The 72,089-nt window shown below is 37.8% G+C and overlaps 1 pseudogene; it reads left to right on the top strand.

Moving 5' to 3' along the window:
* The first annotated feature begins 41,600 nt into the window (after nt 1-41,600).
* LOC112909202 (U6 snRNA-associated Sm-like protein LSm8) lies at nt 41,601-69,758 on the top strand (annotated as a pseudogene).
* The last annotated feature ends 2,331 nt before the right edge of the window (nt 69,759-72,089 follow it).

Genomic DNA, 72,089 nt, shown 5'->3' with positions numbered 1-72,089 from the left:
TTTAATGTATTGCTAGATTTGGTTTGCTCTTATTTTATTGAGGACTTTTGTGTTTTTATTCATCAGAGATATTGGACCTTTTTTTAGTGGAGTCTTTATCTAGTTTTTGTATCAGGGTAATGCTGGAGACCTAGAATGAATTTGAAAGCGTCTCTTCCATTTCTGTTTCTTTGGAATATTTTGAGGAGAAAAATATTAACTTTTCTCTAAATGTTTGGTAGAATTCACCTGTGAATCCATATGGTCATGGACTTTTGTTTTTGGGAGATTTTTTTATTAATGATTCAATTTCTTTGGTGGTTATTGGTCTGTACAAGTTTTCTCTTTCTTCCTGTTCCATTTTTTGGTAGTTTATATCTTTTTAGGAATTGTTATTTCTTCCAGGTTGTCTAATTGTTGGTATATAGTTTTTCATTATATTCTCCTTTAAGTATGTTTCTCTGGGATTGGTTGTTATTTCTCACTTGTAATTATTGTTATTTGGGTCCTTTCTCTTATTTGATAAACCTGACTAGAGTTTCATCAATTTTATTTTTTTTAAAGAAATAGCTCCTGTTTTCATTGATCTGTTCTATTGGTCTTTTTTTTTTTAGCTTCTCTATCATTTATTTCTGCCCTAATCTTTATTATTTCCCTCCTTCTGCTATCTGTAGGCTTCATTGTTGTTCTTTTTTTAGCTCCTTAAGGTGAAGGTTAGGTTTTTCATTTGAGATTTTTATTGCTTCTTGAGATAGACCTGTATTTCTATATACTTCCCTTTTAGGATCACTTTTGTTTGGATCCTAGATGGTTTTGGATTCCAATGGTTTTGGGCATTCTGTTTTCATTTTCACTGATTTCTGTGTATTTTTTACTTCTTCTTTTATCTCCTGGCTGTCCCATTCATTGTTTAGTGGCATGTTATTGAAGCTCCATGCATTTGTGGTCTTTACAGATTTTTCTTGTGGTTAAGTTCTAGTTTCATAGCATTGTGTTCCGAAAAGGTGTATGGTATGATTTCAATCTTCTTGTATTTGTCAAGGCCTGTTTTGTGGCCTAATGTGTGATTTATTCTGGCAAATGTTCCACGTGGACTTACAAAGAATGTGTATTCTGCTGTTTCAGGATGAAATGCTCTGAATATATTTGTTAAGTCCATCTGTTCCAGTTTGTCATCCAAAGTTATTGTTTTCTAGTTGATTTTCTGTTTAGAATATTTGTCCATTGATGTAAGTGAGGTTTTAAAATCCTCTGCTGTCATTATATTATTACCAATTAATTCTTATATGTTTGTTATTGTTATTTTAAAATTTTATTTATTTATTCATGAGAGACACACACACACACAGAGGAAGAGACACAGGCAGAGGGAGAAGCAGGCTCCATGCAGGGAGCCTGACATGGGACTAGATCCCAGGACTCCAGGATCACGCCCTGGGCCAAAGGTGGCGCTAAACCACTGAGCCACCTGGACTGCCCTTAATTGGTATTTTTTGAAGAGAGAGTGAACGTGAGTATGGGGGGAGGGAAGAGGGAGACAGATAGTCCTAAACAGGCTTAACACTCAGTATGGAGCCCAATGTGGACTTCATCTCACAACCCTGAGATCATGACCTGAACTGAACATCAAGTATCAGATGCTTAACCAACTGAGACACCCAGGCACCCGTTTGTTATTAATTGTTTTTTATATGTGAGTGCTCTCATATTAATGTATAAATATTTACAATGGTTAGATCCTCTATTTGGATTTTGCCCTTTGTTATTATATAGTGCCTCTCTTTGTCTCATGTAACACTCCTTGTTTTAAAGTTTAGTTTGTTTACAATAAGTATTACTGCTCAGGCTTTCTTTTGATATCCATGTGCATGATAAATGTAGGTGTTTTTAGGTCTAAAAATAGTCTCTTTTAAGCAACATATAGATTGTTGTTTCTTTTTAATACATAATAACATCCCATGCCTTTTGATTGGAGAATTTAGTCCATTTATATTTAAAATAATTATTGATAGATATGTATTTATTGCAACTTTCTTACTTGCTTGTCATTGTTTCTGGAGATTTTCTCTGATCTTTTCTTGTCTTTGTCCCTTTTAGTCTCTTCTTGGCACTAAAAAAATCTCTGTTAATATTTTTCACAGGGCTTGTCCAATGGTCATGAATTGCTTTAGTTTTTGTTTTTCTGGGAAACTCTTCAGTCTATTTCTATTCTGAATGATAGCCTTGCTGGATAGAATATTTTTGCTTCAGATGTATCCCATTCAGCAATTTGTCATATAATGCGACTCCCTTCTGGCTTGCCATGTTTGTGTTGAGAAACCTTCAGCTAGACTTAATGGTTTTTCTCTGTACATTAGGGACTTCTTTTGTTTTCCTACTTTTAAGATTTTTTTCTTTATCATTATATTTTGGAAATTAAATCCAATATACCTTGGTGTTGACCTGCTTTTGTTAATTTTAATAGGAGTTCTCTGTGCCTTCTTGATCTCAATGTATGTTTCCTTCTGCAGATTAAGGAACTTTTCAACTATTATTTCTTGAAATACATGTTCTGATGCTTTTTCCCACTCTTCTTTTAGCACTTCTATGAAATGAAATTTTGATGTACTATGTTTGATGGACTCATTGAGTCCCCTAAATCTACTCTTGTGTTGCATTATTCTTGTTTCTCTCTTTGTTCAAATTGATTACTTTCCATTACTTTGTCTTCCAGGTTGTTAATCCATTCCTCTCTTTGCTATTCATTGCATCAAGCCTGTTTCTAATCTTGTTTATCACACTCTTCATCTCTTAAACCTTTTCAATTCCTTTATCTCTGTGGTAAGGGCCTCACTGATGTCTTCTATTCTATCCTCAAGCCCACTGAGTATCCCCATTATTGTTGCTTTAAATTCTCCATCAGGGATCTTACATATATCTCTTGCTTATATCTCTGGCAATGGTTTTATTTTGTTCTTTCATTTGGGATAAATTCTTCCATCTTTACATTTTGTCTAAGTCTCTGCCTTCTTCTCTGTGTTAGAAAAGCCAATTATGTTTCCTATTCCTGAAAGTAATGGCCTTATGAACCCAAGGTCATGTAGTGCCCATCCTGGTGCTTCAGAGTGTGTCACTAGTGTGTCCTGCATGGACTCTATTTTTTTTTGTCTGCTCCATCTTTCAGGCCAGTCATCTGCAGAAGTTCTCCTTTCCTCCTGTGGGCAGTGTTTCATACTTGGCCTGAATGTAGGTGTTTTAACTAGGTGAGCTCTGGTTTGCTTGTGAAATGAGACCTGTCACTTTCTCCTCCAAAACTGAGTCCCTGTAGAACTCTCTGGTTGGAAAACATGGTGTGTGCAGGGGGTTGTGCTGGTCTTCTGGGTGAGGGGCCTGCTATGGTGGGAATGTCAAGAGTTATTGAGAAGAGCACTCTTGCCAGATCATAGGGTTTGGGGTTTATTGGATTTAAGTTAGGCAGACAGCATGGGTGCTATGGTGCTTCCTGAAGGTGGCTCTGTGTTTATGCTGAGTGCTGGGTGAGGGAAATGTTGCAGCCCAGCTCCTTTGTTCCCAGTGAAGTGTGTTTATGAATGAAGCCTCTCAGGGACACACTCTGGGAAGTGAATCATCTTCCCATTTTGTGCCCTAGGCAGTCTTCAGATTGCTGCTTCCACACTGTCTGCCTCTGCATTGTTTCCCTGCCTTCTCTCCAGGGTCTGATCTGATTAGCATCAGCCAAGCCTACTGACCATTACTCCAGTCTATATGCTGGGTTGGTTACAAGAATTCATGGAAGTCAGCCTCTCATTTTACAAGCCAATGCCTTTTGGCAGAAGTTTACCTGCATTCTCCTGTATGCTCCTCTCTCTCATCCTCTGTGCCTGTGGTTCCCTTTTCTGTAGCACTTGCAATCCATTTCTCCTCTAAATCATGTCTGCATGCTTCCTAACTTCTTCAGTGTAGTCTCCTCTACCTTTAGTTGTGGAGTTTGTTCTGTCAGTCTTCAGATGTATTTCTGAGGTATTAAAATGATTTGATAGTTATATAATTGGGTTCACAGAATGAGGCAAGACGAGGGTCCTCCTACTCTGCTGGCATCTTCTTCTCTACCTCCTCATTATTCTTTGAAATGGGTAGATTAAACTAACTTTTATGGGCAATTTTAGCTCTAATACTGTATCATTTTACTTCTGGGTTTTAAATAGCCCTGGTATTTAATGACATATTTCGTGTGGATGCATTTATAATTATTGCATAATATACAAATATTTTATAAATAATGAGGCATAATTTATGGTTGATAAGAGCATGGGACTCTGGAACCAGTCTGCCAAAAGGGAGGTGTCTGGGAAAATGGTTAAAATAGATAAAGACAATTAAGAGGTAGAAAATTCCAGTTATAAAAACGTACACCGTAAGTAATATAGTCCATAATACTGTAATAACGTTATATTGGGACAGATGGTGACTACAATTATCATGGTGAGCATTGGGTAATATATAGAATTACTGAATCAGTATGTTATACATCTGAAACTAACATAGCATTGTATGTTCATTACACATCAATAAAAAAATCAGACTCTGCCTCTAACTAGCTGTGTGATTTGGGGCAAGTTACCTGAGCATTTCTGTGTCTCAATTGCCTCATCTGTAAAAAGTGATAATAGTGCCTACCTCTATGAGTATTGAATGAGTTAATATTTCTGTAAGTGATATATAAATATGTTCTTAAAAACGAACAAATTCTGGGGTGCTCTAATGAATGCAAACTAATGTCTTTTAATCATCAAAAGAAATTACATATTTTTTCATGCATATATTTTTATTACTAAAAACTTCTATTGTTGTTTGTTTTTCTTTTTGTTTTTGTTTTTGGCTAATAGTAATAGTTATGTATTTCCTTTTCTCTCTCAAGCCTGAGGTTGTATTATGATTAGGGACTTCTGTGGCTATTAATAAATAAAAATGCACTTGAATTTCCCCAGTTAACTTGGCTTTTATATCATAACAGGAACTCAGGATCAACCAGCACTTTCATTTCTTAATGCCTCCAATGTAGGTATAGTTCTTTACTTGAGGCAAAAGATAATTATTTTTTGACAAAGGAAGTATGCTATTTAGGTTACCCCACTTATTAATTACTAATTTATGAATGTTGCAAATATAATGTGCTTCAACAGGCACCTAATTATTTTTATTCTTGTTTCACTGAGCTCTCCATCTTACTCATTCTGATTATGTCAGGGAAAAAGTTTCAAGTAGTCTTGTACAGAGGTTCTTTCCACTTTTACAAGAAAGTGAAACTAAAAAGAAAAGATAGAATGATTTCAATTTTGCTTCCAGATAGCCATAAATCCATACACTAAAAAGTTAAACATGCACATATTCACAAACAGGGATTATGAACACTCTAAGGAGTTGTGTTAGTTATTAAAACTCTGAACTCCTGGGTAATTGAATGTGACCATGTTTAGGGTCTTTTTCTCTCCATGTTTAAGTTATCTGTGCAGTCATTTTGCTCCTGATTCTTTTGAAGTATAATTAGCATTCAGTGTTATATTACTTTTAGTTATGAAATATAATGATTCAATAACTGTACACATTACTTAGTGCTCATCAAAGTAAGTGTTTTCTCAATACCCTTTATCTATTTCACCCATTCCCCAATCCACCTTCCTTCTTGCAACACCAGTTTGTTCTCTGTATTTAATAATTTGTTTTTTTTTGTTTGTAGTTTTTGTTTGTTTTGTTTCTTTTTAATTTTTTAGAAGGAGAGAGAGAAAGAGAGAGAGAGAGTTCAGAAGGAGAGAGAGAGAGAATCTTAAGCAGGCTCCACACCCAGCACAGAGCTGGATTTAGGGCTCAGTCTCACAACTCTGAGATCATGACCTGACCCAAAATCAAGAGTTGGATGCTTAACTGGCTGAGCCACCCAGATGTTCCTGTTTCTTTTGTGTCTTAAATTTCATATGTGAGTGAAATCACATGGTATTTGTCTTTCTCTGACTGATTTCACTTAGTATAATACTCTCTAGGTCCATCCATGTTGTTGCAAATGGCAAGATTTCATTCTTCTTATGGATGAGTAATATTCCATTAGATAGATAGATAGGTAGATAGATAGATAGATAGATAGATAGATAGATAGATATCACTTCTTTATCCATCCATCTATAGCTGGACACTTGGGTTGCTTCCATAATTTACCTTTTGTACATTTAAGTATTTGGATAACACCAAAATAAACAGCTTTTGCACAGCAAAGGAAACTGTCAATAAAAGGTCATCTACTGAATGAAAGAAAATAATGCAAATGATGTATCCAATATTTCATCAATATCTAAAATATATAAAAAATACATACAACTCAACAGCAAAAACCTATAAATCACCTTATCAAAAAATGGACAGAGGATCTGAATAGACATTTTTTTCTCAAGGAAGACATACAAGTGGCCAACAGATACATGAAAAGATAACATCACTAATAATCAGGAAAATGTAAATTAAAATCACAATGAGATATTTCTGGCTGATATTTTTTAATGAGCTTAAGTATTAGACATGTCCTCTTACAATGGTTAGATATCTAGGCTGGCGCTTCAATAATACCTTTCTTCTAAGAATAGACATCTAGAAAAAGGAGCCAAAAAATAAACACTCCCCTCTCTCCAAAATCTGCATCTTCCAAATCTGTTCTTAACCTAAGATTCAATGACTTTTAAGTTTACCAATCAATAAATAGCTCCTTCCTATTATTCATGCGATTCACTTACAACTATCCTATTATTCCTTCTCAGTAAATGGCATCCCCTTCTTCAGTGCACACATATTACTCTTTACTATATAACTAGAATGGACAATATGTGCTGAGTGATACTTATGTATTTTTGTTTGCTTAATAGATAAAGTCAGGGACAGTATGGCTCATTTCCCTTTTGCCTCAGTTTCCAGTATGACTCAACAAGACAATATTTGAAAGAATATCTCATTCTACAAAATACTCCAAAAACAGTATCTTTTCATGTTCCATAAGATACATTCTTTGACTGCAAGAATCTGATTATTTTCTGGTAATCTATAAATGAACCAGCAAATGTAGGACAGGTGACTGGTGAGGGCTCTCAGGCCAGTGCTCACAGTGAAAAAGCACTCTTTTAGGGATGATGTCAAAATGGAATCAAGACTATTTGAGTACCTACCCTTTTCTCCAATGCTGGTGGAGTTCCTTAATCAGAGCAATAGGGTCTTCTGAAGAAGCCATGAGGAATCTTGCTGGTTTAATTCATTTATGCCTGAAAAAACATAGAAGAACAGTGATCAAGTGCAGCATGAAGAAGATTCTCATAGAGGGCTGGGATATTTCAGTAGATGGATGCTGATACCCCAAAAATGGATTACCATGGGCAAAAATAGTATGGAGAGAGTTATACTTAGCTGCTGGTGGTAGTAAAGTTGAGTGGGCATCCCTTTACCATCTGACATATTTTTTTAACTTAGTCTTTGGAAAGGGTGAGCAATGATAGGAATTTCAGTGGCAGGGTTCACATGTCACTCCTTGGTCACAAGGAACTCTTCTTTTTTTTTTTTTAAATTTGGCTGCATTTTTAAATTTTTTTTTAATTTTTATTTATTTATGATAATCATACAGAGAGAGAGAGAGAGAGGCAGAGACACAGGCAGAGGGAGAAGCAGGCTCCATGCACCAGGAGCCTGATGTGGGATTCGATCCCCGGTCTCCAGGATCGCGCCCTGGGCCAAAGGCAGGCGCCAAACCGCTGCGCCACCCAGGGATCCCCACAAGGAACTCTTAACTATGATTAACTAGCCTAGAAAAATCCCACAGCTTGTAGTCAAACACAAAACAGTTGGAGGGTAGAAACTGATTTTTCTCACATGGGAATCTTTTCTGAGTTCTTATAACCACAACTGCTTCATTGATTAATGTATACACACGGAGAGAGATCTAAATGGACACTGGCTCAGCTGATGCTGAGAGAGATTAACTTCTACAAAAAAAAAAACTGCCTTGCAGGTACCATTGCAATGCTTGCAGATGGCTTCTTATGTGGGGTAGTTTAGATGCACCAAAAAACATACTCCACTCCTTTCTGCTCCATGTTGTGCAATGATCTCTTGCCTAGGGTTGCCACTTTCCCTGAAATATCCCATTATAGATTCAATTCTTTAACTCACTTGGTCTCCAAGAATTCCTTTTTTTTAATGGCTTGTATTCTGAGAGAGAGAGAGAGAGAGAGAGAGAATGTGTGAATGGGGGAGGGACGGGGAGAGAGAGAGTCTTAAGCAGGCTCCACACCCAACATCGAGCCCCATGTGGGGCTCAATCTCACAACCCTGATATCATGACCTGAGCTAAAATCGAAAGTCAGATGCTTAACTGACTGAGCCACCCAGGTGACTCTACAAGTATTTCTTAATAAATGAAAATACTACAAGGAGGATTTTAACATTAACCTATAAACTGTAGTCAATCAGATATGTTAGTTTTCACCTTAGAGACTGAACAGGATGAAATATACAAATAGAGATGCATTTTACTTTGTAGAAAAAGGGAAGTAATGGAACAAAGATGGGGACAGACTTAGGTGGTGCAATGTATTAGGATTACTAGAGGAGCCAGATTATATCATAAGTGTTGTCAGAGAATTCTACAAAAGGGAGGAGTAGACAGGAAAGATAGAAGGCAGACAGCCAACATAATAGCTTCTACTAAAAAAAAAATAGCTTCTACTAAAAAAATTTGTGTCAAACTAGTTCTTTTAAGAGTCTTTTCTCATCAAGAGTGCAATCTCCTTGGGGAGAGGCTTCCTTTCGAGGAAACTAGAATTTGAATACCAGCTTCATTTTGGAGCTGTTGAACCACTTATTTTCTGCTCTCTTCCCTGCCCTGCTTCATTTTCATCCTTTTTTACAATAAGTACAATAATGTATACCCCTGGGGTGTGTTGGTAAGATTACATAAGATATCCCAAGTAAAAGGCAGTAGGACAGTGCTTTGCACATAATAGATCTCAATACCTGTCATTTTCTTTTTCTTCTGGCCTCTAACATATATTAAATAAGATGTTTGGTACAAAGGGACTTCTCATAAATGCTTACAAAGACTTGGTGAAGGAAAAAATAGTGGTGACAATAAAATATACTAGAGTAACCAAAAGGCGATCCATATTAGTATGTCATAAGGGCTAGGAAAGAAAGCCCAGACAGAAAATTACAAATTAACAGAGTTATGATCCCTATTGGTACTTTTTAATGTGTGAAGGCATAGTCAGAACTATCCAAATACTACCCAAGTGGGCTAGATATGTGAGGACAAACTAGAGCAATTGTTCATAGGGACATAATTCAGTGACTAAGAAGAGTTACAGGTTAATCATAAACATCACCAGGTAAATCCAGCTAGAGAGAAGCAGATATTATTGAAATGGTGAATATTTTCAGGGACTTTTTTTCAAGTCTATGTTAATTATATTTCATGGACAAGAGTCATGTAAAATATAAAAACAGGTTTTAGTTTGGGGTTTACTTCATCAAGTACTTTTAGAGAAGCCATATACTCCCAAAGTATTTCACATTATTTGCTGGCTTTTTCAACTCCCAAGACTGGCCACATAAGCTGAGAGAAAGCAGAGTATGGGGGAAAAGCACAGGTGAGAGAACTAGGACACTTGCCTTCTAGTTTTCACCTTATCACTAACTGGTGGTATGACTTTGAGAAAATTACTTCTATTTCTAGGCTTCAATAGTTCATCTGTAAAATGTAATAGTTGGACTATATTATCCCTAAGGTTTCTTTGAGTTCTAACAGTCTAAGTCTAGTACAAAGTTTGATTTAGTTAGCATAGGAAGATGTTATAGTATGTGGATCCTAAGCTCACCTCGTCCCATGGGTATACCTAGATAACAGCCACACCAGTGCAACTAATCCAGGAAACAACACAAATACTGACAGAACAGACTCTGCAGTTAATCCTAGGGAAAAGCCTGCATCAAAAATGGCAGTAGGAGCAGGGATGTGGTTGCGAACCAAACTCATGGCCAGACTAACCACAAATGGAAGGGAGAGAACAAGCATGCAAAAGAAAATGAATAAGCCCCACACCAGGCACCCCAGACAAAAGGGACCACATTGGGAAGATGAGTCCTCAATTTGGCTTTTAAAACCAGTGGCACTTAACTTTGCACTTTTTTAATAAGTATGACTTGACTCTGGGTGCTTTAAAAATCAGCATTTTTAGCTGTGGGAAAACCAAAAGGGAAGCTGAGTCCCATCCATTACGGAGACAGAATATCAATTTCTGCAAAACACAGCAAAGAACCAACAGTTTGAGCAGTGCCTGGAGTATAAGGGAAGAATATTTATTTACTAATCTCAGAATGTGAGCTGGAAAAACATTGTTCTTTAAAAGACTTCAAGAACAAAATGGCTGGTGGGCACCATTTATCTCCCCAATCCCAACCTAGATGGCCAAACACCTCCTGGAACCATCTTGAACTCTCTTCACTTAGCTTGATAACACTGTAAGCCCCATCTCTGTGTTCTTCTGCATAGCTGCCCATCCAATCTAATCCACTCAGCAGTATTCCCTCCAAAGTGACTCCTGCTCTGGGGAGATAAAAGATAACCACACATACCATCTCAACTGCAGTCCCAGCAGTGGGCTGAGGGCAGATATCTGGTCTAGCCTCTACTGTCAATAAAAACCTCACCACGGGCAGCACAAGGAGAAAGCCTTGTAGTTTGAGGTCACTGAAACTCCAAGAGACAGACTGAAGGCAGACATCTGGGTCTAACCACAGGTCCCACTCACCAAGGAAATCATCTCACAATGTAAGGAGAGAACCCTGCAGTTCAGTTCAACAGCAGCCCCAAAAAAAGGGCTAAGAGAAGGCATCAGCTATGACCCAACTATAATTCCAAGGCAGTCCTAGACTGGGCCCTTAATGGTACAAGGACCAACAGGCAAAGTGGGCCATTGCAGCTAACTAGACTGAAGGCAAACATGGTTCAGCCACAACAGTAGGGTGCATGCAACACAAAGAAGACATCCTTGAATAGCCTGGCCTGGGTAACTAGGAGACATTGACCTACAGGGCATTGCAGGATCTCTTCTTCATAACACCCCTACTTTTAAGATAAGAACCATAACTGATCTTCCTAATAACAAACATAGGAAGTTAAACAAAATGATGAAGCAGAGGAATATGTCCCAAATTAAAGAAAAGGGGAAAAAAATCACAGCAAAAGGGCTAAATGGAATGGAGGTAATAAAGAATTCAAATTTATGGCCATAAAGATACTTACTAGACTTGAGAAAAGAGTAGAGGATATCTTCAACAAAGAAAAAATATTTTAAAAGGAACCAGAGAAGAAAAACTCAATAACTGAAATGACAAATATGCTATAGAGAAAATATAGCATATTAGAGGACATAGAAAAACAGATCAGTGAGTTAGAAGACAAAATAATAGAAGCCAACTAAGCTAAATGGCAAAAAGGAAAAAAAAAAGAATAGTTAAAAAGGAGAGTAGGTTAAGGGAATTCAATGACATCATCAATTGTAATAATATTGTCATTATGGAGATTCCAGAAGGAAAAGAGAGAGAAAAGGAACAGAAAATTTATTTGAAGAAATAATGGCTGAAAAATTACCTAATCTGGGGAAAGAAACAGACATCCAGATTCATAAAACACATAGCTACTGACAAAAGAAAGCCAAGAAAGTTTGTACCCAGACACATAATAATTAAAATGGCCAAAAGTAATAATAGAGAGTTTTAAAAGGAGCAAGAACAAAACAAACAAACAAAACAGTTACATAAAGGGAAACCCCATAAGGCTATCAGCTGATGTTTCAGCAGAAATTCTGTAGGACAGAAGACACTGGCATGACATATTAAAAGTGCTAAAAGAAGTAAAAAACCTGTAATAAAAAATACTGTATACAACAAGGTTTTATTCAAAATATAAGGACAGATATTTTCTATGACAAACAGAAATTAATGGAGGTCACATCACTAAAATAGCCTTACAAGAAGTGTTAAAGGGCATTCTTCAAGTGGAAAGAAAAGGCCATAATCAGGAGTAAGAAAATTAGGAAAGGAAAAAAAATTTACAAGTACATGAAAACATAACAAAAGTAGTAGATTTATCACTTATAAACCAGTATAAAGCACAAAAGCAGTGAAATCAATTACACCTACAAAAATCAGTCAATGTATTTATGAAATAAAAGTAATTTACGGCATGATATCATATACATAAATGTGGAAAGTGGAATAAAAATTAGTACTTTTAGCATTAGTTGAACTTAAGTGATCATCAACTTAATATAGACTTATATGCATAGGATGTTATATATATAAACCTAGTGGTAACCACAAACAAAAAACCTGTAATGGATTTGCAAAAAATAGAGAGAAAAGCATCTAAGCATATCATTAAATAAAGCCATCAAGCTACAAGAGAAGAGAGCAAGAAAAAAGAGAAATACAAAAACAACTATAAAACAAGTAAAAAAATGACTATGAGTACACACTTGTCAATAATTATTTTGTAAATGCAGTAAATGGTCCAATCAAAAACACAGGCAGAAAGAATACACAAAACAGCAACACCAACCTATGTGCTGCATAGAAGAGATACATGCCAGTCCTAAAGACATATACAGATTGAAAGTGAAAAGATGTAAAAACATTTATCATGAAAACTGAAGCAAAAAGAAAGTATGGTAGCAGTACTTATATCAAACAAAACAGACTTTAAAGAATAAAATATTCATTTGTTTTAGAGAGGAAGAGAGAGAGAGCATTAATGAGAAGAGGAAGGGGCAGAGAGAGAGAGAGAGAATCTCAAGCAGATTCCACCCTGAGCACAGAGCCTGATGCAGGACGTGATCCCATAACCCTGAGATCATGACCTGAGCCAAAATCAAGATACCAAAGTTTAACCAACTGAGCCACTGAGGCTCGTCAAACAAAATAGAATTTAAAACAAAGATTATAACAAGAGATAAAGAAGGATATTACATGATCATAAAGGAAAAATCAAACTAGAAGATATGTCAATTATAAATATTGATGGACTCAACATGGGAGCACCCAAAGACATTAAGCAAGTATTAACAGACATGAAAGAAAACCTCCATAATAACACAACAAGGGAGAAGGACAAACATTATATGGTTTCATTCATTCAGTGAAAATGAAAAATAGTGAAATGGATTAAAGGGGAAAGGAGAAAAAATGAGTGGGAAATATCAGAGAAGGTGACAAAACATGACAGACTCCTACCTGGGAAATGAACAAGGGGTAGTGGAAGGGGAGATGGGTGGGGGGATGGGGTGACTGGGTAATGGGCACTGAGGGGGGCACTTGATGGGATGAGCACTGGGTGTTATACTATATGTTGGCACATCAAACTCCAATTAAAAAATACAAAAAAAAAAACAATGGTAGAGGACTTTAACACTCCACTTCTATCAATGGATAGATAATCCAGACAGAAAATCAACAAGGAAACAATGGCTTTGAATAACACATTGGAACAGATGACTTTAACATATATTCAGAACATTCCATTCAAAAACAGCTGAACACACATTCAAGTACATATGGAACATTTTGTTTTCAGAACATATCACATGTTAGGCAACAAAACAAGTCTCAATAAATTTTAAAAGTGTCAACATCAGGGGATCCTTGGGTGGTTCAGTGGTTTGGTGCCTGCCTTCAGCTCAGGGCATGACCCTGGAGTCCTAGGATCAAGTCCAAATCGGGATCCCTGTATGGAGCCTGCTTCTTCCTCTGCCTGTGTCTCTGCCTCTCTCTCTCTCTCTCTCTGTGTCTCTCATGAATGAATAGATAAAATCTTTAACAAATATATCAAAATCATTTCATACTTCTTTTTCAAACACAATGATATGAAACTAGAAATCAATGACAAGAAAAAAATCTGGAAATAACAAATACACGGAAGATAAGTAGCGTGTTAGTAAACAATTAATGGCCCAATGAAGAAATTAAGGAGGAACTAAAAAACATATGTGGGGAAAAATGAAAATAAAAGCACAATGGTCCAAAATATTTGGGATACAGCAAAAGCTGTTATAAGAAAGAAGACTATAATAATACAGGCCTATCTCAAAAATCAAAAAACTCTCAAATAAACAAGATAAATTTATACCTAAATGTGTTTGATAAATAAGAACAAAATAAATTAAAAAAATAAGACCAAATAGATCCCAAAGCCAGTAGAGGAAGAGAATAATAATAATTAGAATTGAAATAAATGAAATGGAAAAAATAAGATAACAATATAACAGATCAATAAAGTCATGAGCTGTTTCTTTGAAAAGATTGGCAAAATTGATAAACCTTTAGCCAGATACATCAACGGCAAAAGTGGACTCAAATAAATAAAATCAGAAGAAGTATAAATAACAACTGTCACCATAGAAATAAAAATAATTATAAGAATATGAAAAGTTATATGCCAATAAATTGTACAACCTAGAACAAATGGATAAATTCCTAGAAATATGTAAACTTCCAAAACAGAATCAAGGGACACCTGGGTAACCTAGTGTTTGAGCATCTTCCTTTGGCTCAGGTCATGATCCCATGGTCCTGAGATTGAGTCCCACATTGGGCTCCCTGCAGGTAGCCTGTTTCTCCCTCTGCCTATGTCTATGCCTCTCTCTATGTGTCTCATGAATAAATAAATAAAATCTTTAAAAAACAGTCAAGAGTCAATAAAAATTAAACAGATTACTAGCAATGAATTAAATCAGTAATCATAAACTCACAATAAACAAGTCTAGAAACAGATGTTTTCACAGGTGAATTCTACCAAACACTTAAAGAGTTAACACCTATTCTTATCAAACTATTCCAAAATAATAGAAAAGGAAGAAAGTCTTTCAAATGAGTTCTATAATACCAGCATTATCGTAACACCAAAGCAGATCAAGACATTATAAAAAAAAGAAAGAAGGAAAGAAAGAAAACTACAGACCTCTAATGAACATAGATGCAAAAATTCCCAACATAATATTAGCAAACCAAGTCCAACAATACCTTTAAAAAGTTAATCACAATGATCAAATGGAATTAATTTTTCAGATACAAAGGTGTTTCAATATTCTCAAATGCATGTGATATACCACATTATTAAGAGAAAGGATAAAAACCATAGGATTATCTCAATGCATACAGAAAAAGCATTTGACAAATTACAACATCTATTCATGATAAAAATCCTCAACAAAGTGGGCTTAGAGGAGAAATACCTCAAAATAATGAAGGCCATATAAAAAATAACACACAGCTAACATCATACCTAATGGGGGAAAATTAAGAAATTTTCCCTCTGAAATCAGGAATAAGACAAGGATCTCATTTCTCACCACTTTTATTCATCATACTACTGGAAGTCCTAGCCACAGTAATCAATCAATCAATCATCAATCAATCAATAAATGGCATCCAAATTGGTAAGAAAGTAGTAAAACTGTATTTGAAGATGGCATATTACACCATACTGAAAACCCTGAAGATATCACCAAAAATACTAAAACAAATAAATGAATTCAGTTGCAGGAAAGAAAATTAATATACAGAAATATGTTGCATTTCTATACACTAATAATAAAGTACCAGAAATGAAATTAGAAAACAATCTCATTTACAATTGTATCAATATTTCTTTTCTCATATAGTCAGGCCATTTGGATGTAAGCTTTGTTTATGTTATTAAAGTTTGTCCATCTTTAAATCAACACCACTGTACAAATCGCTGAAAACATATGTCCTTCATTTTGCTTTCTGCAATGGCATTGTAACCAGTGTTGTTGCTATGTGCAGAAAAACATTAACACTTATTCTTGCCTTCACTCCTCTCTCTCTAGCCCCACCCCCACATAACGAAACACAGATACAAATAGACATTTTCATTGGCATGCAAGACTGGAAGAAAGTAAGCAAGATGGGGCAAATGTTCATTTACTTGGCCATCCCCTTTCCTGCTCCTACAGTTTGTTAAATTATCAGTGTAGGAAAAAGGAATTAAGTGATAAGATGAGCAATACCTTGTTGTAAATTAAGTTACTGTGTTAGATGCCACTAGAGAGAAAAGGGATACATGGCCTCTCAAAACTTGCAGACTGGCACAATACACAAAACAAGAGAGAAATGAGTAAAATCAATTGCTTAATTGAGCAATTCAAATGCTAAGCTCTATAGAAAGCTCCCATATATTTAGTGTACAAACCCACCACAGTTCTTGATGTGTTTGGGCCATTCCATATGACCTTTATAGAAGCAGTGGTTTCACTAATTTATAAAACTCATACTTCTCATTTGTAGCTTTTCAGCTTTAAGCCTTATAACAATTCTGCTCCTCATAAGCATTTTAAGGTGAAAGATTGACCAAGCCTAATGGTCCCATGTGCTGACGGAAATTTGACAGGCAAAAAGGCAGATGTAACTTAACTTTCTCACTATAATTTCCATCCAACTGCACATGGCATTTTGCAAATTTTACAGAAGTATTCGGAACAAAGAAATGTGAAGTATCTATTAAGGTATTTGCATGGTGAGTAATGCCCCTGAAAGAGAGGTGCCCTCAATCACACTATTCTCACAAATGGAGAAAATGAAAAATGGGGAAGCTGACTTCCTTGTTCAGATTTATGCCCTTGGCCAGTCCCCAAATAGCACAACTTGAAGCTCAAGCTTCAAATCCCAGTTAACATTACACTAAAATTGGTCTCGAGTGTACAATTTAGTGATTCATCAATTATGTATAACGCCCAGTGCTCACCACAAGTACTCTCCTTAATAACCATCACCCATTTAGCCCATCCTCTGCTCACCTCCATCCATTAACCCTCAGTTTGTTCTCTGTAGTAGAATCTCTTAGGGTTTACTTTTCCCTTGCTTTGTTTCCCTTTCCATAAGTTCATCTTTTTATTTCTTAAATCCTACAAATGAGTAAAATCTTACACCATTTGTATTTCTCTGGTATTTGACTTATTTCACTTAGCATAATACACTCTAGCTCCATCCATGTCATTGAAAATGGCAAGATTTCATTCTTTTCGATGGCTGAGTAATATTGCATTGCATATGGAATGGAGTCCATTCATCAGTCAATGGACGTTTGAGTTCTTTCCATAATTTGGCTATTGTTGATAATGCTGCTATATACATAATGGTGCATGCACCCCTTGAATTTGTATTTTTGTGTCCTTTGCATAAATATCTAGTAGTGCAATTGCTGGGTCATAGGATAATTCTATTTTTAACTTTTTGAGGAACCTCTATCTTGTTTTCCCAGCGGCTGTACTAGTTTGCATTCCCACCTACAGTGCAAGAGGTTTGCCTTTACTCCACATCCTCACCAACACCTGTTCTTTCACATATTGTTAATTTTAGCCATTCTGAAAGGTGTGAGGTGATATGTCATTGTGGTTTTGATTTGTATTTTCCTGATAATGTGTGATGGTGAGCATCTTTTCATGTGTCTGTTAGCCATCTGGAGGTCCTCTTTGGCAAAATGTCTGTTCATCTCTTCTGCCCATTTATTAAATGAATTATTTATTTTGGGGTGTTGAGATTGATGAGTTCTTTATAGATTTTTGGATACCAACCCCTTATCCGATATTTTATTTACAAATGTTTTCTCCCATTTTTTAGGTTTCCTTTTAGTTTTGTTGATTGTTTCCTTTGCCATGCAAAAATTTTTATCCTGAAAAAGTCCCAAAAGTTCATTTTTGCTTTTGTTTCCCTTGCCTCTGGAGAAGTATCTAGTACTAAGTCGCTACAACTGAGATCAAAGAGGTTACTACCTGTGTTCTCCTCTAGGATTTTGACAATTTCCTGTTTCAAATTTAGGTCTTTCACACATTTTGAATTTATTTTTGTGTATGGCATAAAAAGTGGCCCACTTTCATTCTCCTGCATGTTGCTGCCTAGTTTTCCCAACATCATTTGTTAAATATACTTTTTTTCCATTGGATATTCATTTCTGCTTTGTTGAAGATTAGTTGACTGTAGAGCTGTGGGTCCAGTTCTGGATTTTCATTCTTTCCATTGATCTATGTGTCTGTTTTTGTGCCACTCCATACTGTCTTGATGATTACAGCTTTGTAATATAACTTGAAGTCGGGAAACATGATGCCTCAATCTTTACTTTTGTTTTTCAATATTGATTTGGATATTTGGGATCTTTTGTGGTTCCACAGAAATTTTGGTATTGTTTGGTCTGGCTCTGTGAAAAATGCTGGTAGTATTTTGATAGGGATTGCATTAAATGTGTAGGTTGCTTGGAAGTTAAATAACATCCTACTAAAGAATGAAGGGTAAACCAGGAAATTAAAGAAGAAATTTTTAAAAAGCACATGGAAGCAAATGAAAATAAAAACATGACAGCCTAGAATCTTTGGGATGCAAAAAAGGTGGTCATAAGAGGGAAGCGTATAGCAATACAGGCTTACTTCAAGAAGCAATAAAAGTCTGAAAGACAACCTAACTGTACATCTAAAGAATCTCGAAAAGTAACAGCAAATAAAGTCTAAAACCAGCAAAATAAGGGAAATAATAAAGATTAGTTCAGAAATAAATGATTTAAAAACAAACAAAAAACCCAGATCAATGAAACTAAGAACTAATTCTTTGAAAGACTTAATAAAATTGATAAAACCAGAATTATCAAAAAAAAGGGAAAGGACTCAAGTAAATAAAATCATGAATGAAAGAGGAGAGATCACAACCAAGACCAGAGAAATACAAACAATCATAAGACATTATTATGAAAAATTATAAGCCCACAAACTGGGCAATATGGAAGAAATGGATAAATTCCTAGAAACAGACAAACTACCAAAACTGAAACAAGAAGAAAGAGAAAACTTGGACAGACCCATGACCAGCAAAGGAATAGAATCAGAAATCAGAAATAAAAAAAGAAAAGAAATCAGAAATCTTCCAAGAAACCAATATTCAGAGACAGATGAATTCCCAGGGGAATTCTACCATACCAGATATTTAAAGAAGAGTTAATACCTATTCTTTTCTAACTGTTCCCAAAAAATAGAAATGGAAGAAAAACTTCCAAATTCCTCCTAAAAGGCCAGCATTACCTTGGTTTCAAAACCAGACTAAGACCCCGGTAAGAAGTATAGGCCAATATCCCCGATGAACATGGGTGCAAATATTATCAGCAAGATATTAGCAAATCCAATCCGATACCACATTAAAATAATTATTCATTCCAATTGAGGGTAATTTATTCCTCAGCTGCAGGAGTGGTTCAATATCTTTATATCAAATGATATGATACACCACATTAATAAAAGGATAAGAACAATATGATCCTCTCAATAGATGAAGAGAAAAAATTTGACAAAATACAGCATCCATTCCTGATCAAACTCTTCAGAGAGTAGGGACAGAGGGAACCTGCCTCAATATCATACAGGTTATATATGAAAAGCCCACAGCTAATGTCATACTCAATGGGGAAAAACTGAGAGCTTTTCCTCCATAGTCAGGAACAAGACAGGGATGTTCACTCTCACCATTGTTATTTAAAATAGTACTGAGAAGGGAGGGGCAAGAGGGCAGAAGAGTAGGGTTCCCAAATCACCTGTCCCCACCAAATTACCTAGATAACCTTCAAATCATCCTGAAAATCTACGAATTCGGCCTGAGATTTATTTTTTTTTTAATGTTTCTTTTTTTTTTTAATTTTTTATTTATTTATGATAGTCACAGAGAGAGAGAGAGAGGCAGAGACACAGGCAGAGGGAGAAGCAGGCTCCATGCACCAGGAGCCTGATGTGGGATTCAATCCCGGGTCTCCAGGATCGCGCCCTGGGCCAAAGGCAGGCGCCAAACCGCTGCGCCACCCAGGGATCCCCGGCCTGAGATTTAAAGAGAGACCAGCTGGAATGCGACAGTGAGAAGAGTTCGTGCTTCTATCAATGTAGGAAGACGGGGAAAAAGAAATTAACAAAAGGCATCCAAGGGGAAGGGGCCCCGCGAGGAGCTGGGCTAAGGCCGGGGCTAGTGTCCCCAGGACAGGAGAGCTCGGTCCCGGAGAATCAGGAGCTTCACCAATCTTCCTGGGCGGAAAGGTGCCCGCAGGGAGTTGGAGCAGGACCCCAGGAGGGCACCGATGCCCCCGGGCTCCCTGGGACACTAATAGACACCTGCGCCCCAGGAGACTTCGCCATACTCCGGGGCGGCCGAGCTCCCTAAAACACGGCAGCACTCACGGCTGGACCCAGAGCACCTCGGAGGGGCTCCGGCGGCAGCTCCGTGCAGAGGGGGCTGCGCTTCTCTGGGAGTAGCTCGGAGGGGTTCCGGCTGCGGCTCCGCGGAGGGGGCTGCGCAGCCGGGAGCGCGAATCCAACAGCGCAGGCCCCGGAGCACAGGGCGCCGGGACACAGCCCAGGATCCGGCCTCCCCCCGGGACAGGCAGAGGCCAGGAGGGCCCAGGACAGCAAAGACACTCCTGCCCCGAGCTGAGCAGATCAGCGGCCCCGCCCCTGGAGCATCCAGGCACTGCAGACAGAGAGCTCCGTAGTTAGTGCGGGGGTTGAAGCCAGGCCTACAGAGCTGCCGCCGACACTGGGGTTGTTCCTCCTGGAGCCTCACGGGGTGAACAACCCCCACTGAGCCCTGCACCAGGCAGGGGGAAGAGCAGCTCCCCCAAGTGCTAACACCTGAAAATCAGCACAACAGGCTCCTCCCCCAGAAGACCAGCTAGACGGACAAGCTCCAGGGGAAGTCAAGGGACTTAAAGTATACAGAATCAAGATACTCCCCCGTGTTTTTTTTTTCTGTTTTTCTTTTTGATTTCTGATTGCTTCCCCCACACTTTTTTTCACATTTCTTTTACTTTCTCTTTCTCTTCTCTTTTTTCCTTTTCTTCGTCCTTTTTTCTTTTTCTCTTTTCTTTCCTTTTCTCTCTCTCTTTTCCTCCTTTTCCCAATACAATTTGTTTTTGGCCACTCTGCACTGAGCACAATGACTAGAAGGAAAACCACACGTCAAGAGAAAGAATCAGAAACAGTCCTCTCTCCCACACAGTTACAAAATCTGGATTACAATTCAAAGTCAGAAAGCCAATTCAGAAACACTATTATACAGCTACTGGTGGCTCTAGAAAAAAAGCATAAAGGACTCAAGAGACTTCATGACTGCAGAATTTAGATCCAATCAGGAAGAAATTAAAAATCAATTGAATGAGATGAAATCCAAACTAGAAGTCCTAACGACGGGGGTTAACGAGGTGAAAGAGTGCATGACATAGAAGAAAAGTTGATGGCAAAGAGGGATCTGAGGAAAAAAGAGACAGACAGTTAAAAGACCATGAAGATAGATTAAGGGAAATAAACGACAGCCTGAGGAAGAAAAACCTACGTTTAATTGGGGTTCCCGAGGACGCCGAAAGGGATAGAGGGCCAGAATATGAATTTGAACAAATCATAACTGAAAACTTTCCTAATACAGGAAAGGAAACAGGCATTCAGATCCAGAAAATAGAGAGATCCCCCCCTAAAATCAATAAAAACCGTTCAACACCTCTACATTTAATAGGGAAGCTTGCAAATTACAAAGATAAAGAGAAGATCCTTAAAGCAGCAAGAGACAAGAAATCCCTGACTTTTATGGGGAGGAGTATTAGGGTAACAGCAGACCTCTCCACAGAGACCTGGCAGGCCAGAAAGGGCGGACAGGTTATATTCAGGGTCCTAAATGAGAAGAACATGCAACCAAGAATACTTTATCCAGCAAGGGTTTCATTCAGACTGGAAGGAGAGATAAAGCGCTTCCAAGACAGGCAGGAACTGAAAGAATATGTGACCTCCAAACCAGCTCTGCAAGAAATTTTAACGGGACTCTTAAAATTCCACTTTAAGAAGAAGTTCAGTGGAACAATCCACAAAAACAAGGAATGAATAGATATCATGATGACACGAAACTCATATCTGTCAATAGTAACTCTGAACGTGAACGGGCTTAATGACCCCATCAAAAGGCACAGGTTTCAGACGGGATAAAAAAGCAGGACCCATCTATTTGCTGTCAACAAGAGACTCATTTTAGACTGAAGGACCCCTACAGCCTGAAAATAAAGGTTGGAGAACCATTTACCATTCAAATGATCCTCAAAAGAAAGCAGGGGTAGGCATCCTTATATCAGATAAACTAAAATTTACTCCAAAGACTGTAGTGAGAGCTGAAGAGGAACACTACATCATACTTAAAGGATCTATCCAACAAAAGGACTTAACAATCCTCAATATATATGCCCCGAAAGTGGGTGCTCCCAAATATTTAAATCAATCAATAACCAAAGTGAAGAAATACTTAGATAATAATACACTTATACTTGGTGACTTCAAATTTGCTCTTCTATGCTATATAGGTCTTCTAAGCACAACATCTCCAAAGAAACGAGAGCTTTAAATGATACACTGGACCAGATGGATTTCACAGATATCTACAGAACTTTACATCCAAACTCAACTGAATACACATTCTTCTCAAGTGCACATGGAATTTTCTCCAGAATAGACCACATACTGGGTCACAAATCGGGTCTGAACCGATACCTAAAGATTGGGATCGTCCCCTGCATATTCTCAGACCATAATGCCTTGAAATTAGAACTAAGTCACAAGAAGAAGTTTGGAACGACCTCAAACACGTGGAGGTTAAGGACCATCCAGCTCAAAGATGAAAGGGTCAACCAGGAAATTAAGGAAGATATAAATAGATTCATGGAAACTAATGAGAATGAAGATAGAACCATTCAAAATCTTTGGGACGCAGCTAAAGCAGTCCTGAGGGGGAAATACATCGCAAAACAAGCATCCATTCAAAAACTGGAAGGAACTCAAATACAAAAGCTAACCTTACACCTAATGGAGCTAGAGAAAAAACAGCAGATAGATCCTACACCCAGCAGAAGAAGGGATTTAATTAAAATTTGAGCAGAACTCAACGAAATCGAGACCAGAAGAACTGTGGACCAGATCAACAAAACCAGGAGCTGGTTCTTTGAAAGAATTAATAAGATAGAAAAACCATTACCCAACCTTATTAAAAAGAAGAGAGAGAAGACTCAAATTAATAAAATCATGAATGAGAAAGGAGAGATCACTACCAACACCAAGGAAATACAAACGATTTTAAAAACATATTATGAACAGCTATACGCCAATAAATTAGGCAATCTAGAAATAATGGCCGGATTCCTGGAAAGCCACAAACTACCAATACTGGAACAGGAAGAAATAGAAAACTTGAACAGGCCAATAACCAGGGAGAAAATTGAAGCAGTCATCAAAAACCTCCCAAGACACAAAAGTCCAGGGCCAGATGGCTTCCCAGGGGAATTCTATCAAACGTTTAAAGAAGAAACCATACCTATTCTACTAAAGCTGTTTGGAAAGATAGAAAGAGATGGAGTACTTCCAAATTCGTTCTATGAGGCCAGCATCACCTTAATTCAAAAACCAGACAAAGACCCCACCAAAAAGGAGAATTACAGACCAATATCCCTGATGAACATGGATGCAAAAATTCTCAACAAGATACTAGCCAATCGGATCCAACAGTACATTAAGAAAATTATTCACCATGACCAAGTAGGATTTATCCCCGGGACACAAGGCTGGTTTAACACTCGTAAAACAATCAATGCAATTCATCATATCAGCAAGAGAAAAACCAAAAACCATATGATCCTCTCATTAGATGCAGAGAAAGCATTTGACAAAATACAGTATCCATTCCTGATCAAAACTCTTCAGAGTGTAGGGATAGAGGGAACTTTCCTCGACATCTTAAAAGCCATCTACAAAAAGCCCACAACAAATATCATTCTCAATGGGGAAGCACTGGGAGCCTTTCCCCTATGATCAGGAGCAAGACCGGGATGTCCACTCTCACCTCTGCTAACAGTACTGGAAGTCCTACCCTCAGCAATCAGACAACAAAAAGACTTTAAAGGCATTCAAATTGGCAAAGAAGAAGTCAAACTCTCCCTCTTCACCGATGACATGATACTCTACATAGAAAGCCAAACTGTGGAAGGAGCCTCGGTGTCCATCGAAGTGTCCATCGAAAGATGAATGGATAAAGAAGATGTGGTTTATGTATACAATGGAATATTACTCAGCAATTAGAAACGACAAATACCCACCATTTGCTTCAACGTGGATGGAACTGGAGGGTATTATGCTGAGTGAAATAAGTCAGTCGGAGAAGGACAAACAGTGTATGTTCTCATTCATTTGGGGAATATGAATAATAGTGAAAGGGAATATAAAGGAAGGGAAAAGAAATGTTGGGAAATATCAGGAAGGGAGACAGAACATAAAGACTCCTAACTCGGGGAAATGAACTAGGGGTGGTGGAGGGGGAGGAGGGCGGGTGTTGGAGGGGAATGGGTGACGGGCACTGAGGTGGACACTTGACGGGATGAGCACTGGGTGTTTTTCTGTATGTTGGTAAATTGAACACCAATAAAAATTAATTTAAAAAAAAAAAAAAAAGAAAACCCAAAAGCCTCCACCCCAAGATTGCTAGAACTCATACAACAATTTGACAGCATAGCAGTATACAAAATCAATGCCCAGAAATCAATGGCATTTCTATACACCAACAATGAGAATGAAGAAAGAGAAATTAAGGCGTCAATCCCTTTCACAATTGCACCCAAAAGTATAAGATACTTAGGAATAAACCTAACCAAAGAGGTAAAGAATCTATACCCTAAAAAGTATAGGACACTTCTGAAAGAAATTGAGGAAGACACAAAGAGATGGAAAAATATTCCGTGCTCATGGACTGGCAGAATTAATATCGTGAAAATGTCAATGTTACCCAGGGCAATTGACACGTTTAATGCAATCACTATCAAAATACCATGGATTTTATTCAGAGAGTTAGAACAAATTATTTTAAGATATGTGTGGAATCAGAAAAGACCCCGAATAGCCAGGGGAATTTTAATAAGGAAAACCATAGCTGGGGACATCACAATGACAGATTTCAGGTTATACTACAAAGCTGTGGTCATCAAGACAGTGTAGTACTGGCACAAAAACAGACACATAGATCAATGGAACAGAAAAGAGAACCCAGAAGTGGACCCTGAACTTTATGTTCAACTAATATTTGATAAAGGAGGAAAGACTATCCATTGGAAGAAAGACAGTCTCTTCAATAAATGGTGCTGGGAAAATTGGACATCCACATACAGAAGAATGAAACTAGACCACTCTCTTTCATGATACACAAAGATAAACTCAAAATGGATGAAATATCTAAATGTGAGACAAGATTCCATCAAAATCCTCGAGGAGAACACAGGCAACACCCTTTGAACTCGGCCACAGTAACGTCTTGCAAGATACATCCACAAAGGCAAAAGAAACAAAAGCAAAAATGAACTATTGGGACTTTGTCAAGATAACAAGCTTTTGCACAGCAAAGGATATTCAACAAAACTAAAAGACAACCTCCAGAATGGGAGCAGATATTTGCAAATGACGTGTTAGATAAAGGGCTAGTTTCCAAAATCTATAAAGAACTTATTAAACTCAACACCAAAGAAACAAACAATCCAATCATGAAATGGGCAAAAGACATGAAGAGAAATCTCACAGAGGAAGACATAGACATGGCCAACATGCACATGAGAAAATGCTCTGCATCACTTGCCATCAGGGAAATACAAAACAAAAGCACAATGAGATACCACCTCACACTAGTGAGAATGGGGAAAATTAACAAGGCAGGAAACAACAAATGTTGGAGAGGATGCGGAGAAAAGGGAACCCTCTTACACTGTTGGTGGGAATGTGAACTAGTGCAGCCACTCTGGAAAACTGTGTGGAGATTCCTCAAAGAGTTAAAAATACACCTGCCCTAGGACCCAGCAATTGCACTGTTGGGGATTTACTCCAAAGATTCAGATGCAATGAAACGTTGGGACACCTGCAGTCCGATGTTTATAGCAGTAATGTCCACAATAGCCAACCTGTGGAAGGAGCCTCGGTGTCCATCCAAAGATGAATGGATAAAGAAGATGTGGTTTGTGTATACAATGGAATACAATACTCAGCCATTAGAAATGACAAATACCCACCATTTGCTTCAACGTGGATGGAACTGGAGGGTATTATGGTGAGTGAAGTAAGTCAATCAGAGAGGGACAAACATTGTATGTTCTCATTCATTTGGGGAATATAAATAATAGTGAAAGGGAATTTATGGGAAGGGAGATGAAATTTGTGGGAAATATCAGAAAGGGAGATAGAACATAAGGACTCCTAACTCTGTGAAACGAACTAGGGGTGGTAGAAAGAGAAGTGGGCGTAGGTGGGGGTGTCTGGGTGATGGGCACTGAGGGGGGCACTTGATGGGATGAGTACTGAGTGTTATTCTATATGTTGGCAAATTGAACAGTGATAAAAATAAAAATAAATAAATAGGGGGATCCCTGGGTGGCGCAGCGGTTTGGCGCCTGCCTTTGGCCCAGGGTGCGATCCTGGAGACCCGGGATCGAATCCCACATCAGGCTCCCGGTGCATGGAGCCTGCTTCTCCCTCTGCCTGTGTCTCTGCCTCTCTCTCTCTCTCTCTCTCTCTCTCTCTCACTATCATAAATGAATAATAATAAAAAAATAAATAAATAAATAAATAAATAAATAAATAAAATAGTACTGGAAGTCCTATCTGATGCAAACAGACAACAAAATAAATTAAAATCATCCAAATCAGCAATGAAGTCAGTCTTTCACTATTCACAGATGGCATGATACTCCATGTAGAAAATCTGAAAGACTCCACCAAACAATTACTGGAACTGATACATGAATTCAGAAAAGTCACAGAATACAGGGGACCTGGGTGACCCAGTTGGTTAACCATCTGCCTTCAGCTCAAGTCATGATCTAAGGATGGAGCCCCACTTAGGGCTCCCTGTTCAGCAGGATGTCTGCTTCTCTGGCTCTCTCTCCATCTTCCCCCCACCCCTTGTGCTCCATCTCTTTCTCAAATAAATCAATAAATAAATATCTTTTAAAAGTAAAATCTGCATATAGAAATCTGCTGGATTTCTACACACCAATAATGAAGCAGCAGAATGAGAAATCAAAGAATTTGTCCCATTTACAAAATCGCACCAAAAACCGTAAGATACCTGGGAATAAACCTATCCAAAGAAGTAAAAGATCTATACTCTGAAAACTGTAGGACATTTATTAAAGAAATTGAGGGAAACCTGGTGGCTCAGTGGTTGAGCATCTGCCTTGGGCTCAGGGCATGATCCTGCGGTCCCAGGATCGAGTCCCACATCAAGCTCCTCACAGGGAGTCTGCTTCTCCCTCTGCCTATGTCTCTGCCTCCCTCTCTGCGTCTCTCAAGAATAAATAAATAAAATATTTTCTAAAAAAAAAAGAAATTGTAAAGAACACAAAGAAATGGAGAAACAGGGGCATCTGGGTGGCTCAGTAGCTGAGTGTCTGCCTTTGACTCCAGTCATGATCTCAGGGTCCTGGGACCAAATCTCACATCAGGCTCCCCACAGGGAGCCTGTTTCTCCCTCTGCCTATATCTCTGTTTCTGTCTCTCTATGTGTCTCTCATGAATAAATAAATAAAATCTTTAAAAAGAGAAAAAAATAGAAAGATATTACATGCTCATGGGTTGGAAGAACAAATTTTGTTAAAATGTCTATACTACCCAAAGCAGTCTACCCTCTCTTCTGATGGTTGATGTGTAGCTTCAAATTTGTATATGAAAGATCTAATTTTTTTCTTTCTAGCTTAGATGCCCTATAACTAATATTGAGTGATGGTGGGAGACAGCAGATATGTATACACATAAATAAATCTATTCTTCTGGACTTATTTCAGAGATTCTCTATGTATAATTTTCTTCTGAGCCCTTTCCTTGTGTAGATTTTAACTTGCATCTAAAATCACACATTCTGTCCTACTCTCTGATATAGCCTTACATCTGGAATTCAGGATGTAAGTAATACATCTGGAATTCCTTTGCTTTAAACTTAGCATAACATAGATTAGCAGAACATAAGAAATCAAATATTTTGCAGAAGCTCTAATATGATTTCCTTTTTGCATTACAGCAGTTTAAATGTGAATGGTGATGATGACTTCCTGTTTAAGGCAAACTATGTTATGAAATCATATACCTTATTCACAATTCCTTTTGTATAGTGAGATTTAATATGTACTACTATATCCTCCACAAGTAAATAAACTCCATAATGGTAGGGGCTATATCTTATATGATTCTTACTATTACTCATACTCCACCTGAAAAATAGTAAACACACCATAAAGATTGCTCAAAGAAAAAGTATATCATCCATGTTTTCTTTTTTTAAGATTTTATTTATTCATGAGAGAGAGAGAAAGAGAGAGAGGCAGAGACACAGGCAGAGGTAGAAGCAGGCTCCATGCAAGAAGCCTGATGTGGAACTTGATCCTGGGTCCCCAGGATCACACCCTGGGCTGCAGTTGGCAGTAAACCGCTGCGCCACCGGAGCTGCCCTCATCTATGTTTTCTATGATCCCCATTTTAAACTATTTTATTCCTTATTTTATGGTTAAATTTCCCCCCATCTATTAGTTCATCTAACATAAATCTAATAAAAGAACAACCTATTTTTAAATTGGTACATCTTATCTCTATTATTAATTATCTTGATCCTCAAAATCATGAAATATAGCCGTATCATATACACAGTATAGTCTAATGTAAAGACTTTTGGCAGCAAATAGAACTGCGTTTGAAACACTACCAAGACAGTTGTACAATTTGGGACAGGTTGTTTAATTTTTGGTTTCCTCATTTATAAAATGGTGGAAATTAATATAGTTATTGTAAAAATGTAAGAAACCTTGCCCAATAAGAGTACATCATAAATGCAAAATAAATAAGAATCATTATTATTTTTTATGATAGAGCACCTAAAATCAAATTTAGAGCCAGTAATAGATAGGCATCAAAAGCTTAGTCTATCTGGTAGACTCTAGGTAGCTGCTCAGATGCTTATTAGCTTTTTCTGGAATCATTAATAGGAAGATAATTGTTTTTGAATAGTGTATGTTATTTCAGGAGAAAATTAAAAGCTTTGGAATAGCATGGATCTCATGTAGACCTTTACTCCATGTGAGGACTTTAGCCATGCTATGACATTCACACTGAGTTTTAAGGAGGATTTGGCATACACTAAATATACTTATGAACCCCTAATTCACCTTGGAGAATTCTGATTTATTTTCCCTTTGCTTTAAAAACCATATTGACTTCCCAGAACTGTGAGAATAGACCAAGACCAAACACTCAGAATTATCCATGAAGAAAATGAAGTTGGCATGATTAGGAATAAAACCAAGGAAATCAAAACCAATTTATATTCCAAAGTGAATTTTTCAAACCTAAAAATAACTCCATGCCACAAAAAGGTTATGTAAAATTAAAACTTTATTTTGAAAACAAAGGTTTAGTTATGCAAATAAATAAATTTTTTAAATCAATGTGCTGAAAATTTACAGAAAGAGATACTGAACTGATAACCACTCCTTGAAGTACTTCATATTTCTTGACCCCATATGACTAGTGGGTTAATGAATGAAAACATTACTAAATTAGTCTTAAAATTTCCTATGCAACATGATACAGTCTTTGGAGGACAATATAGTGGTTCACCAGCAATTTTAACTGTATATGTATCCAAAATATTTCCAACCAGTTCCCCAATGTTGGTAAATGAAAAGTCAGGGGAAAAATATCTCTATTTAGTGTATTAAAGTATTCCACACATTGGATATTCCATAGCATTTGGGGAGAGCCAGCATGATTGACCATCATGCCCATATTCTCCAGTGTTGGTTTAGCCTCGGTTTTTACTCTGGCTATGCTTGGCTCAGGTCTCAGTTAGGGAGTAGCTTCTAATCCAGGGTAATAAACTTTAGTTCTTGACCATGAACCAGGGTCACCGAGATTTTCTAATTTATTGATTCCCAGAATTTTGACAGCTTTAAATTTCCTCAGTGATTTTCCCCCCTAGGAAATGCTCAGACAGATATGGCATTGATCCATTTGCAAATCATACAACTTTAACTAAGAACCAAGATGGTTATTAATAAGTAATTTTATGTTAAATATGACCTAGGGCACACTCTGTGAATTCTGAAAGAAATTGCTGTTCTCTCTGCAGATTGCAAAATATCTTCATAGAGCTTTGCTTAATCAAATTTCATGGTTCAAAATTGGGGGAAGCTTACTCTATCCTCCAGGACTAGAAGGACCTTTCAGCAAATGGCCAGAATAAAGCTGAGTAGCCCAAAATCCAATGGATTATCACCCGCTCTGGATAATGCCTTAATTCATATAGATTGCTTTTCTAGACTGGCCACTTCACTGTCTGTCATATTCATACTTTACTTCAGCTAGGTAAATCATCACTAGGTTAGTTTAATTATATCCACTGATGTGAAAATAATCAAAATTATTCTCCTTTTTAGTACTGATGTGTAAAACCAGACTTATTTATTGTTCATCAGTTACGTTTTTTTAAATACCCATTTAACTCTAAACCTGCAGAAGGAAATGTTTTCTTGACATTTCTGATTGATGTCACATCAATATGTACAAACTATGCTGATTATGAAGATGAATAAAGTAGTAATATAATAGATAGAAACTACAGAAACATTTTGTGTTCTAAATTAAGTTTCACAACTCAAGACTTCAGGTTATATTACAAAATTTTAGTGACCAAAATTGTATGGTACCAGCGCAAAAATAGCACATAGATCAAAAGAACAGAATAAAAACCCAGGAATGAACCCATAACTATGTGGCCAATTAATATTCAACAAAGGAGGAAAGAAAGCCCAATGGGAAAAAGTCCTTTCAACAAATGGTGTTGGAAAAACTGAACAGCAAATGCAAAAGAATGAAACTGGACAATTTTCTTCACCATACACAAAAATAAATTCACAAAGGATTAAAGACCTGAATATGAGACATGAAACCATAGAAATCCTAGAGAAGGACACAGACAGTAACCTCTTTGACATTCACCATAGCATGTTTTTCCTAGATATGTCTCCTGAGCCAAGGGAAACAAAAGCAGAAAGAAACTATTGTGTCTTCATCAAAATAAAAAGCTCTGCACAAAGAAGGAAACAATCATCAAAACTAAAAGATAACCTATAAAATGGGAGAAGATATTTTTAAATGGCATATCTGATAGAGGGTGAGTATCCAAGATATATAAAGAACTCATAAAACTATACCCTAAAAACTATAGAACACTTCTGAAAGAAATTTAGGAAGACACAAAGAGATGCAAAAATATCAACCTACAGAATGGGAGAAGATTTTGCAAATGACGTGTCAGATAAAGAGCTAGTTTCCAAGATCTATAAAGAACTTATTAAACTCAACACCAAAGAAATAAACAATACAATCATGAAATGGGCAAAAGACATGAACAGAAATCTCACAGAGGAAGAGATAGACATGGCCAACATGCACATGAGAAAATGCTCTGCAACACTTGCCATCAGGGAAATACAAATCAAAACCACAATGAGATACCACCTCACACCAGTGAGAATGGGGAAAATTAACAAGGCAGGAAACAACAAATGTTGGAGAGGATGCGGAGAAAAGGGAACCCTCTTACACTGTTGGTGGGAATGTGAACTGGTGCAGCCACTCCGGAAAACTGTGTGGAGGTTCCTCAAAGAGTTAAAAATAGACCTGCCCTACGACCCAGCAATTGCACTCTGGGGATTTACCCCAAAGATACAGATGCAATGAAATGCCGGGACATCTGCACCCCAATGTTTCTAGCAGCAATCTCCACAGTAGCCAAACTGTGGTAGGAGCCTAGCGGTGCATCCAAAGATGAATGGATAAAGAAGATGTGGTTTGTGTATACAATGGAATACAATACTCAGCCATTAGAAATGACAAATACCCACCTTTTGCTTCAACGTGGATGGAACTGGAGGGTATTATGGTGAGTGAAGTAAGTCAATCGGAGAAGGACAAACATTATATGGTATCATTCATTTGGGGAATATAAATAATAGTGAAAGGGAATATAAGGGAAGGGAGAAGAAGTGTGTGGGAAATATCATAAAGGGAGACAGAACATAAAGACTCCTAACTCTGGGAAACGAACTAGGGGTGGTGGAAGGGGAGGAGGGCGGGGGATGGGGGTGAATAGGTGATGGGCACTGGGGGGGGGCACTTGACAGGATGAGCACTGGGTGTTATTCTGTATGTTGGTAAATTGAACACCAATAAAAAATAAATTTATTAAAGAAAAAATAAATAAATAAATAAATAAATAAATAAATAAATAAATAAATAAAGTAAAAATAGGACTACCCTACAATCCAGCAATTGCACTAATAGGTACTTACTCAAAAGATACAAAATACTGATTCGAAGGGGCGTATGAACCCTTTTGTTTATAGCAGCATTATCTACAATAATGAAATTATGGAAATAGCCCAAGTATTTGTCTACTGATGAATTTTGAAGAAGTTGTGTATATATATATGTACACAATGGAATATCAGTCATAAAAAGAATGAAATATTTTCATTTGCAATGATGTAGATGGGTCTAAGGAATATTATGCTAAGTGAAATAGTCAGAGACAGACGAATACCACTTGATTTTCCTAATATGTGGAATTCAAGAAACAGAACAAAATAGTATAGGGGAAAAATATAGAGGGAAGGAGACCAAGAAATGGACTCTTGACTATAGAGAATAAAGTGATGGTTTCCAGAGGTGAAGTGAGTGGTAAGGATGGATAAAATAGGACATGGGGATTAAGGAGTACAAGCATAGGGTATTGTAGGAAAGTATAGATCACTAAATTGTATGCCTGAAACTAATACTATATTTTAACTAACTGGAATTTAAATAAAAACTTAAAAAAATAAATATGTGGTAATATGTTGTTAGCTTTATAGAAATACCTGAATGTGATCTGCTAAGTAAAGCTGAAAAGAAGTTTAGCTAAGTATTTATAATTATAAGAAAATTAAATTCTTTCTTCTGTTGCTGAGAATGTGGAGGAAACCTTGCTATTCCCTTCCCTACATAGCATAACATTAAGCAAAACCTTTTAGAAGAAAAAATATATCATCAGGAAGTAAGAAAGGAATTGAAAGGCTTTTTTAGATAATGGATGGCATTTTCATATATTTTAGGCATCTAATGAGATAGTAATCATGCTATCCAAGATACAATTGAACCTGAATGGGCAGGCTTGCTTCATGCTCTGGGCAGGAGAAATTTTTTTCATGATTTATGAACTAATCATGGCCAATGATTTAAACTTTTGTTTCCCCACTAGCTAATTAGATTTAGTGAATTTCTTGACCCATATGCATCTCCAGAATCTATACACACTTGATTTTGATTACTAACCTGTACTTCTGATTATTTCTCAGGAACTGTATCTGCATCTTGATTCACAGCTTATGCTAATGCAGTCATTGCTGCAAGTAAAAGTTATTCCTCTGATGCACACTCTGGATTATCTTTCAATGACTATACCAAGAGAACCTGCTTTAATTTTCAAATCCTAGATATCATGTTGTTATATGATAAGCAGTAATAGTCAAGCCACCAATGACTGCATCTGCTTCTGGACTCACATACCACCAATTATTATAATATTAACTTCCTCACACTATTCTGTTTAACTTTTGTGCTTACCCTGTAACCTTGACTCCTTTCTCAGACTTGGAATCTCCTAGACCGCAAATACTTTCTTTTGTCTTATAGATTGGCCAAACTATTGCTCTGGCACATGATATGGTACATAAGCATCCAGTACATGACCAGGTCTGTGTTAATGTTGTATTATAAAGCACTTTGTGTATATCCATTGTCATTTTAGGTTTTTTCTTTGACGATAGTAGAATAATTAGATCCTATTCTTGCAGGGAAACAGTGGCAAAGCCCAGCAAATCCAAATTTGCTACATTCTCCCGTGGAAGAAGTCTGAAGGGTGCCCCTCATTCTTGAGTGATTTCAAAATCTTTTAACATTTCCCAATGAATAATACATTTGTCTCTTAATCCTCAAGCCTTGCTAAACAGTAAGAAAAAATGAAATGAGCACTGGAAGAAGTGTCACAGATGTACACTGCAGCCTTTTCTCTGTGATAGACTCACAGAAGTACTTGGCCCCGTCATTTCAATTCTCTGAGCATCAGTTTTTCCGATTATAAAATGCAAACTGTCAATCTCTGTCATTTTTCAAATCATAAGAGTCTTAGATGTTTTCCATTGCTCCATCACTGACAGGATTGGACTCTTTCTGACTTTCTTAGACTTGGGGTCTGCAGACTTATTCTATAGACATATGGCACAAGAAAAAGACTTTTTTGGGAGGTCACTTTAGTGGGCAAGGGAAACAGCACTATCTGTGGTCCCTTCTTTCAGGATTAGGTAGGATTCAGAAGAAAGAGTTGAATTCCCTTTCTGGTTCTGAGCATCTAATTAATGCCAAACATTTCTATTAGAGGAATACAAAAAGAATGCTTCTTTCTCCTATTCATTTCATTTTCCTAATGCAAAGGGGGAAAACTGAGTTCATTCATTCTTAAGAGTCTCTAGGTGAAAAATCAGTGAACTATTTGGAAGAATCAGTGTCCCCTTTTATATTTATTCAGCTTTATAATATTAAATACAATATAGTACCGGCCAAAACAGAATAGATACATTAGATGATTCTTGTCTCACAGAAATATTCCTGAAAACATATAGCAAGATAGAGCGGTACACGTGTTTACAAGTGCAAGGAATGTTTTCTATAATTAAAAAAAAATCCTCCCCCTTAGACACAAACTTCTTGAAGGATGGCTTTTATGTGATCTAGATATTTGCTAGTGTGGCTGGTGGAATCTTTCCTTCAGCTAAAAAAACTTGAATCCCATCTATAAGATTAATGCCTTTTCCACAAAACCTGGTATTTATAGCAGCTGCAGGAAAGAAATACACCTTGCTGAATGATCCAAAGCTCTCTAACAAATGTAGCTTTAGTTGAATGAAATTATACTCTTTTTCTTCCCTTCGAAGATTAGAGCAGTATAAAATGAAGTCCATGAAAAAAATAATGAAAAATAAAATAAAATGAAGTCCATGCACACTATTATTGACAGCAGAGAAAGAAGAATGAAAGTCATTTGAGATTTCATCCTGGGTCACGCTGCAACCTGGAAATCCACCCTTCCCTTTTTTTTAATAAATTAATTTTTATTGGTGTTCAATTTACCAACATACAGAAAAACACCCAGTGCTCATCCCGTCAAGTGTCCCCCTCAGTGCCCGTCACCCATTCCCCCCCCCACCCCCCGCCCTCCTCCCCTTCCACCACCCCTAGCTCGTTTCCCAGAGTTAGGAGTCTTTATGTTCTGTCACCCTTCCCTTTAAAAAAAAAAAACTCTGAATGCAGCTCCTAACAGTTACATGCTACTGATAACTCCACAATTTGGTTTAAAGTTAGAAGGCATCTTCTTCAGTATTTCTACCTGAGCATAAAAGAAACAACATGCAAACCAGGGAACAATTTTACTTACATTGTCTCAAATTAAGTTGATTACTAGTATCTAAAAATGTAAATTTAACCTAAAATCATTTAGCCAACTGTTGATTTTTTAATGTACTGATTATTCTGATAGATACAGCTTATCTATGAGAAACAGCAACTATCTCTTGTCTTATTTCTTCTCTTTTATTATAAATGTGTCTTTTTGTTGTTCTGGAGTGCTTTCTTTGAAAGCAGAATCTCTATATCTAACATTAATTACAATTCGCTTTTGCAGTAAAAATATATAACTTATACAAGCTGATAAGAACATGCAGTCATGTTAGTAAAGGTCCTGAGACATTATAGTTCTTATTTTTTAATCATAGCTCATTTTGAAAATAACAGAAACCTAACCATTTTAATAATTTAGTAGATAAAAAATCACCTCCAAAAAATATAACAAAGAGTAGATAAAAAAAAAACATTATTCTGCAAGTAACTCTACTTAATACAGAGTTGGTAAAATTACAAATGTTCACGGGGTTATTTTATTCAATATCAATTGAGTGAAACAAATCAGGAAAAATCTCTCCATGTCAAACTTACATTTCTCCCCATTCAAAGTTACTTCCCCCTCCCACATCAAGAAGCCAACTGCATAATTATTTTTGTTTGTGCAAATACTAAGGAAATGACATACAAGGATGGTCCAGGTTCATGATATCCATACCACCCTTAGATCTGACAGGTTACCCAGAACCGGGTGTGAAGAGACCAATTCTAGATTATTAATAGTAAAAAACACAGATAAGATCTTATTTATAATTTAAAAAAGAGCCTACCGTTTCAGTTTCTTTCCATTTTCTCCAGAAATCCCCAAAGAATTCAAGCGAAAACCATTCCAACAAGGATGCTACTGATATATGCATCAATTCCAGCTCCCTGTTCTGAGAAAAACTATTCGAGTCCTATTTACTACCAAAAAATAAAAAATTAAAAGGAAATAAAGACAAAAATAAATGAAAGAAAGAAAGAGAAAAGAAAAGAAAAAAGGAAGGAAGGAGGGAGGTAGGGACAGAGGGAGGAAAGAATAAAAAAAACAAAAATTTTTAAAAGCCAAAAAAAAAATGAAGATAAAAGGAAAAAAATAAAATTTTTAGCATTCCACCATCATGTTGGAAAACACGGTAGTGAAATCAGAGTGAAATACACAAGCCTCTGTGAACACTGAACATTTCCGTTTTCCAGGGGGTAGCTTGAGCTAGCAAGCTCACTGGTGCTTGATCTCTCGATCTCTCTCTCTCTCTCTCTCTCTGGTTAATGATGCAGAACTATGCTATGGGCTGTACATAAAGCCTGCTAAGCTTCACACTTAGCAAAGAAACTCTTGTTTCTATTTATAGGGCCACCGTGCATTTTCTTCCAATCTTGTGGTTGCACTCAGCTTTGAGTTTGTGACAATACATGGCCTATTTGTTTATGGAGCTTTTTGCAGCAGCTATGTGCCCTCTGGTTCCTTTCATAGATAGTGGACCACTGCAATCGTTACTGTGATCCTTTATCTCAGGCCCTCAGTTGTTGTGTTCAGATACCAAAGTGGGAATTCCTAACTTAAGGTTGCCCCATATGTAGCTCCCAATAGAAGAGTTCAAAATGGCTATGATCTCTGCCTACCACATTCTTAGATGTGCAGACCTTTAAACCCCTAGGATTAAAATAAATGTTAAATTCGTTAAGAAAAACTTTAAGATACCTAACTCACCTCTTACTTCCTGTTCACCCATTCCCCCCAGAGTCCTGGGCCAGGAAGTGCAAGTAAACCTCCATTTCCTCTCAGCGGTTACGGATAATTCGGTGAAAAGGGCCTCATTTCCTGGAGCCCAAACCCTTAACCACAGCCTGTTGAAGACGGTGTTTCAAGGAGTCTCAGAGCCTCAGGGCCCAGCACCACACTGTATTAGACACCTAACATATCACCAGCAGCAGCACCCCTGAGAGATGAAGAGAGGGCAACTGAAGGCAATGTCCAAGACTTGAGTAGTATTTTAGATTAGACCAAGGGAAGTTTGCACACTGACCATGGGACAAAGAAACATATCAGTGAAGGTCCAGCCTCATGCCAGGACATACCTTCACAGTAAATTATAGAAAGCATCTAAAGGATGCTTTGCCTCAAAATACTTCCTTCACTAATGCCTGAAACACAAGTCCTTTGGTGGCAAGCATTTCCTTCTTCCTGAGTCTTGATTTTCAAATCCTGACACTCTTAGGAATATACTTAGTTGAAAACCTTGTTGTGAATGAATTTATTAGAATTGAAAAGATGAGAGTAGATGGTGGGAGCAGGATATAAAAGAAAAATGAAAAGATTCCAGGACACAAAAACTGATTTGCAAAGAGGAATCTTTAATGATTTTGCACTAAGCTAGTTATGGTGAGAATAGTTTTGAGCAAGTGGAGAAAATATGAGGGAAAGGGGTAAATTAATCTAAATTTGTATTAAGTCAGATATAGTGACAACGGACAACAATTCATTGCTCCTGCTGTATCTTTTTATTCTGTACTTCACAGTCTGGAAGAATATGGCATTAATGCTTTGTTTATTTGAAGAAAACTTTCCTACTTGTTTTTTTGCCATATCTAGAGGTTATTGTGATGTTCTCTCCCTTCATGCAGACTTAGCTTCATTCAGCAAACACCTACTGAATACCTACCAAATACAGACCAGTAGACCAAACACAGATGAAGAAGAGAGAATAAGGGAAAAAGAGTAGGAGAGAGCTGAGGGTAAACAAAAGGGTGCCACGTCCCAGCAACATTTTAGAAAGTAGTTAAGCAGATAAGACATCATGTAATTGCCTCAAACATAAGGAAACATACATGTCATAAGGTTCTAAAAATGTCATATATACTGCCATAAGATTTTACAGAGTAAGTCAGAGATCCCAGGGGGGCTGGGATAACGAATGGAATTTCAGGATGCAAGTCAGGCAAATCTTCCAGAAGAATGAGAGTTTGGGCTAAGCCTATTAAGAATGATAGGATACAGGACACCTCGGTGGCTCAGTGATTGAGCATCTGCCTTTGGCTTGGGGCATGGGCCCAGAGTCTCAGGATTGAGTCTCACATTGGGCTCCCCTTGAGAAGCTTGTTTCTCCCTCTGCCTATTTCTCTGCCTCTCTCAGTGTGTCTCTCATGAGTAAATAAATACATTCTTTTTTTAAATGATAGGATTTCAATAAGTAAAAAACAGAAATTTTTTTTTCAGATTCCTAAAATCTATGAATTTTGCTACAATTTATACTCTCACCTTTTATTATCCTCCAGTTCTTCCTGTTGGCTTCCACCAAATAAGCTTTGGGCATGGACATATCAGTCTCCAAGTTTCAGCTGGCTGTCCTTAGTAGAACTCTTAGGCACCAATCCTCATGTATTTTGAAATAAAATACCGACCATAAAGTTCAGGGTCCACTTCTGGGTTCTCTATTCTGTTCCATTGATCTATGTGTCTGTTTTTGTGCCAGTACCACACTGTCTTAATTACCACAACTTTGTAGTACAACCAGAAATCTGGCATTGTGATGCCCCCAGCTATGGTTTTCTTTTTTAAAATTCCCCTGGCTATTCGGGGTCTTTTCTGATTCCACACAAATCTTAAAATAATTTGTTCTAACTCTCTGAAGAAAGTCCACGGTATTTTGATAGGGATTGCATTAAATGTGTAAATTGCCCTGGGTAACATTGACATTTTCACAATATTAATTCTGCCAATCCATGAGCATGGAATATTTTTTCATCTCTTTTTGTCTTCCTCAATTTCTTTCAGAAGTGTTCTATGGTCAACTAATATTCGATAAAGGAGGAAAGACTATCCATTGGAAGAAAGACAGTCAATTCAATAAATGGTGCTGGGAAAATTGGACACCCACATGCAGAAGAATGAAACAAGACCACTCTCTTTCACCATACACAAAGATAAGCTCAAAATGGATGAAAGATCTAAATGTGAGACAAGATTCCATCAAAATCCTAGAGGAGAACACCGGCAACACCCTTTTTGAACTCATCCACAGTAACTTCTTGCAAGATACATCCACGAAGGCAAAAGAAACAAAAGCAAAAATGAACTATTGGGACTTCATCAAGATAAGAAGCTTTTGCACAGCAAAGGATACAGTCAACAAAACTAAAAGACAACCTACAGAATGGGAGAAGATATTTGCAAATGACGAATCAGATAAAGGGCTAGTTTCCAAGATCTATAAAGAACTTATTAAACTCAACACCAAAGAAATAAACAATACAATCATGAAATGGGCAAAAGACATGAAGAGTAATATCACAGAGGAAGACATAGACATGGCCAATAAGCACATGAGAAAATGCTCCGCATCACTTGCCATCAGGGAAATACAAATCAAAACCACAATGAGATACCACCTCACACCAGTGAGAATGGGGAAAATTAACAAGGCAGGAAACCACAAATGTTGGAGAGGATGCGGAGAAAAGGGAACCCTCGTACACTGTTGGTGGGAATGTGAACTGGTGCAGCCACTCTGGAAAACTGTGTGGAGGTTCCTCAAAGCTTTAAAAATAGACCTGCCCTTTGACCCAGCAATTGCACTGCTGGGGATTTACCCCAAAGATTCAGATGCAATGAAACCCCAGGACACCTGTACCCCGATGTTTATAGCAGCAATGTCCACAATAGCCAAACTGTGGAAGGAGCCTTGGTGTCCATCGAAAGATGAATGGATAAAGAAGACGTGGTTTATGTATACAATGGAATATTATTCAGCTTTTAGAAACGACAAATACCCACCATTTGCTTCAACGTGGATGGAACTGGAGGGTATTATTCTGAGTGAAGTAAGTCAATCAGAGAAGGACAAACAGTGTATGTTCTCATTCATTTGGGGAATACAAATAATAGTGAAAGGGAAGGCGGAAGAAGTGTGTGGGAAATATAAAAAAGGAAGACAGAACATAAAGACTCCTACTCTGGGAAACGAACTAGGGGTGGTGGAAGGGGAGGAGGGCGGGGGTTGGGGGTTAATGGGTGACGGGTACTGAATGGGGCACTGGACGGGATGAGCACTGGGTGTTACTCTGTATGTTGGCAAATTGAACACCAATAAAAAATAAATTTATTATAAAAAATAAAAATAAAAAAATAAAATAAAATACCGAGTAATAAAATTTCCTGACCTAGACTGTACTTATCATTCCTAATTAGATCAAGGTACTTTAGCCTGATTAGAATCAAAGTAATACCCCTATTGGAACATTGTTAAATTCCACTCCAAATTGGTCAAATAAGAATACTATGTCAAAGCTGATTGGAATATGAATGATGATTTAGTCTAAACTTTCATTTTAAAGGTGAAGAAGGTCATAGAAATAACCCGATTCATGTGTCACAGTGAGTTAATATTAAAGCTGGTACTTTAAGCGCAGGTTTCCTGCCTTTTAAGACAATGTCCTTACCAAAGTCATTTCCATCTGACCAGTGTCTTATGACATTAATGATATTAGTAATTTGTTCGCAATTATATCGCCTGTGGCCAGGCTTTATCTTACTTAGTTACAGAGGAAAGGTCAAATATCAAACTCAAAAGCTGAATTCTATGCCTCTGTTTTTATACATAAAAGAGGTAGATATTTTGACTCACTTAGATCCACTTAAAAAAGAAAAGAAAGTTTAAGCCCACTCAAACTAGAGATACAGGCCAAGACTACAAATTTTATCTCAATAGTGTAATTTTGAAATATAAAACATGTTAAAGTGGAAAAAGGGGGGGGTATGGTGGCAGAATAGGAGGACCCTAGGTTCATCTCCTCCCACAAATACAACTAGATAAGTATGAAATCATCCTAAATGCCCCAGAAATTGACCTGAAGACTGCCAGAACAAACTCCACAACTAAAAGTAAAGAACAATCCACACTGAAGAAGATAGAAAGTACAGAGATGTGGTTTGTTAGAGAAATGGATTGTGGCCCCTGCAGTGAGGATAGAACCATGGTGGTAGAGAAGGATGAGAGACAGACTAGCCCAAGGTGAAGTGCATGGGGAAAAGATATCCCCATAGTCATTGGCTTGAAAATCAAGAGGGAATGAATTTCCTGACTTCAGGAAACCAGCTGGGCTTAATGCCTGGAATTTTAAAGATCAGTAGGCTTGGCTCCAAGGTAACATGAACAACATTGGGTCTGCTCTTGTAGAAAACAAAGGGCAAACAGTCTGTGAATATAGGCATGAAAACAGCAATCTGAAGAGAACCTGGGGTACACAGTGGAGATGTTATTTGCTTATTTCAGAACATGTACCAAAGAGGCAGTATTCACAAATATAAGGAAACATACATGTCATAAGAGTCTAAAAATGTCATATCTACTGCCATAAGATTTTACAAAGGAAGTCAGGGATCCCTCCAGTAATACTTTATTATTATTATTATTATTATTATTATTATTAATTATGATTCGGAGGCATCATTTCACTTCTCTCCCTTCAGCAAAAGCATAGAGCCACCTGCAGAAACCAGCAAGGATCCAAATCTCACTATTTAACTGCTTACAGCAAGACCTGAACCACTCCAGTGGAAGGTCATCACTCCAGTGGAACCACCCTTCCCTTCCCCAGTCATGCTTGTGTCAGTAAAGGGTGGTGGGGCTCCTCCCCCAGAAGTTCCAGGAATTTCTCAGGGACACAGTTCTAGAGGCAGTGACAACAGGTATCATTTTGCAAGCAGACTGACCAGAGCACACCTTCTTAAAACTTGCTATATTCAGGCCAGGGACCAAACACCACACACAATGGCAAAAAAAAAAAAAAAAAAAAGTTTCTGTAGACTACTGGCCTGAAAGAAATTAACCAGGATAAAACAGCAGAGCCCACACAACACACATTGGGACACTCTTAAACGTCAGCCCCTGGGGAACAAAAGACACTACACTGAAGGGCAATATGGGACCTCTTATTCATAAGGCCATTACTCTCAAGAACAGATGTAGCTGACTTTCCTAACACAGAGAAACAGACACAGAGACTTTTAGACAAAGTAAGAAAACAGAAGATTTTGTCCCAAATGAAATAATAGGACAAGGCCAGAGTCAGAGATCTACCAAAACAGATATAAATGCAGGCCCAATAGAGAATTGAAAGTAATGATTATAAAGATTCTCGCAGACTATGGAAAGGAGTGGAAGTCATCAGTAAAACCCTCACCACAAAAATAAAAAAAATAATGTAGTAGAGATAAAGGGTTCAATAAACAAAATAAGGAACTTCCTGATAGAATGAACAGCAGGCTGCAAGAAGCAAGGAATAAATAAAGGAACAAGAAAACAGTAATGGAAAGTAATCAAGCCAAACAAAAGAGACAAAAAAGATTATACAAAATGAGGATAGACTTGCAAAATTGTGGAACTCAGAACATTCATAATATAGGGGTCCAATAAGAAGAATATAGAGAAAAGAGGGCAGAAAACATATTTGAAGAAAAAATAGCTTAAAACACCCATAAATTAGGAAGGAAAACAAATATCAAGAACCACGAGGCACAGAGAAACTCCAACAAAATTAACAAAAGCAGATCTGCAAGAACTATTGAAGGGGATTGTTTGAGCAGAAAGGAGAGAGCAAAAGTGACATTAAGAAAGTAGGAAATAAAAAGCAGTAAAAATAAATACTCTACTTAAAAAAATCTGTAAAGTCACAAAGTAAAAGTTGTAAAACATGTTAATGTATACCTAACACTTGAGGAGGACAGAAGAAAAGAATGGGTTCTAATTTAAATGAACATCAACTTAATTTAAAATGCTATAAACAGAAGAGGTTATATACAAAGCTACTAGTAAAAATATATTAAATACCAGTAATACATAGACAAAGAAAGAAAGAAATCCAAATATATCACTAAACAAAACAAAATAAAAAAAATGAAAGATAAAAGATAAGAAAGGATCAGAAAAAAATCTTCGGTAACAACCTCAAAACAAAAAAATAAAATGGCAACACATAAATATCTATCAATAATTACTTCAAGTGTAAATCAATTAAATGATCCAATCATAGGATGACAGAATAGAATTTTAAAAAACAGGACCGGGGGCAGGTCAAGATAGTGGAAGAGTAGGGGCCCAAGTCAACTGTCCACACCAACTTACGTAGATAACATTCAAATCATCCTAAAAACCTACCAATTTCTCCTGAAATTTAAAGAAAGAACAGCCAGAAGGCTAAAGAGAGAGGAGATAGTGCTTCTAACAAGTACAACTTGTTTTTAGCCCCACTGCACTGAGCAAAATGACTAGAAAAAAGAACTCACCACAAAAGAAAGATTCAGAAACAGTACTCTCTGCCACAGACTTAAAGAATTTGGATTACAATTGGATGTCACAAAGCCAATTCAGAAGCACAATTATAAAGCTACTGGTGAGTATGGAAAAAAAGCATAAAGGATTCAAGAGACTTCATGACTGCAGAATTTAGATCTAATCAGGCCAAAATTAAAAATCAATTAAATGAGATGCAATCCAAAACAGAGGTCCTAATGATGAGGGTTAATGAGGTAGAAAAAAGAGTGAGTAACATAGAAGACAAGTTGATGGCAAGGAAGGAAGCTGAGGAAAAAAGAGAAAAACAATTAAAAAATCATGAGGAAAGGTTAAGGGAAATAAATAACAGCCCCCGAAGGAAAGAATTTACATTTAATTGGAGTTCCAGAGGACACCCAAAAGATACAGAGGATCAGAAAGTGTATTTGAACAAATCATAGTTTAGAACTTCCCTACTTTGGGGTGGGAAACAGGCATTCATATCCAGAGATAGAGAGATCCCCGCTAAAATCAATAATAACCTTTCAACACCTCGACATTTAATAGTGAAACTTGCAAATTCCAAAGACCAAGACAAAATCCTTAAATCAGCAAGAGACAAGAAATCCCTAAATTATATGGGGATAAGTATAGGATAAACAGCAGACCTCTCCACTGAGACCTGGCAGGCCAGAAAGGGATGGCAGGATATATTCAGGGTCCTAAATGATAAGAACAGCAGCCAATAATACTCTATCCAGCAAGGCTGTCATTCAGAATAGAAGGAGAGATAAAGAGTTTCCAAGATAGGCAGAAAGTGAAAGAATATGTGACCACCAAACCAGCTCTGCAAGAAATATTAAGGGGGACTCTGTAAAAGAAAGAGGAAGCCCAAAGAAAAAATCCACAAAAACAGGGACTGAATAGGTATCATGATGACACTAAATTCATATATTTCAATAGTAACTCTGAATGTGAATGGGCTTAATGAACCCATCAAAAGGTGCAGGGTTTCAGACTGAATAAAAAGCAAGACCCATTTATTTGCTTTCTACAAGAGACACATTTTAGACCTAAGGACACCTACAGCATGAAAATGAAAGGGTGGAAAACAATTTACCATCCAAATAGTCCTCAAAAGAAAGCAGGGGTAGCAATGCTCATATCAGATAAAGTTTACCCCAAAGACTGTAGTAAGAGATGAAGTGGGACACTACCATATTCAAAGGATTTATCCAACAAGAGGACCTAACAATGATGAATCTTTATGCCCCGAATGTGGGAGCTGCCAAGTATATCAAACAATTAATAACCAAAGTTAAGACATACTTAGATAATAATACACTTATACTGGGAGATTTCAATATGGCGCTTTCTGTAAATGAAAAATCTTTAAGCACAATATCTTCAAAAAAACAAGAGCTTTAAATGATAACCTGGACCAGATGGATTTCACAGATATTAACAGAAATTTACATCCAAAAGCAACTGAATACACACTCTTCTTGAGTGCACATGGAACTTTCTCCAGAAGAGACCACATACTGGATCACAAATCAGTCTTATACAATACCAAAAGATTAGTGTTGTCCCCTGCATATTTTCAGACCATAATGCTTTGAAACTAGAATTCAATCACAAGAAGAAATTTGGAAGAAATTCAACCACGTGGAGGTTAAAGACCATCCTGCTAGAAGATGAAAATGTCAACCAGGAAATTAGAGAAGAATTAAAAATATGCATGGAAACTAAAGAGAATGAAGATACAACTGATCAAAATCTTTGAGATACAGCAAAAGCAGTCCTAGGATGGAAATACATCACAATACAAGCATCACTCAAAAAACTTGGGAAAATTCAAATACATAAGCTAACCTTGCACCAACAGGAACTGGAGAAAGAACAGCAAAAAAGACCTACACCAAGCAGAGGAAGAGAGTTAATAAAGGTTCAAGAAGAACTCAATGAAATAGAGACCAGAAAAACTGTGGAACAGATAAAAAAAAAAACAGGGGTTTGGTACTTTGAAAGAATTAATAAGATAGATAACCATAAGCCAGCCTTACTAAAAACAAAAGAGAAAAGACTCAATTTAATAAAATCAAGAATGAAACGAGATATCACAACCAATACCAAGGAAATACAAACGATTTTTAAAACATTATGAGCAGCTATACGGCAATAAATTAGGCAATCTAGAAGAAATGGACACTTTCTGGAAAACCACAAACAACCAAAATTGAAACAGGAAAAAACAGAAAACCTGAACAGGCCAATAATGAGGGAGGAAATTGAAGCAGTCATCAAAGACCTCCCAAAACACAAAACTCCAGGGCCAGAAGGCTTCCCAGGGGAATGATATCAAATGCTGAAAGAAGAAACAATACCTATTCCACTAAAGCTGTTCCGAAATATATAATGAGATAGAATGGCTCCAAACTCATTCTATGAAGCCAGCATCACCTTAATTCCAAAACCAGACAATGACCCCACCGAAAAGGAGAATTATAGACCAATATCCCTGATGAACACAGATGCAAAAATTATCAACAAGATACAAGCCAATAGGATCCAACAATACATTAAGAAGATTATTCACCATGACCAAGTGGGATTTATCCCCGGGATGCAAGGCTGGTTCAACACTCATAATGCAATGTGATAGATCATATCAAAAAGAGAAAAAACAAGAACCATATGATCCACACACTAAGATGCACAAAAAGCATTTGACAAAATACAGCATCCATTTCTGATCAAAACACTTCAGACTGTAAGGAAAGAGGAAACATTCCTCAGCATCTAAAAAGCCATCTACAAAAAGCCCACAGCAAATATCATTCTGGAAGCCTTTCCCTTAAGATCAGGAACAAGACAGGGATGACCACTCTCACCACTGCTATTCAACATAGTACTAGAAGTCCTAGCCTCAGCAATCACACAACAAAAAAAGTTGGCAAAGAAGAAGTCAAACTTTCCCTCTTTGCAGATGACATGATACTCTCCATAGAAAACCCAAAAGACTCTAACCCAAGATTGCTGGAACTCATACAGCAATTTGGCAGTTTGGCAGGGTACAACATCAATGCCCATAAATAAATGGCATTTCTATACCCTAACAATAAGACTGAAGAAAGACAAATTAAGGAGTCAATCCCCACTTACAATTCCCCCGAAAAGCATAAGATACCTAGGAATAAACCAAACCAAAAAGGGAAAGCATCTATACCATAAAAACTACAGAACACTTTTGAAAGAAATTGAGGAAGACACAAAGAGATGGAAAAATATTCCATGCTCATGGAGTGAAAGAATTAATATTGTGAAAATGTCAATGTTACTCAGGGCAATTTACACATTTACTACAATCCCTATCAAAATACCATGGACATTCTTCAGAGAGTTGGAACAAACCATCTTAAGATTTATGTGGAATCAGAAAAGACCCTGAATAGCCCGGGAAATATTAAAAAAGAAAAGTAGAGCTGGGGCATCACAATGCCATATTTCAGGTTGTACTACAAAGCTGTGATCATCAAGAGAGTGTGGTACTGGTACAAAAGCAGACACATAGATCAATGGAACACAATACAGTTTCCAGAAATGAGCCCTCAACTCTATGGTCAACTAATATTAGACAAAGCAGGAAAGAATATCCAATGGAAAAAGGAGGGTCTCTTCAATAAATGGTCCTGGGAAAATTGGACAGCCACATGCAGAAGAATGAAAGTAGACAATTCTCTTACACCAGACACAAAGATAAACTCAAAATGGATGAAAGATCTAAATGTGAGACAAGATTCCATCAAAATCCTAGAGGAGAACACAGGCAACACCCTTTTTGAACTTGGCCACAGCAACTTCTTGCAAGATACATCCATGAAGGCAAGGGAAACAAAAGCAAAAATGAGTTATTGGGACTTCATCAAGATAAGAAGCTTCTGAACAGCAAAAGAAACAGTCCACGAAACTCAAAGACAACCTACAGAATGGGAGAAGATGCTTGCAAATGACCTATCAGATAAAGGGCTAGCATCCAAGATCTAAGTGTATGTTCTCATTCATTTGGGGAATATAAATAATAGTGAAAGGGAATATAAAGGAAGGGAGAAGAAATGTTGGGAAATATCAGGAAGGGAGACAGAACATAAAGACTCCTAACTCGGGGAAACGAACTAGGGGTGGTGGAAGGGGGGAGGAGGGCGGGTGTTGGAGGGGAATGGGTGACGGGCACTGAGGTCGACACTTGACGGGATGAGCACTGGGTGTTTTTCTGTATGTTGGTAAATTGAACACCAAGATCTATAAAGAACTTATTAAACTCAACAGAAACAACTCAATCTTGAAATGGGCAAAAGACATGTACGGAAATTACACCAAAGAAGACAAAAACATGGCCAACAAGCACATGAGAAAGTGCTCTGCATCACTTGCCATCAGGGAGATACAAATCAATACCACAATCAGATACCACCTCACACCAGTGAAAATGGTGAATATTAACAAGACAGGAAACAACAAATGTTGGAGAGGATCTGGAGAAAGGGTGACTCTCTTGCACTGTTGGTGGGAATATGAACTGGTACAGCCAGTCTGGAAAGCTACGTGGACTTTCCTCAAAGAGTTAAAAATAGAACTGCTCTGAAACCCAGCAATTGCACTGCTGGGGATTTACCCTGAAGATACAGATGCAGTGAAACGCCGGTACACCTACATCCCGATGTTTATAGCAGCAATGTCCACAATAGCTAAACCGTGGAAGGAGCCTCAATATCTGTAGAAAGATGAATGGACAGAAAGAGGATGTGGTATATTTATACAATGGAATGTTACTCAGCCATTAGAAACGACAAATACCCACCATTTGCTTTGATGTGGATGGATCTGGAGGGTATTAAGCTGAGTGAAGTAAGTCAATCAGAGAAGGACAAACATTATATGGTCTCATTCATTTGGGGAATATAAAAATAGAGAAAGGGAATAAAGGGGAAAAGAGAGAAAATGAGTGGGAAATATCAGAGAGGGTGACAGAACATGAGAGACTCCTACTCTGGGAAACGAACAAGGGTAGTGGAAAGGGAAGATTAGTGGGGGGTTATGGTGACTGGGTGATGGGCACTGAGGGGGACACTTGACGGAATGAGAACTGGTGTTATGCTATATGGTGGTAAATTGAACTCTAATAAAGAAAATAATTAAAATAAAAAATGAAATGAAAATAAAAGAGGGACGCCTGTGTGGCTCAACAGTTGAGCGTCTGCCTTTGGCTCAGGTCTTGATCCTGGTGTTCCGGGATAGAGTCCCACACCTGGCTTCCTATATGGAGCCTGCTTATCCCTCTGCCTAGGTCTCTGCCTTTCTCTCTGTGTGTGTGTTTGTGTCTATCATGAATGAATAAATAAATCTTTTTAAAAAATTAAAAGATATGAATTGAGAATCTTCCAAATATATATGGGCATATCCAATATCATGAGAAATAGAAAGATTTTAAATAGAACTATATAATGATGCTTCAATTAGCCTGTTCTCTGTAGAAAATGTCCTTTCAGAGTCAATAAGCTGAATTAAAAAATATTCATAATTCTGATGAAGCATACTGCTGCATGAAAAAATATTTTAATCAGGAGCATCTATTTATTATAGGACAATTTGATGAAAACATAGTCAACCCAAGGGAAATTTATGAAGTCTATCAAGTTTATTGTCCATGTACAATCTCTTCTTTCTTTCCTGCTATGAGATTGCTAACCTCAATTTCAAATAATGTCCATGCTTTTCTCATTTTATATTTATCTAAAAAAATTATCTATGAAAATATCTACTATCTACTTATAAGTAGTTATTTATAGATTATGACTGTTGTACACTGATTTAAACATCTTCAATTAAACAGATCTTTAAATGTTAAATAATGGATTAAAGGATCTTGCTTTGCTTACTCCTCCTCCACCTCCTCATCACAGTCCTCCTACCCCTTCTCTTTCCCTCTCTCTTCCTTCTTGAAGGTATAATACTACTAAGAGATGAGATGTTAGGATGGCAGGTAGAAGGAAACCCTGAAGTTGTAGTTGATCTTCTTAATTATAAAGTACACACATGTACACACACTCAAACAAAATGAGGTGAGCTTGCATGGTCATTCAAGTCAACTGATTATGTTAAGTACATATTATGCATATATACTTGTGAAAGTATGTGCAAACAATTTACTTTTTGTGTGCTAATGTTTATGCTTGCTTATAAATATTCAGATATACTTTGTATTAGTTTTATATTGCTTAGGTAGCAAATTACAACACACCTTGGATTAAATCAACACAAATTTATTTCATAGTTCTACAAGCTAGAAGTCTAAAATGGGTCAGCAAGCAACCTTTCTTCTGGAGGCTCTAAGAAAGAATCCAGTCTGTTTTCTTGCCTTTTTTCTAGCTTTTAGAGACTGCCTACATGTTTTGACTTCTGTTCCCATCATATGTCTTCTTTCCCTCTACTTTTGTTATCACATTGCCTTCTCTATCTGCAACTTTCTTGACTGTCTCTTATAGGGACTCTTTTAATTACATTAGTTTATGCAGATAGTTCAGCATAATTGCCCCATATCAAGTTCCTTAACTTAATCACACCTGCAATGTTCCTTTTGCCATGTAAGGGAATATATTCACAGGTTCTAGGGTTTAGGACATGGACACATTTGTGAGGACAATTTTTTATCCTACAACAATTTTGAAAAAAATTAAAATTTTAAATAAAAGTTGCATTAATAAAATCTATGTATCAACCAAAAATGAAGATATAATATTATTTTGTCATAATATAGTCAAGATATGAATATATATATGTATAATGTAATATTATATATAAAGATCCTTGGAATACCTCCTCACTTCCATTCTTCTATTCTCTTCAGAGTCACTCCCCAAACTGAATTTCAGAAGTAAATTTTCAGCTTATAGTTAATGGACATTTTCAGCATAGTGTTGATATTTAATTTTTTAAGATTTTATTTACCTATTCATGAGAGACACACAGAGAGAGGCAGAGACAAAGGCAGAGGGAGAAGCAGGCTCCATACAGGGAGCCTGATGCGGGAGTCAATCCCGGGACTCCAGGATCATGCCCTGGGCCAAAGGCAGGTGCTAAACTGCTGAGCCACCCAGAGATTCCTTAATTTTTTATTTGGATGTAATAAAGATGTGTAAATCTAAATACTGGAAGATGTCTACCATAGACAATTATTTTTTTTAGTATAATTGAAATTGAGCTTTTTCTCTCCTTGAAACTAATTAGATGATAACATTAGGTTAATATTATTTTATTATATTGTTAACATCAGTGTGATTATAGAAAAGAAATATTAAAATTTTAAATATTAAAAAAGTAAAAATTAAATTAAATTAAATTAAATAAACAGGACCAATCTATATGCTGCCTACAAGAGATTAATTTTAGACCTAAAGAAGCCTACAAATTTAAACTGATGGGATGGAAAAAAACTTTATCATGCAAATTTCTGTCAGAAAAAAGCTTGAGTAGCAATACTTACATAAAAAAATAGTTTGAAACAAAGATTGTAACAAGAGACAATGAAAGGCCCTATATACTAATAAAGGGGACAATCCAACAAGAACATATAACAATTTTACATAGTTATGCACCCAACATGGGAGCACCCAAATACACAAGACAGTTAATAACAAAGATAATGGGACTGATTGTAAAAAAGCAATAACACAGGACTTTTAAATTTTTTTATTTAAATTTGTTAGTTAACATGCAGTTATAGATGAACAATATAGTGATTCAAGACTTCCATACAACACTTCACAACAAGTAAACTCCTTAACTCCCCATCATCTATTTTTTAATATTGTATTTATTTATTCATAAGAGACACACAGAGAGAGGGAGAGACATATGCAAAGGGAGAAGCAGGCTCTCTGCAGGGAGCCTGATGCAGGACTCAATCACAGGACCCTGGGATCATGCCCTGAGCCAAAGGTGAACACTCAACCACTGAGCCACCCAGGGGTCCCCCCATCACCTATTTAAACCCATTTCCCACCCACCTCCCAAAGATTTTTGGATCACAGTGTTTTCATTTTGATTGGTTCCTTATGCTTTTTTGATTTCTTCTTTGGTTTCGTGGTTGACACATTCATTGTTTTGTAACATATTACTTGACCTCCATGTATTTGTAATCTTTCCAGATATTTTTTTTTGTTGCTGACTTCCAGGTTCATAGTCTTGTGGTTTAAAAAGATGCATGTTTTGACATCAATCTGCTTGTATTTGTTGAGACCTGTTTTGTGACCTAATATGTGACCTATTCTGGAGAATTTTCCAAGTGCCAATAATAGGGGACTTTAACACCACACTTATATCAATAGACAGATTTTTCAAAGAGAAATCGACAAGGAAACAAATGCTTTATAGGATGGATAGAACCAGGCAGATTTAGCAGGCATATTTAGAACACATCTTCTAAAACAAGAGAATACACATTTTTTTTTCTGGTGCACACAGAGGATTCTCCATCATAGATCACATATTAGGCCATAAAACAGGTCTCAACAATTTAAAAAGGATTGAATTCACACCACGCATGTTTTCTGACCATGATACTATGAAACTGGAATCAAACACAAGAAAAAATCTGGAAAGATCACAAAAACATGAGGTTAAATAGCATGCTATTAAATGATGAATGTGTTAACCAAGAAATCAAAGAAGACATCCAAAATCACATGGAAACAAGTGAAAATGAAAATGGAAACACAAGCCAAAACCTTTGGAATGCAGCAAAAGTGGTTCTAAGAGGGAAATTTAGAGCAATAGAGGCTTACCTCAATAAGCAAGAAAAATGTAAAATAAACAACTTAACCTAGGACTAAACCTAATCAAAGAGGTGAAAGATCTGTACTCTGAACAGTGTAGAACATTGATGAAAGAAATTCAGGATGACACAAAGAAATGAAAATATATTTCATGAACATGGATTGGAAGAAAAAATATTAGTAAAAAATCCCTACTACTGAAAGCAATCTACACATTTAATGCAATCTCTATAAAATGCTCATGGCATTTTTCACAGAGGTAGAACAAAAATCTTACAATTTATATGGAACCACAAAAGGATATTAATTGCCAAAGTAATTTTGAGGAAGAAAATCAAAGCTGGAGGTATCACAATTTCATACTTCCAGTTATATTACAGAGCTGTCGTAATGAAAGCAATATCATACTGGCACAGAAAATAGACACATAGATTAATGGAACACAATAGAATACTCAGAAAGAAACCCACAACTATATGGTCAGTTAATCTCAAACAATGCAGTAAAGAATATCCAATCGGAAAATTCCTTCAATAAATGGTATTGGAAAAACTGATCTGCTGCATGCAAAAGAATGAAACTGAACCACCTTCTTACATCATATGCAAAAATAAACATTTAAATGTGAGACATGACACCATAAAAATCCTAGAAGTTAGCCAAGGCAGTAATTTCTCTGGTATCAGGTTTAGGAATATTTTTCCTAGATATGTTTCCTGAGATAAAGTAAATAGAAGCAAGATTAAACTTTGGTACTACTTCAAAATAAAAAGCTTCTGTACAGCAAAGGAAATTGTCAATAAAACAAAAGGCAACTCACTAAATAGGAGACAATATTTGCAAGTGACATATCCAGTAAAGGGAGGATGTTAAACAAAACAACACCAAAAGCCAAATAATCTAATTTAATGGGCAGAAGAAATGCATAGATATTTCTTCAAAGAAGACCTACAAATGGCCAAGAGACACATGAAAAGATGCTCAACATCACTTCTCATCAGGAAAATGCAAATCAAAACCACAAGGAGATATCCCTTCACATCAGAATGGCTACAATCAAAAACATAAGAAACAACCTGTGTTGGTGAGTATATGAAGAAAAAATCCTCTTACACTGTTGGTGGGACTGCAAACTGGTGTTACCACTGTGGAAAACTGTATGGAGATTCCTCAAAAAGTAAAATAGAATTACCCTATGATCAAATGATTGTTCTATAGGGTACTTACTCAGAAAAATACAAAAACATGAATTGAAAGTGATACATGAACCACTGTATTTGGTGTATAATTTATTGTAGCCAAATTATAGAAGCAGCCCAAATCAAATGTCCATCAGTAGATAAATGAATAAAGAAAATGTGACATATATATGTAATAGAATATTATTCATCCAAAAAAGACTGAAATCTTGCCATCTGCAAGGACATGGATTGAGCTAGAAAGTATAATGCTAAGTGAATGTCAGTCAGAGAAAGACACATACAATATGATTTCACTCATATGTGGAATTTAAGAAACAAAACAATTGAACAAAGAGCAAAAAGAGAGATAAACAAGCCAAGACACAGACTCTTAACTATTGAGAACAAACAGATGGTTACCAGAGGGTAGGTTGGTGGGGGAATAGGTTAAATAGGTGATGAGGACTAAGGACTGCACTTGTGATGATCACAGGCTGATGCATGGAAGTGTTGAATTGCTATATTGTACACCTGAAACTAAGATAGCACTCTATGTGTAACAGTAACTATATTAGAATTTTTAAAAAACATTGATAAAAATAATTCTGTTGGGATCCCTGGGTGGCACAGCGGTTTGGCGCCTGCCTTTGGCCCAGGGCGTGATCCTGGAGACCCGAGATCGAATCCCACATCAAGCTCCCGGTGCATGGAGCCTGCTTCTCCCTCTGCCTGTGTCTCTGCCTCTCTCTCTCTCTCTCTGTGACTATCATAAATAAATTTAAAAATTAAAAAAAATAATTCTGTTTTGGGATGTCTGGGTGGCTCAGTGGTTGAGCACCTTCCTTTGGCTCAGGTCGTCATCCCATGGTCCTGGGATGGAGTCCTGCATCAGGCTCCCTGAAGGAAGCCTGCTTCTCCCTCTGCATATGTCTCTGTCTCTCTCTCTCTCTGTATGTCTCATGAATAAATAAATAAAATCTTAAAAAAAAAGAACTCTGTTTTGCCTTGTTCAGGGCATCATGGCCTTGTAAATTATTCTCCATAATCTCCTATTTATACAAATAATGTTCATCTTGTGAGGCAAAGTGATATAATAATAATAATAATAATAATAATAATAATGTGTAATGCACCTGCATGACTCATTCAGTTGAGTTTTGCACGTTCATTTTGTATCCTGCAACTGTACAGAATTCATTTATCAGTTCTAGTAGATTTTTGGTGGAGTCTTTCAGGTTTGCTATCTATATGACAGTATCTGCAAATAGTGAAAGTTTTACTTCTTCCTTGCCAATTTGAATTCCTTTTATTTCTTTTGTCTCAGATCATAATGTCAGGGTCGTGGGATAGAGCCCTGAAACAGGCTCCATGCTCATAGAGGAGTCTGCTTGAGATTCTCTCTCTCCCTCTCCTGCTGCTCCTCTTCCCCACTTGTGCTCTCTCTCTGTAAAGTGAAAAAATAAATCTCATACAAAAATAATAAAATATAAATAAAGGAAAAGATTGAGCTTTTGTTATTGATTTGAGAAGAGAATTTTCTTTTTAATATGTTTCATTATCATCTAATGTTTACTTCATGATTCTAAAATTGCTTTCAAATTAGCTTATTGTGTTGCATAATACACTATACAGTCATTGAAATAATTTTTTCAACATCCACGTTGAAGCAAGTGGTGGGTATTTGTCATTTCTAATGGCTAATATTCCATTGTATACATAAACCACATCTTTAACCATTCATCTTTTATTTATTTATTTATTTATGATAGTCACAGAGAGAGAGAGAGGCAGAGACATAGGCAGAGGGAGAAGCAGGCTCCCTGCACCGGGAGCCCGATGTGGGACGCGACCCCGGGTCTCCAGGATCGCGCCCTGGGCCAAAGGCAAGCGCCAAACCACTGCGCCACCCAGGGATCCTCCATTCATCTTTTAATGGACACAGAGGCTCCTTCCACAGTTTGGCTATTGTGGACATTGCTGCTAGAAACATCGGGGTGCAGGGGTCCTGGCGTTTCACTGCATCTGTATCTTTGGGGTAAATCCCCAACAGTGCAATTGCTGGGTCCTAGGGCAGGTCTATTTTTAACTCTTTAAGGGACCTCCACACAGTTTTCCAGAGTGGCTGCACCATTTCACATTCCCACCAACAGTGTAAGAGGGGTCCCTTTTCTCCGCATCCTCTCCAACATTTGTGGTTTCCTGCCTTGTTAATTTTCCCCATTCTCACTGGTGTGAGGTGGTATCTCATTGTGGTTTTGATTTGTATTTCCCTGATGGCAAGTGATGCAGAGCATTTTCTCATGTGCTTCTTGGCCATGTCTATGTCTTCCTCTGTGAGATTTCTGTTCATGTCTTTTGCCCATTTCATGATTGGATTGTTCCTTTGGTGTGGAGTTTAATAAGCTCTTTATACATCTTGGAAACTAGCCCTTGGAAACTAGCCCTGATACATCATTTGCAAATATCTTCTCCCATTCTGTAGGTTGTATTTTAGTTTTGCTGACTGTATCCTTGGCACTGGGTGTTTTTCTGTATGTTGGCAAATTGAACACCAATAGAAAATAAATTTATTATTAAAAAAATGAAGGTGAAAGTTGAAAAATTTTTTTGAACATATTCATATCATGAGACCTACAATTTTATTTTATTTTTTTTAAAATTTCTTTTTTTTTAATTAATTTTTATTGGTGTTCAATTTACCAACATACAAAAAAACACCCAGTGCTCATCCCGTCAAGTGTCCACCTCAGTGCCCGTCACCTACAATTTTAAATACGTATGGTTCTACCTTTATTTTTTTATTCTTGAACTTTTTATTTACTTATTTTTATTTAAATTTTTATTGGAGTTCAATTTGACAACATATAGCATAACACCCAGTGCTCGTCCTGTCAAGTACCCCCTGCAGTGCCCATCACCCAGTCACCTCAACTCCCCGCCCACCTCCCTTTCCACCATCCCTTGTTTGTTTCCCAGAGTTAGGTGTCTCTCATGTTCTGTCACCCTCACTGATATTTCCCACTCATTTTTTTCTCCTTTCCCTTTTCACTATTTTTTATATTCCCCAAATGAATGAAACCATATAATGTTTGTCCTTCCTTTCTAAGAATTTTCTATAATTTAAACTTTTATTGGTTGATTTAATCATAACTAGCATTTCTTCAGCACTCTATAATCTGCAAAGTGCTTTATGCCTTGTTATGTAATTACACAAAATTAATACATCATTATCAATAAAACATTAGCGTGCTGCAATTAATGGATTATTTAAAAAATAGGTTACCTAAATTATTTTCTTTGTCAAGTTACCAGTTAAAATACAAATCATACTTATTCCTTCTTTAAATAAAATACTTCTTTTGGAGAGTGTTTAATGGCCTTAGAATTGGCAATTCACTAAGCAATGTGCTACCAATTTTACATTTGTTATATTATTTACTCATTCAAACAGCCTTATATTTTAGATACTATTTGTCCCCATTATAGAGTTGAAAAAAAACAGGCTGAGGAATGTTAAGTAAATTTCTCCAAGTTATACAGCTTTGTCAAGAAATGGTGAAAATTGGCTTGCAGTTTTGAAATTAAGATTTCAAGACACAATATCTTTGCTGATACTCAGGCTATAGTCGTACTTTTTGGTAAAGTATATATACAGTAGCAACTAAATTATGTTAATCATTATTAATGTGGGGGAAATAAAAGAATAACATAAATATTGATTCAGGAGATGCACATGACTAAGATAAAAATTATCATAGCTTTGTGATTATGGGCTTATGGCATAAGGTAGACTTTGTATTTGTGGAACTCCCAGATAGATCTAAATAGACTGCAAATTACCTTCAGTACCAAAATTACAAGCAGTCCAAGGACAGATCACTTGCTCAACTCCTTCCTTCTCTGCCAAAGTTTTCACTGATATCTTACATCGGTATTTTTTGTTTTTCTTCCAGGGACAATCTCTGACTTGATCATGAAAGGAGATGGGAAAACAATGCACACTACAGAAATTTACTGAGTCCAGAAAGAAAGCGAAGGGAGATTGGTAGAAAGTTGTTTCTATCCCAAGTAGCCCAGTAGCCAGAGGCAGTTTACTCAAGACTACGCTCATTTCTTATTATATATTGGATCAGGACCAGATGGCTTAACAGGGGAATACTATCAAACATTTAAGGAAGAGTTAATACTTATTCTTCTCAAACTATTCCAAAGAAAGAGAGAGAGAAGAAAAGGAAAGAAAAATTTCAAATTCATTCTATGAGACAAGCATTACCCTGACACCAAAATCAGATAAAGACAGTACCAAAAAAGAGAACAACAGGTCAATATTTTTCACAAATGGAATCCATTAATATATTTTAAAAAATCATTTGCCAGGGGCACCTGGGTGGCTCAGTGGTTGAACCCCTACCTCTGGCTCAGGTCATGTTCCAGGGTTCCTGGGATTGATTCCCGCATCAGGCTCCCTGCAGGCAGCCTGCTTCTCCCTCTGCCTATTTCTATGCCTCTCTCTGTGTCTCTAACAGATAAATAAATAAATCTTTAAAAAAAAATCATTCATGGTATTTTGATAGGGATTGTATTAAATGTGTAAATTGCTCTGGGTAGCATTGACATTTTCACAATATTAATTCTGCCAATCCATGAGCATGGAATATTTTTCCATCTCATGTGTCTTCCTCAATTTCTTTCAGAAGTGTTCTGTAGTTTTGAGGGTATAGATGCTTTCCCTCTTTGGTTAGGTTTATTCCTAGGTATCTTATGTTTTTGGGTGCAATTGTCAATGGGATTGACTCCTTAATTTCTTTTTCTTCAGTCTCATTGTTAGTGTATACAAATGCCACTGATTTCTGGGCATTGATTTTTTATCCTGCCACACTGCCAAATTGCTGTATGAGTTCTAGCAATCCTGGGGTTGAGTCTTTTGGGTTTTCTATGCACAGTATCATATCATCGGCAAAGAGGGAGAGTTTGACTTCTTTGCCAATCTGAATGCCTTTTACTTCTTTTTGTTGCCTGATTTCTGAGGCTAGGACTTCTAGTACTATGTTGAATAGCAGTAGTGAGAGTACACATCCCTTTCTTTTCCTGATCTTGGGGAAAGGCTCCTAGTGCTTCCCATTGAGAATGATATTTGCTGTGGGCTCTTTGTAGATGGCTTTTAAGATGCTGATGAGTGTCCCCTACACTCTGAAGAGTTTTTATCAGGAATGGATGCTGTATTTTGTCAAATGCTTTCTCTGCATCTATTGAGAGGATCATATGGTTCTTGTTTTTTCTCTTGCTGATATCATCAATCACATTGATTGCTTTATGTGTGTTGAACCAGCCTTGAATCCCAGGGATAAATCCCACTTGGCCATGGTGAATAATCTTCTTAATGTATTGTTGGATCCTATTGGCTAGTGTCTTGTTGAGAATTATTGCATCCGTGCTCATCAGGGATATGGGCCTATAATTCTCCTTTTTGGTGGGGTCTTTGGTTTTAGAATTAAGGTGATGCTGGCCTCATAGAACAAGTTTGGAAGTATTCCATCTCTTTCTATCTTCCCGAACAGCTTTAGTAGAATAGGTATGGTTTCTTCTTTAAACGTTTGATAGAATTCCCCTGGGAAGCCATCTGGCCCTGGACTTTTGTGTGTCGGGAGGTTTTGTATGACTGCTTCAATTTTCTCCCTGGTAATTGGCCTGTTCAGGTTTTCTATTTCTTCCTGTTCCAGTTTTGATAGTTTTTGGTTTTCCATAAATGCATCCGTTTCTTCTAGATTGCCTAATTTATTGGCCCCAACCATAGCTGGGGGCATGATGATGCTAGATTTCAGGTTGTACTACTAAGCTGTGGTCATACATACAGTGTGGTACTGGCACAAAGACAGACACATAGGTCAATAGAACAGAATAGAGAATCCAGAAGTGGATCCTCAACTTTATGGTCAACTAATATTCGACAAAGAAGGAAAGACTATCCACTGGAAAAAAAGACAGTCTCTTCAATAAATGGTGCTGGAAAAATTGGACTTCCACATGCATAAGAATGAAACTGCACCATTCTCTTACACCATACACTAAAATAAAGTCAAAATGGATGAAAGATCTAAATGTGAGACAAGAATCCATCAAAATCTTAGAGGAGAACAGAGGCAACACCCTTTTTGAACTTGGCCACAGTAACTTCTTGCAAGATACATCCATGAAGGCAGGGGAAACAAAACGGAAAATGAACTATTGGGACTTCATCAAGATAAGAAGTTTTTTGCACAGCAAAAGAAACAGTCAAAAAAATTAAAAGACAACTTACAGAATGGGAGAAGATATTTGCAAATGACCTAGCAGATAAAGGGCTAGTATCCAACATCTGTAAAGAACTTATTAAACTCAACATCAAAGAAACAAACAATCCAGTCATGAAATGGGCAAAAGACATGAACAGAAATTTCACAGAGGAAGACAGAAACATGGCCAACAACCACATGAGTATATGTTCCGCATCACTGGCCATCCGGGAAATACAAGTCAAAACCACAATGAGATACCACCTCACACCAGTGAGAATGGGACAATTAACAAGGCAGGAAACCACAAATGCTGGAGAGGATGTGGGAAAGGGGAACCCTCTTGCACTGTTTGTGGGAATGTGAACTGGTGCAGCCACTCTGGAAATCTGTGTGGAGGTTCCTCAAAGAGTTAAAAATAGATCTGCCCAGGACCCAGCAATTGCACTGCTGGGGATTTACCCCAAAGATACAGATGCAGTGAAACACCAGGACACCTGCACCCCAATGTTTATAGCAGCAATGTCCACAATAGCCAAACTGTGGAAGGAGGTTTGGTGTCCATCGAAAGATGAATGGATAAAGAATTTTGGTCTATGTGTACAATGGAATATTACTCAGCCATTAGAAACGACAAATACCCACCATTTGCTTCAACGTGGATGGAACTGGAGGGTATTATGTTGATTGAAATAAGTCAATCGGAGAAGGACAAACATTATATGGTCTCATTCATTTGGGGAATATAAAAAATAGTGAAAGGGAATAAAGGGGAAAGAAGACAAAATTAGTGGGAAATATCAGAAAGGGAGACAGAATATGAGAGACTCCTAACTCTGGGAAACGAGCAAGGGGTGGTGGAAAGGGAAGTGGGTGGGAGGTAGGGGTGACTGGGTGACGGGCAGTGAGGGGGCACTTGATGGGATGAGCACTGGGTGTTATGCTATATGTTGGCAAATTGAACTCCAATTTAAAAAAATCATTCATCGCTATCAGGTGGATTTGTTTCTGGTATGCAAAGGTGGTTCAATATTTGCAAATCAATTAACATGCTTTCCCACATCAATAAGATAAAGGATAAAAATCATATCATCATTTCAATAGATGCAGAAAGCATATTTTGCAAATTGCAACATTCTTTCATGATAAAAGCCCTCAACGAAATAGGTCTAGAGGGAACATACCTCAACATAATAAAGGGTATAATGGAAATACCTATGGCAAACATCATACTCAATGGGGAAATATTAAGATCAGGAATAAGACAAGGACGTCCACTCTCTCCAATTTTATTCAACAGAGTCCTGGAAGTCTTAGCCATAGCAATAAGACAACCAGTTTGGGGCCTTGAGGGAGCCTAATTTGATATTTCAAAAATGTCCAGAGAACATTCTACTAAAAGTCACAGAGTAAGTGTAATTGAGCGCTGGATATTTCAATCAAAAATAGCACTCAAGGGAATTAAGCAAAGGAGTGCTGTTTGGATCTGCATGCATAGACCAGAATTCAAGGCAGGAGTGGTTTTATTGTTACTGATTTTAAGACTTTATAATCAACAATAAGTGAGAATATCTATTGTATCAGACCCATGTGATAAAGGATTCAACAGAAGCCCACAACAGTCACTATATAATGCCTGTATTCAGATATATACGTGTGGACAAAGGCTTTCATAGAATGAAACACCCTTATCCATAAATAAACCTGGTCACTTGTGCTATACAATACAGTATTCAATGCAAGAGTTATAATCCCCCAAAGCCCACTCAAATACCTGCCACCACATCTGAAGTCAGTATTCCAATTGTCTTCTTTTTGGTTCTTCCAATTCACTGTCCTTTTTGCAAAAGCAAACTGTCTTGAAAGGTAACATATATAGCCTCGAATTCCTTTAGTGTAAATCTATTAGGTAAATCTACTTTCAGTGGATACCCTGGCAATTTGGGGATAATCAACAGGACAGGAATGCTGGAGAGGAATGAGAAGGGTGTGAGGGGGGGGAGGGGCAAGATGGCGGCAGAGCAGGGTCTCCAAGTCACCTGTCCTCAACAAATTACCTAGAAAACCATCCAATCATCCTGAAAATCTACGAATTCGGCCTGAGATTTAAAGACAGACCAGCTGGAACGCTACAGTGAGAAGAGTTCGCGCTTCTATCAAGGTAGGAAGACGGGGAAAAAGAAATAAAGGAACAAAAGGCCTCCAAGGGGGAGGGGCCCCGCGAGGAGCCGGGCTGAGGCCGGGGCGAGTGTCCCCAGGGCAGGAGAGCCCCGTCCCGGAGGAGCAGGAGCTGCACCAACCTTCCCCGCGGAAAGACCTCCCGGGGAATTGGAGCAGGATCCCCAGAAAGGCGGGGATGCCCTCGGGCTCCCTGGGACAGGAACAGAGGAACTGCGCCCCGGGAGAGTGCGCCGAGCTCCCTAAGGGCTGCAGCGCTCGGCGGGACCCGGAGCAGCTCGAGGGGCTCGGGCGGCGGCTCCGCGGAGGGGGCTGCAGGGCTCCGGGAGCAGCTTGGCGGCGGCGGCTCGGGCGGAGGAAGAAGCTCCGCGGAGGGGGCGGCGCGGCTCCGGGAACAGCTCGGAGGGGCTCGGGCGGCGGCTCCGCGGAGGGGGCTGCGAGGCTCCGGGAACAGCTCAGTGGCGGCGGCTCGGCGGAGGAAGAAGCTCCGCGGAGGGGGCGGCGCGGCTCCGGGAACAGCTCTGAGGGGCTCGGGCGGCGGCTCCGCAGAGGGGGCTGCACCGCCAGGAGCGCGAATCCAACAGCGCAGGCCCCGGAGCACAGGCACCGGGACACAGCCCAGGATCCAGCCTCCCCCGGAACAGGCAGAGGCCGGGAGGGCCCAGGACAGCGAGGACGCTCCTGCCTGGAGCTGAGCAGATCAGCGGCCCTGCCGCGGAGCCCCCAGGCCCTGCAGACGGAGAGCCCCGGAGCTACTGCGGGGGCTGACTCCAGGGCCCCAGAGCTGCCCCGGCCACTGTGGCTTCCTCCCGGGGCCTCACGGGGTGAACAACCCCCACTGAGCCCTGCACCAGGCAGGGGCAGAGCAGCTCCCCCAAGTGCTAACACCTGAGAATCAGCACAGCAGGCCCCTCCCCCAGAAGACCAGCGACACGGACCAGTTCCAAGGGAAGTCAAGGGACTTAAAGTACACAGAATCGGAAGATACTCCCCCGTGGTTTGTTTTTTGTTTTTTGTTTTTTTGTTTTTGTTTTTGTTTTATTTTGTTTTGTGCTTTTTTTTTTCTCTCGATTTCTGATTGCTTCCCCCACCCCCCCCCTTTTTTTTTCTTTTTTCTCCTTTCTTTCTTTTTCTTTCTTGTTCTTCTCTTTTCCCCCTATTTTTTCTTCTTTCTCTTTTTTCTTTTTCTCTTTTCTTTCCTTCTCTCTCTTTTTCTCCTTTTCCCAATACAACTTGTTTTTGGCCACTCTGCACTGAGCAAAATGACTAGAAGGAAAACCTCACATCAAAAAAAAGAATCAGAAACAGCCCACTCTCCCACAGAGTTACAAAATATGGATTACAATTCAATGTCAGAAAGCCAATTCAGAAGCACTATTTTACAGCTACTGGTGGCTCTAGAAAAAACCATAAAGGACTCAAGAGACTTCATGACTGCAGAATTTAGATACAATCAGGCAGAAATTAAAAATCAATTAAATGAGATGCAATCCAAGCTAGAAGTCCTAACGACGAGGCTTGACGAGGTGGAAGAACGAGTGAGTGACATAGAAGACAAGATGATGGCAAAGAGGGAAACTGAGGAAAAAAGAGACAGGCAATTAAAAGACCATGAGGATAGATTAAGGGAAATAAATGATAGCCTGAGGAAAAACCTACGTTTAATTGGGGTTCCTGAGGGTGCCGAAAGGGACAGAGGGCCAGAATATGTATTTGAACAAATCCTAGCTGAAAACTTTCCGAATCTGGGAAGGGAAACAGGCATTCAGATCCAGGAAATAGAGAGATCCCCCCCTAAAATCAACAAAAAACGTTCAACACCTCGACATTTAATAGTGAAGCTTGCAAATTCCAAAGATAAGGAGAAGATCCTTAAAGCAGCAAGAGAAAAAAAGTCCCTGACTTTTATGGGGAGGAATATTAGGGTAACAGCAGACCTCTCCACAGAGACCTGGCAGGCCAGAAAGGGCTGGCAGGATATATTCAGGGTCCTAAATGAAAAGAACATGCAACCAAGAATACTTTACCCAGCAAGGCTTTCATTCAAAATGGAAGGAGAGATAAAGAGCTTCCAAGACAGGCAGGAACTGAAAGAATATGTAACCTCCAAACCAGCTCTGCAAGAAATTTTAAGGGGGACTCTTAAAATTCCCCTTTAAAAAGAAGTTCAGTGGAACAATCCACAAAAACAAGGACTGAATAGATATGATGACACTAAACTCATATCTATCAATAGTAACTCTGAATGTGAACGGGCTTAATGACCCCATCAAAAGGCGCAGGGTTTCAGACTGGATAAAAAAGCAGGACCCATCTATTTGCTGTCTACAAGAGACTCATTTTAGACAGAAGGACACCTACAACCTGAGAATAAAAGGTTGGAGAACCATTTACCATTCAAATGGTCCTCAAAAGAAAGCAGGGGTTGCCATCCTTATATCAGATAAATTAAAATTTACCCCGAAGACTATAGTGAGAGATGAAGAGGGACACTATCTCATACTCAAAGGATCTATCCAACCAGAGGACTTAACACTCCTCAATATATATGCCCCGAATGTGGGAGCTGCCAAATATTTAAACCAATTAATAACCAAACTCAAGAAATACCTTGATAATAATACACTTATACTTGGTGACTTCAATCTAGATCTTTCTACACTCGACAGGTCTTCTAAGCACAACATCTCCAAGAAAACGAGAGCTTTAAATGATACACTGGACCAGATGGATTTCACAGATATCTACAGAACTTTACATCCAAACTCAACTGAATACACATTCTTCTCAAGTGCACATGGAACTTTCTCCAGAATAGACCACATACTGGGTCACAAATCGGGTCTGAACCGATACCAAAACATCGGGATAGTCCCCTGTATATTCTCAGACCATAATGCCTTGAAATTAGAACTTAATCACAACAAGAAGTATGGAAGGACCACAAACACGTGGAGGTTAAGGACCATCCTGCTAAAAGATGAAAAGGTCAACCAGGATATTAAGGAAGAATTAAAAAGATTCATGGAAACTAATGAGAATGAAGATACAACCGTTCAAAATCTTTGGGATGCAGCAAAAGCAGTCCTGAGGGGGAAATACATTGCAATACAAGCATCCATTCAAAAACTGGAAAGATCTCAAATTCAAAAGCTCACCTTACACATAAAGGAACTAGAGAAAAAGCAACAAATAGACCCCACCCCCAGCAGAAGAAGAGAGTTAGTTAAAATTCGAGCAGAACTCAATGATATCGAGACCAAAAGAACTGTGGAACAGATCAACAGAACCAGGAGTTGGTTCTTTGAAAGAACTAATAAAATAGATAAACCATTAGCCAACCTTATTAAAAAGAAGAGAGAGAAGACTCAAATTAATAAAATCATGAATGAGAAAGGGGACATCACTACCAACACCAAGGAAATACAAACGATTTTAAAAACATATTATGAACAGCTATACGCCAATAAATTAGGAAATCTAGAAGAAATGGACGCATTCCTGGAAAGCCACAAACTACCAAAACTGGAGCAGGAAGAAATAGAAAACCTGAACAGGCCAATAACCAGGGAGGAAATTGAAGCAGTCATCAAAAACCTCCCAAGACACAAGAGTCCAGGGCCAGATGGCTTCCCAGGGGAATTCTACCAAACGTTTAAAGAAGAAATCATACCTATTCTACTAAAGCTGTTTGGAAAGATAGAAAGAGACGGAGTACTTCCAAATTCGTTCTATGAGGCCAGCATCACCTTAATTCCGAAACCAGACAAAGACCCCACCAAAAAGGAGAATTACAGACCAATATCCCTGATGAACATGGATGCAAAAATTCTCAACAAGATACTAGCCAATAGGATCCAACAACACATTAAGAAAATTATTCATAATGACCAAGTAGGATTTATCCCTGGGACACAAGGCTGGTTCAACACTCGTAAAACCATCAATGTGATTCATCATATCAGCAAGAGAAAAACCAAGAACCATATGATACTCTCATTAGATGCAGAGAAAGCATTTGACAAAATACAGCATCCATTCCTGATCAAAACCCTTCAGAGTGTTGGGATAGAGGGAACTTTCCTCGACATCTTAAAAGCCATCTACGAAAAGCCCACAGCAAATATCATTCTCAATGGGGAAGCACTGGGAGCCTTTCCCCTAAGATCAGGAACAAGACAGGGATGTCCACTCTCACCACTGCTGTTCAACATAGTTCTGGAAGTCCTCGCCTCAGCAATCAGACAACAAAAAGACATTAAAGGCATTCAAATTGGCAAGGAAGAAGTCAAACTCTCCCTCTTCGCCGATGACATGATACTCTACATAGAAAACCCAAAAGCCTCCACCCCAAGATTGCTAGAACTCATACAGCAATTTGGTAGCGTGGCAGGATACAAAATCAATGCCCAGAAATCAATGGCATTTCTATACACTAACAATGAGACTGAAGAAAGAGAAATTAAGGAGTCAATCCCATTTACAATTGCACCCAAAAGCATAAGATACCTAGGAATAAACCTAACCAAAGAGGTAAAAGATCTATACCCTAAAAACTATAGAACACTTCTGAAAGAAATTGAGGAAGACACAAAGAGATGGAAAAATATTCCATGCTCATGGATTGGCAGAATTAATATTGTAAAAATGTCAATGTTACCCAGGGCAATTGAAACGGTTAATGCAATCCCTATCAAAACACCATGGACTTTCTTCAGAGAGTTAGAACAAATTATTTTAAGATTTGTGTGGAATCAGAAAAGACCCCGAATAGCCAGGGGAATTTTAAAAAAGAAAACCATAGCTGGGGGCATCACAATGCCAGATTTCAGGTTGTACTACAAAGCTGTGGTCATCAAGACAGTGTGGTACTGGCACAAAAACAGACACATAGATCAATGGAACAGAATAGAGAACCCAGAAGTGGACCCTGAAATGTACGGTCATCTAATATTCGATAAAGGAGGAAAGACTATCCATTGGAAGAAAGACAGTCTCTTCAATAAATGGTGCTGGGAAAATTGGACATCCACATGCAGAAGAATGAAACTAGACCACTCTCTTTCACCATACACAAAGATAAACTCAAAATGATGAGAGATCTAAATGTGAGACAAGATTCCATCAAAATCCTAGAGGAGAACACAGGCAACACCCTTTTTGAACTTGGCCACAGTAACTTCTTGCAAGATACATCCACAAAGGCAAAAGAAACAAAAGCAAAAATGAACTATTGGGACTTCATCAAGATAAGAAGCTTTTGCACAGCAAAGGATACAGTCAACAAAACTAAAAGACAACCTACAGAATGGGAGAAGATATTTGCAAATGACATATCAGATAAAGGGCTAGTTTCCAAAATCTATAAAGAACTTATTAAACTCAACACCAAAGAAACAAACAATCCAATCATGAAATGGGCAAAAGACATGAAGAGAAATCTCACAGAGGAAGACATGGACATGGCCAACAAGCACATGAGAAAATGCTCTGCATCACTTGCCATCAGGGAAATACAAATCAAAACCACAATGAGATACCACCTCACACCAGTGAGAATGGGGAAAATTAACAAGGCAGGAAACAACAAATGTTGGAGAGGATGCGGAGAAAAGGGAACCCTCTTACACTGTTGGTGGGAATGTGAACTGGTGCAGCCACTCTGGAAAACTGTGTGGAGGTTCCTCAAAGAGTTAAAAATAGACCTGCCCTACGACCCAGCAATTGCACTGTTGGGGATTTACCCCAAAGATTCAGATGCAATGAAACGTCGGGACACCTGCACCCCGATGTTTATAGCAGCAATGGCCACAATAGCCAAACTGTGGAAGGAGCCGCGGTGTCCATCGAAAGATGAATGGATAAAGAAGATGTGGTTTATGTATACAATGGAATATTACTCAGCAATTAGAAACGACAAATACCCACCATTTGCTTCCTCGTGGATGGAACTGGAGGGTATTATGCTGAGTGAAATAAGTCAGTCGGAGAAGGACAAACAGTGTATGTTCTCATTCATTTGGGGAATATGAATAATAGTGAAAGGGAATATAAAGGAAGGGAAAAGAAATGTTGGGAAATATCAGGAAGGGAGACAGAACATAAAGACTCCTAACTCGGGGAAACGAACTAGGGGTGGTGGAAGGGGAGGAGGGCGGGTGTTGGAGGGGAATGGGTGACGGGCACTGAGGTGGACACTTGACCGGATGAGCACTGGGTGTTTTTCTGTATGTTGGTAAATTGAACACCGATAAAAGTTAATTAAAAAAAATTTTTTTAACCTAAATAAACCTTGAAATATGAGACATAAAAAAAAAAAAGAAGGGTGTGAGGAAGGATCCACCACCCATTTTTGTCTTTGGCCAGACCTGCTGACCACATAAGAAACTCACAGGGTACTGGAAGCAAAATATTTTTTAAGGAGAGCACTTGATGCAATGAGCACTGGGTGTAATATGCAACTCACGAATCACTAAATTCTACCCTTGAAACTAATAATACAGTATATGTTAACCAAATTGAACTTAAATATTTTTTTAAATATTTTTAAACATCTTCCTGTATAGGAGTTTTTACTGGTGAGCTATGCATGGCCATCAGAAAGTCCTGGAATCTCTAAAAACATTTATAAAAAATTTCTGTGTGCATATATATGAACACTTTTTTGGTAGTATGTTCCTTATTTTAATCAGATACTTGAAAAGGCCCAGACCAGAATGTGTTAAGAACCACCGGACTTATGAGGGTTACCAATATAGCCTGTCTGCTATCAGAAATGCAGCCTGGTAGAAAGGGCCCAGAAAATGAGGGTTTTCAGATAATAATCCCCCAAATGGTTAGAAACTGCTGATCTGTCCGACTTCCTCATTTTACAAGGGAGGAAACTGAAGCCCTGAGACAATTGTACTAATTGTCCAATATAGTATAATTATAATTACAGTATACTAGTATAGCATAATATAGATGAGCTCAGGCAGGCATTTTTAGCTTCCCTTGTCACCTGTGCTACTGTGTTCCCCAGAGCACTTGGGCCCAACAACATTACATCTGCCTTGGAGAACTACATCAACCAACCTATTGCAATTATTACTTCTATGGAAAGAATGATTGTGGAAACACTGCGATGCTTTAACCAGACCATAAACTTGAGTATGGATGAAAACCATGAACTAGTGTTCAGCTCTTCACAAGAGTAAAACAAGTGGTACTAAGGTTATGCATTGTAACAAGTGACGATGTTGCAGTCTTTGGAGAAATTTATGAAGAAACAGATCCTGCACTTGATTTTGGGAATATTCCAGCAGAACTTCTAAACTCTATAACACAATTAGAAAAAACTACAAACCCTAGACATCTGTAAATCTTTGCATGGAAACTAATTATTCTGAGAATTATGTATAGAATTTTATGATTGTGTAATGGTGGACTTTGACTCCATATTGATTCATTGTAATATGATATGCAAATTAAAATATTTCTACATTTCTTTGAATAAAATATAGATGAGCTCAGTGTAAATTACCTTGATTCTAATGAGAGATAATTTCCCTTATCCTTTTTTCTATTTTCCTTGATGTTTCTTTTCTAAGAGTCATTGTAAGTGGAAAAGAAGGTGCTTATTGTGTTGCATACAGGCTTATGCTAGTATTTTTAGATCTGAGTAATGGCAGAGAAGGAGATGTGGTATAAAAGGAAAAGAAATGTTGAATTCCAGGGGTATTGCCATGATATTTGATAAAATTTAAAATACAGGTCCCTCAGCTTAAAGAATCTCTGAAATTGTATGAAATTTTAGAGTGTGTGTGTGTGTGTGTGTGTGTGTGTGCATTTTATGGAAAATATTCCATAGATTTTATATGCTTTTTAAGAGTCCATGACATGCAAAAAAGTTAAAAATCACTGAGTTTATTTATTCATTGAAGGAAACTAAAGTCCAGAGAGGATAAGGGACTCACATGTTATCAGAGGAAGTAAAAAGCTAAAACAAGAATTCAGTTTCTCAACTTTGTTTCAGTGGTTTTTACACTGTGCCCCAAGCAATCTTTTTCTTTACTAGCTTATCTTTCTAAATAAGATGTATTTTGTTTTTTTCCCCTATTTAATACCTGTGACAAAGACCTGATGAGATATACTCAAGACCACAGACACTTGTAGACTCAATACGGAAAGGTATTTTTAAATGAGTGCAAGGAAGTCTTCTGAACCTCAAATAATTCGACTAATGTGTTTTCAAATGGACCTAGCCGCTGTAGTTGGGGTAAGAACTTTAGTTACATAGGTTAATTTTTAGTTGCAGACACTGTAAAGTTGGATCTACTTGATTTATATAGAAAGCAATTTGTTAAAGATTATTAAATTACTGGACCTCCAGAAGAGACACAAAACCAGGCTTAGATGTCACACAGCTAGGGACAATTCAGCCAGGAGCAAAGTCACATCATGAGAATATTCTAGGAGACTATTCACTATCCAATACTCAGTGCTATGACATTAGAGACTATATGTGACATTTTGCGCAGATTGTCTGAAAGAATTGGATGCTTCTGTCATGATTTCCATAAGATCCAAGCCAATCCATATGGCCCCAGATTCATTTTTCTTTCTTCTACTTCCAAGTATGATAAATTTGCAGCCTCTTAACCAAATTTGGATCACATGCCTATACATCATCTACCAAAAAAGTAGATGAAATTTTTTCATCTACCAAAAAATTTAAAAATATACACATTTGTGTATGTATGCATATATGCAATGTAGATATTAGTTCTCTAACTTAATTGAACAAGAAACCAAACTAAAAAGAGGTTGGAATGGGTATTGGATGAACAAACATAGAATATCTTCCATGGGAGGTAAATTTAGTCAACTATTTTATATTGCCGTATGCAAAGTGGGCTAGGATTAATGGGTCACTCAAATAATTTAAAATCAAAGTCCTTTATGTGAGCAGATAAATCAATACAATCCTAAAGGGAGAACTGGAAGAAGTAGATACAAACTCCCAAGAGACATATGCTTGCTGAATGCAAGAAAAATCATCAAAGCAATTATTGATATGAAGCATTAGAAAAGATAGCATAGGCAGGCAAATGAGTTCCCTGACCCTATAGATGTATGAAAGCAGAAGGTGGACTATTCAATGATGGAGATTGTTATAAATGAATTGTGTCCTCCCCAAAATTCCTATGTTGAAACCTGATTTTCCAATGTGACCATATTTGGAGAAGAGGATTATGAAGGAGTCACAGAGTAAATGAGTTCATAAGAATTGGGCCTTAATTCGATAGAGCTGTACCCTTATAAGACGAGGAAAAGAAACAGAACTCTCTCTCTCTCTCTTTCTCTCTCTCTTTCTCTCTCTCTCTCTCTCTCCACACACACACACACACTAACTCTCCCGTGTAAGAAAGGGAACTTTCTGTAAGCTAGAAAGGTAGCACTCACCAGAAATTGAACCTGGATCTGGGACTTTCCAACTTACGGAGCGATGAGAAAATCAATTTCTGTTAAGTTACCCAGTCTATGGTATTCTGTTATGGCAGCCTGAATGGTATGTACCAAATAGCTAGTTTGTGCAAGCATACCTTGATTGTTCCCTGTTACTCTTGAGAAGGTAGAGATCTTGCACTCCCTATATTCCTATCAATCAGAATGTGTAGAAGAATGTGCTGTTCAGTCTTCAAGGTCAGAG

The sequence above is a fragment of the Vulpes vulpes genome, chromosome X (genome assembly GCF_048418805.1).
Source record: "Vulpes vulpes isolate BD-2025 chromosome X, VulVul3, whole genome shotgun sequence".
Taxonomy (NCBI): Eukaryota; Metazoa; Chordata; class Mammalia; order Carnivora; family Canidae; genus Vulpes; species Vulpes vulpes.
The sequence above is the reverse complement of the archived record's forward strand: the minus strand, read 5'-3'. Positions and strand labels throughout refer to the sequence as shown.